This window comes from Babylonia areolata, chromosome 33 (genome assembly GCF_041734735.1).
Source record: "Babylonia areolata isolate BAREFJ2019XMU chromosome 33, ASM4173473v1, whole genome shotgun sequence".
NCBI classification, from domain to species: Eukaryota; Metazoa; Mollusca; class Gastropoda; order Neogastropoda; family Buccinidae; genus Babylonia; species Babylonia areolata.
In genome coordinates, this window is record NC_134908.1 from 11364651 (window position 1) to 11423909 (window position 59259).

Genomic DNA, 59259 nt, shown 5'->3' on the forward strand with positions numbered 1-59259 from the left:
CTGTCTGTCAGTCTCTCCGACTGTCTGTCTGTCTGACTCGCAAACAAGAACACACACACACACACACACACACACACACACACACACACACACACACACACTGAAAGATTACTTATCGTATTTACAGCTTTGTGGTCATTATCATCTTATTTTGTTGCTGACAGGAAAACGATAATCAAAGTACTTACAAAGCCAATAGTACAGCAAGACAATTTTGAACAGCTGTGGGTTTTCATACTGACTGCTTTGACAAACAAACACCACAACATTTACTTCCAGTGCAATGCAGAGCGTGTTGCCATGTGGATTGGTTACGATCCAGGATTTATCCACACACTGACAAATCACCGAGAGCCCTCTGGGTTTTTTAGATCATACCGTCGGATCGTCGGTGCAGAAGCGTTGGGACCCAAAACAAACCATTACTGTTTCACCAATTACTTTTTCTTCCTGAGCAGCCAGTGTCCTGTGTCTCGAACCAACGCTCAGTGTAAAAGAGGACTCTACAACCAGCGCTGAGCCATTTAACTGCAGATTGTGTCACCCGCGGCGCCCCGCGTGGAATGCGTGATGTTGGCGAAAATCCCGAGAGCACACGCCTTGATATTATGCTGTGGTGGGAGGTGGGAGGTGGGTGGGGGGGGGGGGGTTGTTGTGGGGGGCGTACGTATGTGTGAGTGTAAGCGTGCGCTTGTAAAAGCGCATAAATACACACGTATTATGTCGAAAACTTGATGTATTTGAGTGTGTATTATTTTTCCAATTCATGTTTGTTCATGTACTATCCCTCATCTAACATCCATTGTGACCCTGGTACACTTAGTGAAAAAGTAATATTCTGTTCTATTGCATTCTATTGTATTCTATTCTATTCTGTTCTACATTTTGAGTCCGTGGTTTCATACTGCTGCAACACCAAAACCCTGCACCTGTTAACAGTGCAAGGGAAGTAACAACAATAGGACTGACCCTTTTTCAGACTGGCTGTGTTCCCTAAGGTAGCCTTTGTTGAGCGTGAGATGAACTGTTCCGAACGTGAAATATATATCCGATGACGGAAAGACAGGCTTGGTCTGTTTGTTTGTTTGTTTGTTGTAACACAAAGAACCGTTGCAAGCACACTGTCAGGCCTGCATAAACCGTCAACAACAACAGCAACAACTTGGTGACTCAGTGAGACAACTGACAAACATAAAAAATGATGGTTTCTTTTTAAAGAGCGATATCATGTCGCCACAACGATACAAATACCTTTATAAAGGTTTATTGAGGTCTGCACTCGGGGGAGGAGGAGAGGCGGGAGGATGGAGGAGGAAGGTGCTCACTCACTCTGGCTTCTTGTCAGTAATAACGGTGTCATTGATGATGATGATCATCATCATTACCATCATCATTACCAACATCATCGCCATCCTGACTGTCATCACCATCATCACAATAACTATTAATTCTACCGCTGACTTGTAGTCTTCGTAGTAACAGCAGCAACAGCAGTATTGACAAGACACAGTTATGGCATCAACAGCAGCAACAGTGGTAGCGGCAGCAGCAGCTGTAGCAGTAGCAGCAGTGGTGTCATCATCATATCATTACCATCATTGTCAGCACTCCTTGCCTCCATCATCATCATTGTTACTACTATTACACCAACTACTGAATCATAATCATTATCATCATCATCATCATTACCATCATTACCATCATTGTCAGCACTCCTTGCCTCCATCATCATCATTGTTACTACTATTACACCAACTACTGAATCATAATCATTATCATCATCATCATCATTACCATCATTACCATCATTGTCAGCACTCCTTGCCTCCATCATCATCATTGTTACTACTATTACACCAACTACTGAATCATAATCATTACCATCATCATCATCATTACCATCATCACCATCATTGTCAGCACTCCTTGCCTCCATCATCATCATTATTACTACTATTACACCAACTACTGAATCATAATCATTATCATCATCATCATCATTACCATCATTACCATCATTGTCAGCACTCCTTGCCTCCATCATCATCATTATTACTACTATTACACCAACTACTGAATCATAATCATCATCATCATCATCATCATCATAATCATCAACATTACGGCTTCTACTACTTTGAAGAGAACGATGCTTTCACTGTTCTCTGATCGTCTTTTGTTTGCCGTGTCCGAATGTTACGGTATAAGGGACGTAATCCAAGCTATAGTTTTTATCACTTCTTTCGTAAGTTTTGTCTCCCCGCTCTCTCCGGGCCATCTCTGTCTCCCTGTCTCTGTCTCTGTCTGTCTGTCTGTCTGTCTGTCTGTCTCTCTCTCTCTCTCTCTCTCTCTCTCGGTTCGCCCGGTTCTTTGTGTTACAACAAACAAACAAACAGACCAAGCCTGTCTTTCCGTCATCGGATATATATTTCACGTTCGGAACAGTTCATCTCACGCTCAACAAAGGCTACCTTAGGGAACACAGCCAGTCTGAAAAAGGGTCAGTCCTATTGTTGTTACTTCCCTTGCACTGTTAACAGGTGCAGGGTTTTGGTGTTGCAGCAGTATGAAACCACGGACTCAAAATGTAGAATAGAATAGAATAGAATAAATCCGTCTGCGAACTTTTTGCGGATGATACAACAATCCACTGACATTTAACAATCACCGATATGTGTGACGGGACATTAAACAAAATTCCTGACATTGTCGCTCTTGCAAAGACTTCAAGAAAGAACTGATGAACTCGTTGGATGGACCGAACTAAACCACATGTCTCTCCATCCACTGCACAAAAAACAAAATGCATGTTAATCACAACCAGACAAAAGAGGCAAAACACTATACATAATTTTCCTTCCATCCAAATTAAAGGTGAACCTACTGAACAGGCCAGTGATCATAAAGTTCTGGGGATCATAATTGACAACAATCTCACTTGGAATCCTCGCATGAATTCCCTTTGCAAGAAGACAGCCCAGAAAACCCATCAGCTATCCAAAATCAAACATTTCCTTAAGCTTAACTCACGGAAATTATTTTTTCAAGCACATATCCAGTCTACAATAGATTATGCATCACCACTATGGGACTCCGCAAGTGCGAATACCATGAAGCCATTACAGAATCTTCATAAACGGGGTCTTAAGCTGGTATTCCTTGAAAAGACTTCCCTTCTAGACTCAGACTATAAATAAGTGAATATTCTCCCACTAAATCGTAGATTAGAGTACAACAAAGGAATCATGATGCAAAAGATTATGACAGGTAATGCACCACCAACATTAACAGACAAATTTTCTGTAAATTCATCAATGAACCACCTCCACCCACACCTCCACCCCCCAAAATCCATATTTCAATCGCACAGCAACAGCAACAGCACCAGCAGTTAGAGTAGAAACAGCAGCAGCAACAGCAGTTAGAGCAGAAGTAGGAGCAGCAACAGCACCAGCAGTTAGAGTAGAGGTAGGAGCAGCAACAGCACCAGCAGTTAGAGTAGAGGTAGGAGCAGCAACAGCACCAGCAGTTAGAGTAGAGGTAGCAGCAGCAACAGCACCAGCAGTTAGAGTAGAAACAGCAGCAGCAACAACAGCAGCAGTTAGAGCAGAAGTAGGAGCAGCAACAACAGCAGCAGTTAGAGTAGAAGCACCAGCAGCAACAGTACCAGCAGTTAGAGTAGAAGCACCAGCAGCAACAGTACCAGCAGTTAGAGTAGAAGCACCAGCAGCAACAGCACCAGCAGTTAGAGTAGAAGCACCAGCAGCAACAGTACCAGCAGTTAGAGTAGAAGCACCAGCAGCAACAGCACCAGCAGTTAGAGTAGAAGCACCAGCAGCAACAGTACCAGCAGTTAGAGTAGAAGCACCAGCAGCAACAGTACCAGCAGTTAGAGTAGAAGCACCAGCAGCAACAGTACCAACAGTTAGAGTAGAAGCACCAGCAGCAACAGCACCAACAGTTAGAGTAGAAGCACCAGCAGCAACAGCACCAGCAGTTAGAGTAGAAGCACCAGCAGCAACAGCACCAGCAGTTAGAGTAGAAGCACCAGCAGCAACAGTACCAACAGTTAGAGTAGAGGTAGGACCAGCAACAGCACCAGCAGTTAGAGTAGAAGTAGGAGCAGCAACAGCACCAGCAGTTAGAGTAGAAGCACCAGCAGCAACAGCACCACTGAGCAGTTAGAGTAGAAGTAGGAGCAGCGAAAGCAGAAGTAGTAACAAAAGTCATAATGGAAGTAACATCAACACAGAGCAACAATTACGGTAGAAGTAGCGACAGCAACTGCAGCAATCATACGCAGAAGAAGTAGCAGTACTGAGCATCAGTTATAGCAGAAAGAATGCACTGAAGAAGGATCCCTTCGTTTGTCTGCCCAAACTGCGAATTTGATTTTATGTATGATACACTTGTAAAGGTGGGGCAAAACGCCTATCGTTGTCATGGGGTAAAGAGCCCATGATAGGCGATTCAACCCAAGACGTTTGCCCCATGTGTTGGGCAAAAAGGCCTTTTTCTTTTCTTTTCTTTTTTAATTTTTTTTTTTTTTTTTTTTAACCTGGTACGTTCTCAAGTTTCTTCTTATTTGTATGAACACTGGAAGTAGTTGTAGGAGTTTTCAGCCTCTTAGGCAGATCTCAGTCAATTATTGTTCAACTGAAGCCAACGTGGAGCTGCCTGTGCCTTCATCAAGGAAAGCTGGCACGTTCCAGTCTTGTAGTGGGTGGTGGGCGTTTTCACCATTGACTGAGCCCCATGCTCCTCCACGTGTAAATAATTACTGATATTCTGCTTTATGTTCTCTGTATAATCATAGTCTGCATCATTATGACTAAAGTCTTATAACTTGAAAGTTCAAAAGCTCTTTACTATACTGCCTGTACTGGGGAAGTGCCGTACTGTTGAAAAATTCATTATCATCAATAACTGATTATTATTATCATTATTATTCGCCACAATTATCATCATCTTCTTCTTCTTCTTCTTCTTCTTCTTCATCACCATATCCTACTGCCAGGACTGACTACCATCATTGGTAGCTCTGTTGTACCGCCAGCGCCATTTTTCTTTTCCATGACACTGAATATCTAACGTGTATTTTGTTGTTTGTTTGTTTATCAAGAAACCTTCTAGACAAGTGAGCTAACTGTGCACAAACCAGGCATATCAAATATGAGATGCCACCATATGGCAAGCGCGCATAAAAAAAATATACAAAGTGCGAAGTAGGTCAGCACATCCGTGTCTGTTGACCTAAGCGCGTTGTGTTACGGTGCTGGTCAGGAATCTGCTTTGGAGATGTGGTGTAGCGTATATATATATATATATATATATATATATATATATATATATATATATATATATATATATATATATATCCGAATGCAGTGACGCCTCCTTGAGCTACTGATACTGATACTGACCTGGGAGATTGAGAACCCCCCAAGCCCTATTTCACTGACTCTCCATGATCGCGTTGCGCGGGGATTCTGTCGAACCCAAAATCTTCCGAGTCTGCTTGGATCCCAATAATGCTGTTATCGCTTGACTTTCGAGCGCGTTCATCAAGTACTTTTGGCAAGAGCCCGGGAATGTGCCGAGTCTGACGACCTAGACTGTCCATGGATACATGTACACGGGCGTTCTCGCGCACACAAGGTGCCGGCAAAGAGAGGTTTTTTTGTAGACAGTTGCAGTAAAAAGATAAAACCAAAACCACATTCAGCATGGAATTTAGTTAATTCTACACAATTCTCTAACATGTTACGTTCGATCACTTGTCCTCTAGTATCATCGAAATGTAATAATTTGAAAATTGAAGTGTGATCATTTATTGCCATGGATACCATGACGTCAACCAGCAAGACTCATGGGGTTTCGGAGTCACGCGGATGAATACTTGCAAATGACTGTAAGTGCATGCGCCACTTCGCCACATAAATAGTTCCCAAATATTAAACACCCTGTCCCGAGGATGATCATTGTATCACATCTATAGAAAAAATGGTGTTTTTCAAATACTTAATTTCAGAGTACAAGAATAAGATAAACTTTCAGTTTTTTTAAATCTCAGTATATTCAGCACTGACGAGAAAGTAGGCATTACGTCGGCCATTTTGGATACTCTTTATCAATCCAGTTGGTAGCGAAGTGTACATCGCATGCCACAACAGGAAACATGTCTTCAAAAAAAGATTTATATGTAAATAAGGCAAAGCTTGCCGAGCAAGCTGAACGTTACGATGATATGGCGAAATACATGAAAGATTTGGTGGAAGAGAGCTCCGGTGACAGTAAGTGTGTCCTCAGCAACGACGAGAGAAATCTACTGTCGGTTGCGTACAAGAATGTCGTCGGTGCCCGACGCTCGTCGTGGAGGGTTATGTCCAGTATCGAGGCTAAAACCGAAGCCTCCGAGAAGAAGCAGAACATGACAAAAAAATATAAAGAAAAAATCGAATTGGAGCTGATATCGACCTGCAACGATGTGTTGGTATGTTTGCTCTTCTGAGTCATTCCAGTAGACATTCGTTGCATTCCATAATGATCTCGGGGATTTGTGTCATTACCGGTCTGTGAATGTATGTCGGTGCGTGCGTGTGTGTGTGTGTGTGCGCTGTGCAGTGCAGTGCAGTGCAGTGCAAGGTTCTTTTTGGCCAACAGTCTTGTCTCGCCTTTCTGATCAGACGAGCATCCAAGTTATATTACTTATATTAATTATAAGGAAGTTGATCACTGATTTTTATTTCACAGCCATATGAAGAAAATTAAAAACTTATAAGAATGCCACATTTCATTATGTTACCACTATTGTGAATATTGATAATGACATTTTATAGCTAGGCTTATTATTTTGTATTAAATTAGAAATTGTATCAGGTCATATCACATTTCTTAGTTACCCGTCATTCATCTGGCAGAATGAACGCCCACGCCATGTTATGAACACTACTCTATACTCATTCCATCTTGAGGGGAAAATTGTGGATATATATTGTCATAGTACTAGTGCTTCTGAGTAGTATTATAACTGTTACTTGCATTCGCTCTAGTCTACCATCAGCATGAGTACTATCAGAACTAACCTGGCTGAACTGGCCTGTTTCTTCAAGTATGTTCCACCATATCTCACATTCTATTCTGTTGAAGTGTATTCGAGGGGGCCCTATAAATATGATTGATGATAATCTGTATAGACTATAGCTCAAGAACAAGATGCTACATGCACTGAATTTTGGGAAGACCTGTCATGTTGGTGGATATATCACATGTTAATATTCTTTTGTCTACAGAATTCTCAGTGTGAAAATCAAGCTGCAGTGAGCACCACTGCTTTTTTTTTTTTTTTCTGGTGGTGATGGTTTAAGTTGTTTTATTTTTTTTATCTGCAACTGTATTTATTTTCCTATCATTATCAAAGGGGATTTTTCTACAGAATTTTGCCAGGGTCAACCCTTTTGTCACTATGGGTTCTTTTACATGCGCTATGTCCATGGTGCACACGGGATCTCAGTTTATCATCTAAATGACAAACGTTCACTTCTGATCAATGCTCAAGGTTGAGTGAAAGGGCAAAAAATAGTGACAAGAGTGGAATTCAAACCTGTTCACCCAGATTTTCTCACTTCCTCAATTCCTGGGCAGACTGTGACCTCTTGGCCCATTCTCCACTGGGGTTCTTTCAAAGTTTAAATTAAATGGGTGACATTCTGAGTCATTGGAGTTGCACGATATATGATGTGGGTACTTATATGGCGCCTATCCTCGATCAGTAGATGATTGAAATTTGAATGCTCAGTATGAATCATGATTCGATGTTCAGTTTGACCCATGTAGATTATGACTAGAAAATTGTGATCTGATTGCTGTTGGTTCTCCTTCTTGAACTTTTTACACCTGAGAATTAGTCATTTCAAAACTGGCAGTGGTGGTTTATGGTAAAATACCAAGATTACATGTTTTGACTGTTTTATTATGCACACAAGCCCATTTACAGTGACATTCATAGGCCCACTTTCAGTGACTTCACAAGCCCACTTATAGTGACTGGTTCTGGGGAAATAATAAAATATCTAGTTGAACATTTAGAAAACTGATGAGTCAAAATCATGTGTCACTGTCAGGCTACAGCTTGAGTCTGACAGTATACTAACATTATCTGCTGTGAAGAAGTTTTTCCCATACTAGAAGCATCCTCTGCCCTCCCTCCCCCATATTTCCTTTGTCACTGTGTTCAGGAAAACATAAAGGAGTGAAAGAAAACAATATGAAGACAGCTGCTGACAAAGCTGCTGATATCAAAACAGTAAATGTACCCATGCTCCTCTTCCTTAAGATTAAATCAGAACAAGAACAGCATGAATTCTGTTGATACTCCTGTAAGATATTTTTGTTCCTAGAAACTTCCTTGTGGATGAACAAACTTAAGTCTGGGAGAAATGTTGCTCACTTGCTGTTGTTGATAGACAAGAAAACTGTACGGGCAGGCAGGTAGTCTTTGGATTTTTTTTTTTTTTTTTTTTTTTTTTTTACACTACTCACCATTGGCAACTTACTGGATTTTATTCAGTCTCAGGTGGGAAAAAATAGATGGCCAGTGTGAGTAATTTACTTGCTTTATAGAGGGCTGACAAAGTCTGAAAGTGACTTGTATGTGAATGTATTGTACTCAGCTTTTGCTTATAGTTGTGAGGTATCAGTTTGTCTCAGTCTCAGTCTTAGACAAGCATGCACATGGCCATCCCCCAACTTAATATTTAAGCCTTTCTAAAAGAAAAAAAATATATATAATTTTTTAAAATAAATTTTAAAAAGAGAGAAGATTTGTTAGAAAATGTAGACCTGTGAAAGTGAGATGCATTCTTATATCCTGTCAACATTGTTTTGTTTTGTTTTTTAATCCTATGATATTGATAATTGATACTGATAGTAACAGACTTATAACTGTGTGGTCATGGTGAGAGAACCAAAACAGGTTCAGTGTCAGGGATCAAAGTTCATGGTCATACAATGACAAAATCCAAAACTTTTCAAAGCATGATAGAGCTTGTAGATTTGTGTACGTTTTGACGCGCTTGTGTATACATACAAAGTGAGTTTATGTTATAACCCGGCGTTAGGTTGTCCGTGTGTGTGTATGTATGTATGTCTGTGTGTCCATGGTAAACTTTTACATTGTCATTTTCTCTGAAAATACTTTGTTTACCAATACCATATTCAGCTTTAAGTACACAGTTTTGAAAAAAAAAAATCTTCACAGTCATACCAATAATAGGTTGAACTTGAACGTCTACTGAATTTAGGCTATTTCTGAATTATTAACAGTTTATATTATTGATGCTCGATCCGGCTTCAGAAAACACTGTTACCTCTTTGCAGCTGCCGGAATGTAGGCATTGTGTTAAGAGGATGCCATGACCTTGTTTTTCTTGTTTGCAATTAAAAGGAAAGAAATAAAAATTCTGGACAGAACACATACTCATGATACTGATACAGTGATACTAACTTAGTAACTACATTATTGACGTGTTTACTGCATATGAATATATTTATAAGTGGACATTAAATTAACTCAAATGAACATAAAAGAAAATTCGAATCGACTGTTTCATGGAGTTCAGGTCAACCTTTTCAACACAGGTCTGTGCAGATCTTGACAAAAAATATGTCAAGCTTGATGCGATGGCAACATCTCTTCACTGCCAAAGTAAAAGAATTTCTTCAATAATTATTGACTCGTTTACTGCATATGAATGTTTTAAAGTGGATGCTGAAGAAACTAGAATGAACAGAAAAGAGAAATTGAACGGACGGTGTCATAGTTTCTTAGTGAGTGAAAAGAGCTTCTTGAAGTGATGGGAATGTGTCCATTACCTCGGACTTCTTAAGTGCCCGAGATAGACCAAATAACATGATGTAAACAGCGTTGTCACTTCGATTACCATTGTCGATTTATTCCACTAAAATAACATGCTCAAATGATAATTTTTTAACGTCATTGTTGAAGCCGTGTCAGCACAGTGGATAAAACCACTCATTCTCGATTCGAACATCTTCTGTTATTATAATAACAGAGTTCGAACATCTTCTGTTCGAATCTGCATGGAACTTTTTTTTTTCTTTTTCTTTTTTTTAACGGGAAGCTTTATGTAATTATATTTATAATAACAGAGTTCTAATACATTTCAGCAAACTGATTTTCATAACTTAATATAAGATTCATTATTATTACTGTTTTCTCTTTTTTTTTTCCATTTAGTGTATACCACAAGTGAGTCGTGAAGGCCTTGCCTTTCCTGTCTTCTAATGTTCATTAAATTTGATAGATTGTAGCATAACATGCCAACCTTTTCAAAAGTCATGTTTAGTCAATTAGTGGTCAAATACTGAAATAGTCAAGGTCCTAAAGGTGACAAAATCAGAAAATGCAAGATTAAGATAGGGTTGTCCAGTTGCAAGATAAAAATAGTACTTGCAGCAGTGTCTTTTATTTTTCTGTTGTACAGTTCTTGTGCTGGATTACAGGGATATTGCTCTGGAGCTTTGAATCAGTTGTAGGCTTGTTGATTTATAGTGTGTGTGTGTGTGTGTGTCTTTAGGAATTGTTGGACAAGTACCTGATTGACAGCTCACAGGACAGCTCCAGTGACCAGGAAGACAGCAGGGTGTTCTACCTGAAAATGAAGGGTGACTACTTCCGCTACCTGTCTGAAGTGACATTGTCCCAGGACAAAGAAGGTAGAGGGACATGATATTTGGATATTTTACCATGGTGTTTCAGGTGAAATTGAACGCCTCATGATTATGTATTTGGTCCAGAATCTGAGTGTTATATTTTCTTTTATAAGTTTAACACTGAAAGTTTATTATTAAAAAAAAAATTAAAATGAAAAAAATCGGTTTCATGGCTGAAATTATTTTTCAGTAGAGAGTTTAGACTATTTGAGTATTTCACAACTGACTCTGACCAGATAAACTAAAGGTATTTACTGTTTCAGTTTGACACTCAAAAAACAGAACTTACTTCAGAGTAGATGAAAGCAAACATAAATTTCAAAACATGCATGTAAAGTTTCTAACATCACAACATTTTTTTCCTGTTCAGTGCCTATGTCAGCGGACGTACTACAGAAAGTGTTGCTGTATTGTATGTAAGATGTCCACTGATGTACTGCATCATTTTTCCTTTACCAGAGTTTGGTTCAGTGACCATAAACATATTTTGAATGGTTAATTTGGTGTGTCTGGATGATAAAAATACGACTTAACTTAATATACATCAGGTGGAAGACCCCTTTCTTCTTGATAATGATTTTCTAACTGGACCACTTGGAATGAACCTGGAAGGGGGTTTGCTTCGAATGCAAAAAAGCAAAGACAGTGGTCTTAGTCAGCAGATCTACACAACTTTGCAGGCTGTGCAAATGATTATGGATAGGCACAGTGATGTAGATGAATCTCTTTTTCTGATTTGTTTGAACATGATTACACAACCATAACGATGAAACGCAAAGCAACATTGTTCAGTCTCAGCATACATCATTTTTGAGCGGCTGACAGTGACAGAGAGATGGGTGGGTATGACTATAAGCCTGTAGTTTGAAGGAGTGGGAAGTGGGGTAGAAGAAGGAAAGGGACTGGGCACTGGCCAGTGGTGTAAATCAATAGGTCTTAGGCTAGTCGGAGAGCAATGAAGGGGGCGTGCTGTGGACATCAGAGAACTGTTGTCACTGATTACTGCCATGGTTAGGACAGGAGCCAATAATTGTGATTTTCATGAAACCCAGGGTTGAATGTGCAAACGTATCAATTTTGCCACGCTCTTTGTCACTGGTCAGAACAGACCTGTTTGCAGGGAAAGCAAAACAGCATGCACATTAGATGATTTTTGTCAGCCCACATGCTGCATTGACTGAGTTAGTCATTTGATTTAGTGTCATTAATTGATTAAACTTAAAGAGTTTCTTTTTCTTTTGGGAAAAGTCTTTGATGTCATAAAGCTTGACTGCAGTTTCTGATCATTTTTGACTCACTTGTGTAAACAAGTGAGTCTATGTTTTAACCCGGTGTTCGGTTGTCTGTGTGTGTGTCTGTGTGTCCGTGGTAAACTTTAACATTGACATTTTCTCTGCAACTACTTTGTCAGTTGACACCAAATTTGGCATAAAAATAGGAAAAATTCAGTTCTTTCCAGTCATCTTGTTTAAAACAATATTGCGCCTCTGGGATGGGCACAAAAAAATAAAGAATGAAGCCTAATTATATGCAAACTGCATTTACTGTTATATTTATATTTTTTGTATTCTCTAAACTTGGCACTTTGATCTGATATTCTGACCCAACAGCTAGAGCAGTCATTATTATCATTTTTTGTTCAAACAGGAACTTCTTTTGCTAAGCATGGGAGTTTTATTTATTTTGCAAACGTTTTGGTGCAGATAGTAAAAAAAGGGAAGTTACTCTGTAATGCTAGGGGGAGTTAATTTGCTTTAAACTGATCTTTCTCATCTTAAACATTACATTTTGAAACAAGAGAGGCAAGGCCTTCAAGACTCACTTATGATGCACTTTTTAAAAAACATCCAAGCTTTTATTTATTGAGTATAATTTCAAAATGTAATGTTTAAGATGAGAAAGATCAGTTTAAAGCAAACTAAGTCCCCCAGCAGAGTAATTTCCCTTGTTTTACTGCCTGCAGCAAAACGTTTGCAATAAACAAAACTTTCATGCTTAGCAAAAGAAGTTCCTGTTTGAACAAAAAATGAAAATAATGACAGATCTTTTGTTGAGTCGAATACCAGATCAAAGTGCCAAGTTTAGAGAATATAAAAAATATAAATATAACAGTAAATGCATTATACTCAATACATAAAAAGCTTGGATTTTTTTTTAAAGTGTATCACAAGTGAGTCTTGAAGGCTCTGCCTCTTGTTTTATGTTGATTGTGCCCACATTTGCCATTGTTGTGACAGTCATTCACTTACATAATACATATTGTCTGCAAGAGTTGTGATTGTTATCATAATCTTACAACCTGTTTTATGTTGATGTTTTTTGTACTCATGCAAACAAAGCGAGTCTGGGTGATAACCCAGTGTTCGTGTGTCTGTGGTAAATATGAACAAATTCATTTTCTCTTAGAAATACTTTGTCAATACTGGATGTGATATAAACATTGTGGAAAGCCATAAAATCTTCTTGGTTAAGCCATGTGTCTGATTCTGAATTGTGAATGGTTTATATTGCTGAGGTTCCGATTCAAGGAAATCTATTTGGTTCTGCCCTGTTTGTTGCCTGAACGATTGGGTTTAAAGACGGATTGACATCATTTTTCTTGTTTGCAAATAAAAGAAAAGAATTAAAAATTCTGGTCGGAACACTTAGATTGGTTAGAACGATACTTACTACACCATGTGAATATTTGAAAGTGGATACTGAATTAACTAGAAAAAAGTAGAATGAACGTTATTGTTTTTTGTTTTTTTTAATTGAATCGATGGCACCCCTAGGGCAGAGCTTTCTCAGCTTCCGTAGACCTTGCGCCACCACACTGATTTGTGCAGATCTGGTAAAAATGGCAATGTTGCAATGCCTGAGGCGATGGCAGCTTCACCTTTACCATGAACTTAAAAAGAATTCTTAGATAATGGAGATTTATCAAAGTAACATGATTTAAACAGTGTTGTCACCTCTAACAGAGTAATGAATTTATCGCACTAAAAAAAGAAAGAAAAAACAAACGACTTTAGATGTTAATTTTTGATAACACTGCTCAGTTTTGTTTTGGTCTTGAGTTGATCTTGTTTCCGAGCGCAACTTGCAAAGTTACAACTTACATGGTTCAATGCCAATCAAGTTTTTATCTTTTCTTTTTTCTCTTTTTTGCGGGGTGGGTTTTTTTTGTTTTTTTTTGTTTGTTTTTTTTGTTTTGTTTTGTTTTTTGTTGTTGTTTTTTTTTTGTTTATTTGTTTTTGTTTTTGCTTCTCCTTTTTTTTCCAACTTCATAATACAGAACTCAGTTTTTAATGATTTTGCCCCTCCCTTTTATATATATATATATATATATATATATATATATATATATATATATATATATATGTCTTCTCTTGATTCCTTTGTTGGATAGAGCGTATGTCACAATCCTGGAAAGGGGGATAACTTTTTTTTATGGGATTTTCTTTACTGTAAGTTTAAACTGCAAGAAAATGTGTTATTCAATTTCAGTTTAGTGTTATGTTCATACAGCGTGCATCTCAGGCCCAGCAAATTTTTTTCCCCAAGCAATTTACAATTGAGGAAGAAACAACTGGAGGTGAAAAACAATTTAAATGAACAATTTGTCCCCCAAACCATAAAGTTTCAAATTTATTTCCCCTTATTCCCATCCCCCGACCCCCCCCCCCCCCCCCCCCCCCAGGCCCACCTCCCTTTTTTTTTGGTTTTTGTTTTGCTTGTAGTTTTTAGAGGTGTTTGATTGGCTAAGAGAGGACCAGGCAAGACGGGTCATCTTTTCACTGTTAGCCGCATGAAATTTGGCCAAGCAGAGCAAGCCGATGGGCCTAGTTTGTATCAGTTTGGCATGGTACAGTATATGTATCACCAAACATGGAGTATAATACAAACTCCTCCTATTTATGACAAATGATTCCCCTGTGATAAAACCTCTTTTCTCTCTGCTTCAGTGTTTTCTTGATTGATTGGTTTCAGCACACATGAAAAACTCTGAAGGAGCGTACGAGAAGGCCACTGAAATTGCTGAAGCCAAGATGGCTCCCACTCACCCCATTCGTCTGGGACTGGCACTGAACTACTCTGTTTTCTATTATGAAATCATGAATAAACCACAGAAGGCCTGCAACCTGGCCAAAAAGGTAAACTGCCCTATATATCTGAGTTATACCTTTTTTGGAGGGGGGTGGGGGGGGGTCACTCACAATCTCATCTTTCTTCCTTCATTTTTCTGTCTGTCATTGTTTCAAGCTGTGATCATGTGTGTGTCTACAGAAATTTTTATTTTGGATTTGTTTCACAGATTTTTTTGTGTGCTGCACATTAAATGAATAGCATTCAGTTACAAATGTAGGAAGAATACAAGAGCACCTGGGTCCAGATATTCTTGAAATCTGGTTTTGAAAAGATTCTGTCAGGTTGTTTCTGTATGAGTTAAATATGCAGTTGTTTTCCAGTTTCCATCTTTAGTATTTTTACAGTAGATTTCAAGACATTTCGTCTGTGAGATAAAAAGAAATAAGTTAATGCTGGATTTGCCTCAACTACTTCAGTGTTCACTATGTGAAGTGAAGGGTTTGAATTATTGAAATAAATGGTTGAGCATCAGAGTAACTGACAGTTTCTTCAGGTGCTGTTTTGCCTTGAGGTTGGTTTCTTTGAGCAGTGCTTGGCAAGCAGGCACTGCTTTTTGTATTGGAGCATCCAAGCCGGAAAGTCATGGTTAAAGTGGTAATGAATATTGTTTTATGAGAACTATTACTATGACAGTTATGCCCAGACATTAAACAGTGATATTTCAGTTGGACCCAGGCTGCCTTGTTCTATGAAAGGGGGAAACATTCAGCCCACAAGTTGGTTAGACGACCGACTCAAGTTGCTAATAGCCTAATACTAATAGTAAACAGCCAGCCTTACTTATTCTTAGATAGTCTGCAGCTTACTTGCACTCTCTTTGTTTAGTAGTAGATTAATAGCGACAAAGAAATTTAGAGAAAGACTTGAAGTTGAACATCTGCAAAAACAGTTTTATATGATATTTTATCATTTGCAACTCCAACCCTTTGCTTTTGTGTCCAGTATATTTTCTGCTTGCATTTCTTGCAGTTGCAGAAAAAGCAGACAGGTGAATAGGGTTAATGTTCCCAGCTAAGTCTTGTCCATGGAAAATTTACTATCATTGACTTGTAGACGGGCGCAATAGCCGAATGGTTAAAGCATTGGACTTTCAGTCTGAAGGTCCCGGGTTCAAATCACTGGAGACGGCGCCTGGTGGGTAAAGGGTGGAGATTTTTATGATCTCCCAGGTCAACAAATATGCAGACCTGCCAGTGCCTGAACCTCCTTTGTGTATACGCAAGCAGAAGATCAAGTACGCACGTTAAAGATCCTGTAATCCATGTCAGCGTTCGGTGGGTTATGGAAACAAGAACATACCCAGCATGCACACCCCCAAAAGCGGAGTATAGCTGCCTACATGGTGGGTTAAAAACGGTCATACACATAAAAGCCCACTTGGGCATATACAAGTGAACGTGGGAGTTGCAGCCCATAAACGCAGAAGAAGAAGAAGAATTGACGTGTATACATGTGTGTGTGGAATTATCACTCTCAGAAAACTACATTCAATTAATTGTTCTTAAACAGCCTGTCATAGATTCCCACCCTTTGTCGTTGTTTCAGATCATTTAACACAGCTATTTAGATGGGATCAAATACCCCCATGTGGCTACCATTATCTTCCTGTCTCTTACAATATGAGTTTTCTCAAAGGTGTAAGGGTGCTTCCCAAGGACTACTGGTTTGTTGGATGGAAATTTACTTCATTTGGTGAAGTTACTGGATGAGTTACTTTTTCCATTGTAATTCCCATGACACTACAACATTTGCATAATCCTACCCATCCACCCATCCCCCAAAAAAGAAGAAAAAAAAGAAACTTTTTACAGATTCCTAAATGATAATGAATCAGTCTAATGCCTGTTCATGGAGTGCCTGTATGTGTTGCAGGCTTTTGATGATGCCATTTCGGAGTTAGACCAGTTGAGTGAAGAGTCGTACAAAGACAGCACCTTGATCATGCAGCTGTTACGAGATAATCTCACGGTAAGTCTTGCATGGTGTTTTGTTGGATTTTTTTGTATCTGTGGTCCCATGTTCTATGCCCTGTTTATCTCTGCTCCTCAGCTGAACATACTGGGTCTCAGTACATAGCCACAATTTTGTCGCATTTTTACTGACCGGTGGCAGTTTGTTCCTGTTTGTCACCAACATCAAAATATTTTTTCCGATTTATATTGGGCCAGCAAGGTTTACGCGCCTGGTTCCTTGTTGTAAACCATTTGGTAGTGTTGCAAAATACTTGATGTTCTGTGTGCAGTTTGGGGTGTGAGTCTCACAATAAGTCTCAGGTGATGAAACTGAGCCAAAGCATATCGTATGCGTGTTTACTGTGAACCAGAGTTGCTGATTTGTTTGTCTGAACAGGCGATTGACTTCATTCGTAATGATGTATGCCGATATGACTGAGTGTGATCGTTCTTTAACCCTCTTACACCCAGGTCGCCTAGCACTTATCACTTGTGAAATCCTATGCCAAGGGGAATAACTTGTGATTTTCGATAGTGGGTAATTATAAACCTAGATTAAAAATATAATTACCTTCTTTAGTTGCACATGTTTATTTTTCCTGCATTATACACATAATAAAGTTGCAAAAGAATTTTTGTTTCCAGGCTCATGTTGCTTTGTAAAATGTGTCAAATTTGGTCAACTTTGAAAAAAATTATTTTATTTACGTATGATTTTCTTTGGAATAAGTTTGTCTGGTCTGCAGTGTCTTCTAACACACCTTCTTTTTATTATTTTTCTTACTCAACTTAAGTTGCAACAATGAACATGCTGATTTTTATGTCTTTTCATTTTGAGGGATGATGTGTTTTCCTATGATGGTGTGGAGAAAAACAACAGCAAACAAAAACATACAGCAAATCTACCTCACATGTAATTTCTCTGTAAAGAAAAATATAACCCATTGACCTTGGAAAAAATCAGGAAGATCGTGCAGAATGCCAATTAATATCAGTGCAAACGACGACTGACAGTATCGATTCCGACGGTCTGGCGATCAGTTCACGATTTTGGAGGTCCGGAGGTCGATTCACAACTTTGTAGGTCCGGCAGTCGATTCACGATTTCGGAGGTCCGGCAATTGATTCACACTGAAGTACCAACTACACTCTTAATATTGGTGAAACTCGGTCAGTGGATGTCTAGATCACTCAGTACAGTTGACTTTTACAAAATTCTTGTGCAGAAATCATCTTCAGAACAGTCGTTCAGATTACGCTTCGACTTCGACAGTCATCAAATTCATCTTGCAGCTTTGAAACTTCAGAACTTTGGTAAAACTTAACCAAATCAGTAATATTAAAACTTAACCAAATCAGTAATATATTCCATTGAACTAGCACAATCAGGAAGATTGTGCAGAACGCCAATAAATATCAGTGAAATTAAGACTGACTCAGTGACAGTATCGATTTCAGAGGTCCTGCGTTTGATTCATGATTTTGGAGGTCCAGCGATTGATGCACATTCATTATACCAACTTCACTCTCACCGTTGGCAAAACTCAGGCAGTCGATATTTAGGTCACTCAGTTCAATCAATTTTTACAAGGTTCTCACGCAAAAATCATTAAAACAGTTCAAAATTATCTTCAGAATCATCGTTCAGAGTACACTAAAGCTCTCGGCAATCATCAAACTCATCTTGCAACTTAAAAATTCACATTTGGTGTCATATACTGTACCATGTCAAACTGATGCAAACTAGGCCTATTGGTTTGCTCTGCTTGGCCAAATTTCGCGCGGCTAACAGTGAAAAGACGGGCCCACCGCTCTCAGCCAATCAAACGCCTCTAAAAACTATAAGCGCTTAATCATTCCTTTGGCCAAGGCTCTCCACGCCATCTTGTCAGGTTTACGCTCTGTCTCGTCTTACGCTTTTTTCGGCTGTTGAGCGTATCCTTTTGGCCTTATTTTGTTGCATGCGGCTTGTGTTTATTGTATTCTTACATTCTGTGTACTCGATTCGACTCGGCACCCTCGATTCGTTCGATTTTTTCTGCCTCTAAGTCGATCCTGTCTTTCCTTTCTCTGTTGGGGGTCGGATTTTCGCTGGGTGCCTAAGCGCAGGTTCCATGCCTCGTGTGCCATACCACGAAGGCAGGGAATCATGATGCTGGGATTGAGACTCGGTAAGAGACTCTCCCAGACCCGGAGCTCATGATTCCTCCCGATACGGACCGCGGCGATGCGTCGTTAGACGCTGATCGCGGAGGCGACGTTCGTACCAGTAAAACGGTCATGAAGGGGACCGGGGGGAAAGAGGTACGAGCGTCGCCTCCCGAGGTGTCCCAGCGCGAGGCAGGGAGAAGGGTGAATGGCAAGTCATCTCCGTGCTGTGGGGACTCGCAGCGAGGCGCGGACTCCCGAGGGGAGGCCGCGCCCGGCCATTACCCGGGTCCCCACTCGGAGACGGCCCTCGCGTGCCCCATTGTTGTTCCCCCTCCTCCCTTCTCTGTCGACCCCCCTCCCCCACCTCCTTTTGGGGGGGGAGAAAAATTTGGTTCCGGGGGGGGATCTCTACTTTGCCCACCCCGGGCCAAGCCACCCCAGTCTCCCCACGGGAGGGGATTCGGGGCGCGTGGCAACCTGCTCTGCAGGTCTTCCCGCTATCCGGCCGGTCTCCCCTGCTGGGGGAGGCCCGTGCGTGTCAGGCGGTTCCGGGCAGTCAGCCCGCTCGTCTTCGGGCGGGACTGACACCCAAGTCGGACCTGACCTCCCTCCGACTTGGCCAGGTTGTTCCCTTCATGGAGGTCAATGCACCAGTGACCCTTGGGGTTTGGGTCACAGTATGGCTGGTGCCCACGGGTAGTTACCCCCATTCTACCCGTACTGGGGCGCATCTAGGGTGCACACTGGGTTGCCGGGAGCACCAAGGGCCAGCCCCTTGTCTGCTCCCCACCGGACCCAACCCAGCACATCTCACAGGGTGACACACACAGCCCCGACAAGTGGGATCGACTTCTTGTCGGTCAGGTCGAGCTCCTCGACCAATATTGCCACTCTGTCCACAAATCGGGCCTCTGTCAACCCACAGGTGACCACCACGGTCACAACGGCCTCCTTGTCAGGACCGACGGCTGCTCAGGGGCCCTACTCGGCCCGGCGGAGCCAGCAGTCCCCACCTGCCCAGCCCTCGGTCCTACAGTGAGATGAGTGGGTGTTTGTCCCCACACAGCACTCGTGGGTCGCTCTTGCATCCAGGGACGCCCTCTCTGAAAAGGTGTGGCACCCACCATCCCAAGCATGGTTGGACCTACGGTCCACACGCTCCCCACCCGCTTCAGGTGTCAAGGACATAACAGTGGCGGCCATGGTCCCGGCTCGGGATCGTCCCAGCTCATCCCGCTGGGCTGACCACAGCTCACAGGACGCCCCAGTGGGTACATCCACTTGGGATGGCACCCAGCAGGGGATGGACTGCGAACAAGAGTGGGAGCCCCTGTCTTCGGATGAGGACGAACAAGCAGATGAGCACTCTTCGCCCACATCCCAGGGGGGACAGATTGAGCCCGTGCCTCCCTAGGGACCAGCCTGAACCAAACTCGGACTTTGCCGAGCTCGAACTGACCCTCCCCAATAGGGCCACGTATGCCGAATCAGTCCCTCAGGCTACTTTGTTACCCTTGACCCTCCTTACGCCATGTGACTCTAACTCCAGAACCACAAGGCAACTCAGAGCGCCAGAAATGGTGCAGGTATGGCTTATTAAGTCAGCCCGCACTGTCAGGGGTGCTGCTTCCATCCCTCCTCCAGGCAGGGAGTCCCTCTCTGCCCCGGGCGCCTTTTCCCCGGGAAAGTTTCTTAAAGATTCCTCCAAGGGAGGGTTGTGGTCCTGGTACACACAGGACCACCCTGCCTACAGCGGAGCAGAGCCCTCCGCACAGGACAGGATGTTGGTCTCACAGCGCACCACCTTCCCCACTTCAGCTAACCTATCCTTTAAAACGTTAGCAGAGTGGGACAAATTGGCCCGCTGCTGCCCCCTCGAGGTTTCCACGGCGTACACCTTCGACACGTTCCTTCACAGGGCCAATGAGCTGTGGGAACAGTGTCCAGTTAATCAGGACAAGGGGTCTCCTTCCTCTGTCCCGCCGGGCCTCTTCACCGACCAGAGGTTACACGCTTTTGGCAATAGGGTAGCATCTGGTCTCACGGCAGCTGCAGACACAGCTACCAGCCTTCACTTCAATACTGTGCTAGCGCGGCGTGATGCCATTTTCAGCCTCTCTAACATTCCTGTGGAGGAGAGGGCTGCCCTGCGGTCCATCCCAGCACAGCAGCATCCCTCTTCGGCCAGTTCCCGCCCCATTTTGTCAGCCACAGGGCAGAGACAAACAGGGAGGTGGCCTCATATTTGGCCCACACCTCTCATGGGCTCCAGGGTTCTATGCCATTGAAGAGACTGGCCACCAGGGCCCCTCCATATACCACGCCGCCTGTCAAGGCAGCGTGTGCCGAATCAGTGGCAGAGGAATAAACCACCTTAGGTCTGTCCAAGCCGACCGGCCATGCCCAAGGCCAGAAGGCAGCACCCCCAATGACTGGGCCCCGATTCAGCACCGCCAGTCGTTCAGCCCCTCCAAGTAGGAAACTTGTCCCGGCATGCACATCAGTGGTGTGCTCTGGGACTCAACGACGGGATTATGTCGGTGCTAGAGTCGGGGTACATGCTGTCTTGGGTGGAGGATCTCCCCCCTCTAAAGATCCACTCCTCCTCCTTAGGTGCCCAGCTCGACGGAGCAGGAGAGCGTCCTAGAAAAAGAGATATCGCACCCACTCCTCATGGGGCTATATCTCAACTCTCGGACCCGGGCCCCGGTTTTTACGGCTGGTTGTTGGTGATTCCAAAGGTCTCGGGAGGGTGGAGACCAGTTTTGAACTTGTCCCCCCTCAACAAATTCCTCCCCAAAATCAAATTCAAGATGGACACACAGGCACAGATTCGGGAGACCATCCAACAAGGTGATTGGCCTACCTCTATCGATCTGGAAGATGCTTATTTTCATATACTCATCCATTCGGCATCCCGTCGGTACCTGAGGTTCGTGTGGAGGGACAAGGGGTTCCAGTTCCCGGCCCTCCCATTTGGTCTGTCCCTTGCCCCTTTCCTGTCTACCAAGGTGGTGCGGGAATTGGTGTCCATCGTCCGCTTGGAATCCATTTGTCTCTGTGAGTACCTGGACGACTTGCTTATCCTGGCCCAGTCGCAGGCCCTGTGCCTGAGTCATACGGCCAGACTTCTAGACCTTTGCTCCCAACTGGGCTTCCTCATGGACCAGCAGATATGCGATCTGTCCCCATGTCAGTCCTTCGACTTCTTAGGGATGAGATTCGACATGCGGTCTATGATAGTCTCTCTGGCGCCAGATCACTGGGACCGTCTGGCAGGCCTCCTCAGCCACTGGCGCCACTCCTCCCAAGATACAGTGCAGACACTTTCTTCCCTCTTGGGCATGATGGAGTCCACGGCACCTCTCATTCCCCTGGACAGGGTTCTCAAGCGCCCTCTCCAGAGGGCACTGAGGTTACGCCGGTCCCAGAGCACTCATCCATGGGATACCCAGATATGTCTGGGCGAGTGTTTCCTCGAGGTGAGATCAGAGTGGTTAATCACCCCCTTTGGACACAGGGGGTGCCCTTAGCCCCACCTACTCTTCAGGTGGCACTCTTCACAGACGCCTCCTCCCTGGGCTGGGGAGCCCACATGGACTCACTCTATGCAGCAGGGACTTGGTCCCCGGAGGAGCGCCTATGCCACATCAATGTTCTGGAACTGGAGGCAGTTCGCAGGACTCTCCTGCACTTCATGGGGGAGGCCACTGGCAAGACCATCCGCTTGTTCACGGACAAGACGACGGTCGCATGTTATGTGAACAAATGGGGGGAGCGCACTCGGCAGACCTCTCAATGCGGACTGAGGCTCTCCTCCATTTGGTGCCACAGCAAGGGCATTGCACTTTCAGCGAGACACTGAGCAGGAAAAACCAACTACTTTGGCAGATGCTCTTAGCAGGTCCAAGAGTGTCATGCGCACAGAGTGCACCCTGGACAAGGACAGCCTTCAGGGGGTGTGGGAACAGTGGTTTCGGCCGATGGTGAACCTTGTTCAACAAGAGACTTCCCACTTCCGTGTCTTCGGTTGCCGACCCAGAAGCGTGGGCAGTGGATGCTCTCTCTCTAGATTGGAGCAGTCTGATTGCCTCCGCGTTTCTTCCCTTTCCATTTCTGTCCAAGGTGATACGGAAAGACAGATTGGAACACCCGCAGCTGATCCTCATTGCGCCGAAATGGCCAGCCCAGACCTGGTTTCCGGACCTTCAGTCCCTGACACATGTTCCCACCCCTGGAACTTGAAACCAAATCTCATCTGCTGAGGCAGCCTCGCTCGGGCACTCCGCATTCCAATCCTCAACTGCTCCACCAGCACGCATGGCTGCTGTGCGGTCGGAACTGTCAGCATCACCATTGAAGTCCTTGACCCCTCGGTCGGCCTCTGTGTCGGCTGCGCTGACCCAGGGGTCTGCCTCCTCTGACCTCCTCTCCATAGTCACCAGAGCAGGAGGCAGGGAACGGAGACTTTGTATGACTTTCGCGGGAAGATATGGTTGCGGTGGTGTACAGCTCAGGGCATTACCCCTACGAACCTTACGAGCATGCAGCTGGCCAACTTTCTGGCTCTCTGCTCCTCGGTTCATCCTGTCTGCTAGTTCTGTGCGAGGGTACAGGTCTGCCTTCTGTACCACAATGCAAACAGCTAGGTGGTTCCGCCTTTGAAGCGGATTGCCTGCTCAGAGAGGTGGCTAGGGGTGCCCCTCTGAAGGAAGCTAGAGACCCCAGAAGAGTGCCCCTCTGGGACTTGTTCCTGGTGCTGGATTTCATTCGAAAACAGCCCTTCCTACCATTGGGGACTATTCCTTTTGACATCCTCACCCTCAAGACCACTTTCCTTCTGTGGCTGCCCACAGGCAGTCGTAGAAGTGAGCTGCATGGGCTTAGTGGAATGCCACAAGATCTGGCCTTCCACAGAGATGGTTCCATCACTATTCGTTTCCTTCCAGAGTTTCTGGCTAAGAACCAAGACCCTGAGGTTCCTTCCCCCTCTCCGAGGGTCAGACCTTTGTCTGATATTCTTGCCCAAGATGATGAGGATAGGCACCTGTCCTGTTCGGTGTCTCAAATATTATTGGGATAGGTCTCGCCATAGGCGTTCTTCTCAGAGGTGTCTGCTCATCTCCCTCAATGAGAATTACAAGAAAGACATTGCTGCAGGCACCATTTCCCGCCAGGTTTCCCAAGTCATTCGTAGAGCCTACTCTCATGCACACAGGGATATCAGCTGTCTTCATCCCAGGGCACACGAAGTGCGGGCCATAGCTACTTCGGCTGCTTTCCAGCACTCAGTGCCAACGCAGCATGTCTTGGAGGCAGCCTTCTGGCCATCTGAGAATCCCTTCATCAACTTCTACCTCAGGAATTTCCATATGACCAGGGCTGACGGTTCCAAGGGGATTTCCTTTGTCGCGGCTAACACTGCCGTCTCAGTTACAAGGGCTCCCCATATGAACCAGTAGGCGTTGCCCTCCTCCATTTGCTTTAAATTCTGCATCAGTTTGACATGGTACAGTATATGACACCAAAAGGAGGAGTTTGTATTATACTCCATGTTTGGTGTTAAATATACTTACCATGTCAAACTCGAATGCCCGCCCGTCCGTCCCCGCGTCTCCGCCGTGGTTCTCATGGGGCATTTTTGTTCATGGCCACGGAATGATTAAGCGCTTATAGTTTTTAGAGGCGTTTGATTGGCTGAGAGCGGTGGGCCCGTCTTTTCACTGTTAGCCGCGCGAAATTTGGCCAAGCAGAGCAAACCAATAGGCCTAGTTTGCATCAGTTTGACATGGTAAGTACATTTAACACCAAACATGGAGTATAATACAAACTCCTCCTACTTTGTCAAAATTCTGAAAAGTGCAAAATGCATTACAGGAAGTGCCGAAAACGAGGCTGTGAATCTCGCGAGAGTCTTGTTTATGTAAACAACAATGGCTGCGCCCTTAGTAAGCACATGTTTAGTTGGTGGTACTGGGCACGTTTGGGTGTTACACTGCAAGCCACTACCAGACATAAATGTTGAAGGAGTGTTAACCCATTCAGTGCCTATAAGACATTAGCTGACGTTCTTTCCAAAATGTTGTCAAAGTGCCAATAAGTAGGTACTGGCAGCCTTTAAAAAAAAAAAAAAAAAAATGTCTAATGAAACAATTCTACAACAAGCTTTGATTAAAACTGCACGTCAAAACAAACACCCCACAGCAAAAATTATGATTCTATCTATATTAGAACCAAAGTTAAAGCCGAATGAAGTTCACTGAAATTGAGCCTTTTTATGCGCCATTTTGAGATTTTGTACAAATCTCTGATTTTACAGGATTACTTATGTTTAGAAAGCAACACAGAAGGCTAAAAACTAAGGAAAATAATGTTTTATATATAGTTATTATTTTTTCCAGCTATACAAGCTGATAGTTTTCTTGATGTTGAGTTCTAAAATCCAAACTTTTCTCAAATCTCCCTCAGCAAAATGTAAAAATAGGAAAATGGGCACAGTCTAGTCATTTTTAAAGCTACTTTGGTGAAATAAAGTGATCTATGTTCAGCTGAGCAAGGTCTTTAAAATGAGATAAAGGAATATTGCTATATGAAGAAAAAAGATTTACACCCATAACCCCCCAACAACCCTCTGGGTCTCCCTCCCTCCCCCCCTGTCCCCCACCCCCCACCCCTCCTTTTCCTGGCTAATCTGGGTGTTCCTTCTGTGTTACTCACATACCGTGGGACTGTAACATCATATCATAGAGTATCTTCATTGAATGTCAGATAAGCAAGTTCACTTCCCCTCACAGCTTTGAGAAACGTATCTTTCAGGTCTTCATAATTCATCTAGTATATTCTGAAAAATGTTTCATGGAGTAGTTAAGCAAAATTCCAGGCTTGTTTTCAAGAAATTGATGGAAAAGAATAGCAATGAAGGTCAATGGATGTGTTCATAATGTGTGTGCCAATCAAATATTTTTGTGCACCAGTTACTGATTTTAAAAAAAAAAAAAAAAAAAAAAAAAAAAAAAAATCAAATAGCACTGCTCCAGACCTGATCATCTGATGAAAACAGAATTCAGTTTGTTGAGAGAGAGGGGAGGGGGATGTATGTGAGCACTGGCATGGGACATTTTTATTTTTTGATAACAAGACTGAAGTGAAAGATGGTGCTCAATGATAATTGTGTTGTATTATTCATATAACTGATTTACATACACCAATGCACTTATGTAATATGTACAGCATAAAAACAGTACTACATGTAAACTAAAAGAGAAATAAACTTATGAAGGGGTGGGACATGGAAGAGCAAATATATTTAGAAAAAAGATTGGGATTATCATCATAACTATGTTTTTCTTAATGGAAATGTCTGTTCATTTGATTTCTTACACATATACAAATTTGCTTACAGTCAGTGAGTCACACAAAACATTCAACATGCATGCGTTAAAGCCAAGCAGATCTGTTGGATGTGATCTGTAATATGCGATAAATTCTTTCTTTTTTCTTTTTTTCTTTTTTTTTTTCTTTTTTTTTTAACACACACACATTCATACACACAACATTGGTATTTTCTCTCTCTCTCTCTCCTCAATTTAAAAGTCACATCCAGTGAACATATTTTCCTGTGTATTTTCTTGTTATCAAGTTGTAGGCATAGGTTCTGGAAAATTTGGGAACAGTATTTTGCAAATAAAAACAAAACCACTACCTTGAAATATGTGCTGATTAATCTTTTATTTCAACAACCAAAAACTTACATACTTCATATTAGTTGCATTCTGAAAATAGAGAAACAATTGTCACTCCAGCTTGTTCAAGTTGAACAGATAGGTGGCCTGATTTTTTGCACTTCATTGGATATTCCCAGTGATTGAGTACTTTTGTGCACTCATTTATGAAAAATTCCCCTCTTAAATGTTTGTCTTTGATATCATCAACAGCATAATGGTAAAATAGCTTGATCTCAAAGGTTTCCCTTGCCTATCGGGTTCTGGATCAAGATTGATGTTGAAGTTAGACACTTGTCTTAGATCATGGGTAGTTGCCATTTTGGCATCTGAATGATGCACAGCTGCTGTTTCGACTCCGGAGCTTGTCGGCATCATTAACCCTTTCGCTGATGGGTGCAATAGCCGAATGGTTAAAGCGCTGGACTTTCAATCTTAGGGTCCTGGGTTCGAATCTTGGTGCACCTGGTGGGTAAAGGGTGGAGATTTTTCCGATCTCCCAGGTCAACATATGTGCAGACCTGCTAGTGCCTGAACCCCCTTCATGTGTATGTGCACGCAGAAGATCAAATATGCACATTAAAGATCCTGTAATCCATGTCAGCGTTCGGTGGCTTATGGAAACAAGAATATACTCAGCATGCACACCCCCGAAAACGGAGTATGGCTGCCTACATGGCGGGGTAAAAAACAAAAAAACGGTCATACACGTAAAATGTTACATATCTGTCTGAGTGTGTATGTGTGTGCGTCTGAAATCTGATTGAATGACACAGGAAACGAATGATGAGCGCCCAGTGGCAGCCGTCAGTCGGCTCTACCCAGGTAGGCAGCCTGTGGTGCAAATGTCCCCGTGTATGTAAAGCGCTTAGAGCTTGGTCTCTGACCGAGGATAGGCGCTATAGAAGTATCCACATCAATCAATCAATCAAAATAACATTTAAATGAAATCTATTTGCCAGGGTTTTTTCACAAAAAATGGGTATAAATTTTCAAAAAAATTCTGTGCTCTTTGTTATTGAAGAAAGATCCATAAAACTATATATTTTCTGAAAGGTAAATGAATCAGGAATTCATCTTGCATGATGTTTTCCCATTTTATATATTCTTAGTGACAATAACTGACATGCTGTTGTTTTGAAATCAGTGTTTTGTTTTTGTCAAATTTTCAACTTGTTCATTACAAACATTAGTCAGGTAATTTGCACTAAAATATATTTTCTGGACAAATGGATATCTGCACACACAAAATCATACTAGAACAACCACAATAAAATAAATTAAAAAAGAGATAGATACACAATGCATTGTGACTTCTCCAAGTGATAATATGGATGTGAGGCCACACCCTCAGTCTCCACCCCTACCCCCAACCCCCCACCCCCTCTTCACCCCTCTCACACGGTCACTTTATTCAGTTCTCACCAGACCATGTTGGCATCAGCTAAGGAAAGCAGTCTTGGTTGATTTAGTTCCCTACGATTGCATGTCTTGAGCATGGTGTCAGTCCGACATTTTGTTGAGCGAGTGAGGAAAGGAGCCAGGCAAACACTGCTACGGTAACCCAACCAAAACATTCAAATAAAGGACTGCCTCATGATGTAGATGGTGTTTCTAGTTATGAATAGAATCTAGAATGATTCCCCAAGCTAAAGCTACTGGTATTTTGGTCAGTGAACTGAATGCAAATCAGGGGAAAGTCAGCATTTTTCAATGACGAATTATCTTTTCATTGTGGCAGCGAAGCATACATGCTTGTGATGACGAGTTATCTCATCATACAGGCAGCCTAGGGGTTAATGTCACGCGATAGTTTCGTATACCATTTGAAAGGGAATTAAAAGAGATTTCGTTTGATACCAGGCATTCATTCAAAACTTATTAACAGTTTTGAGAAATATATGCGTTTAAAAAAAAAAAAAAAGCGAAAATCCTTTTTCAAGCACTATATTCGCAAAAATAAGTTTATTATGCTAAAACAATAAACGCTGAAAAGGACAGGCTAAAACAAATACAGTAGTGCTAAAAATAGCTTTGTAGGTCAAAAGAATCCAGACAAACAAATCGAAAGAAAGACCCACCTGCAAATCCGTTGACAGGATCATATGTCAAGGCGGTCAATAACAGCATGCAAAAAGCCCTCCGGCTATCCATGATTTTTACTGATTCACTCAACAAAGACAAAACACAGAAGAAAAACAAGGACAGCATCAGAAAGAGGAGAAATTCAACTTAATTCCTGGATAAAATATATCTTTATTTCTTAAATGTCACTCAAGTTACAGGCTTGGGGAAAATAGGCAGAATCGACGTTTTTCAGTCTTGCTTCAGTTTTGTGGTTGAGGCTTAGCTTCAGTTTTGTGGTCGAGGCTGGTGGTACCTACTATAAGATGTCCTCTGACATTCTGCATCTTTACCGATTTTTCCTTCATTGATGTTCGGTTCAGTGAACACAAACAATATGAATGATTAGTTTTTTGTATCTTAATTATAAACATGATAATTAAATGAGCATACATCAGTTGGAAGACCCCTTAGCCTTTCTTCCCTATGTTTTGCTAATAGACCCTGATGAACGTCTGAAAGTTGGTTTGTGTCATATGCAAAAAGAGCATTGGAAACTTTGTCAAGCTAAGACATTAGTCACAGTCAACAGATTTACACAACTGTGCAGGTTATGCAGATGATTATATATGGTTTTAATGCTGAGAGATGCATCTATCTTTGATAATTGGTTTGAACTCAGAAGTGATAACAACAACAGTGACAAAACTGACAGCAATGTTTTATGCTTTGTCCAGGCCATCTGTCCAATCAGATAACAATTTTGAGCAGATGACAATGACTGACAGTAAGGGTGCAGTACTTTTGAGTAGTTTGAGAGAGGTGGAGGAAAGAGTAGAGTGGTATAATAAGACAAGAGGTTAAAGATGCGACAGAGGGCATGGGAAATGGGCATGGCAGTGACTTCACTGAGCCGTCTTTTAGCGTTCGTCCAGCAGGAACTGGACAACAGCCAATAATCCACAATTTTCATGAAACCCAGGGTTGACAGGCAGTGGACAGGTGTCTTGTGACTTTATTTTTTCACACTTTTTGTCACTGATCAGTTGACCAACTCCTTTATAGAGCAGATGAACTGGATGCACAGCAGACACTTTATTGGCTCAGTTGCAACCAAAAGAGAGTGTCATCAAATAGCTTCCCCTTCTAAAGGGGGAACACTCTGGTGTATTAAAAAGAAAATGCTTGACTGCTCAGTTTCTGAAAACATGATTGACTTTTTATCATGACAGAACCCTTGTTTGTCATTGTTGAGTAACATGTTTACAAATGTTACGATTGTCATCATAAACATACCTGTTTTCTTCTACAGGTATAATATGACTATAAACATGCTATTTCCTGTGGTATCTTGTTTGTTTTCTTTTGGGGTGTCATTCTATAAAGGTGGAAATTGACTTTTTTAGATGCACAAAAATTAACTTCACTTTGAAATGCCTGAATACCTGCAGTCAAAGTAAATGGGGGGAAAGCTCAGATTCAGATTCCTTATTCATATGCCATGACAAAAACATTTACTTTGCTCCTGTATCTGCCATAGTTTTTGTACCAGGTTTTGAAAAATTATTGTCCCTGAATCCTCAAAATTCCACAGAGCACTTTTTTTCTTTTTCGTTTTTTAAATTCCATGGCACTGAACGGATTAACAAAATTTAAAATGTTGCTTTGAAGAAGTCAAAATGTTGCATAAACGAATAAAGGCTGTTAAGTTACAAAGAGAAACCAAAGAAATTTACTAAGTCTGCTTCAACAACAGGTATTCTGGTGTGAAATTATCTTCACCCACAAATGAGTTAAGTATCTACTATCACAAAATGACAAAGTGTAAATATTTTGTTATTAACCTACACGTTTTTACTGTTCTTTAAGTTTAAACAATTTATTCAGGAAATGAACATTTTGATTTTACAAATGATTGTGATAATGTTGATGATGTCACAGCCTTGCACATTGTTTTTATTGACAGAGGATTGTGTGTGTGTTGACAGCTGTGGACGTCAGACTCACAGGGGGAGGCGGGAGAGGAGCAGCAGCCAGAAAACCAGTGATGACAGTCGCCACCAGGCGTACCTGCTCCTTCTGTTCAGTGCCCCCCCTCTTCCACCCCTTTTCCACCACTGCCCCATTCTCTCTTTCTTTCTCCACACCGTACACCCCCTCCCACCCACCCTTCCTTCCCGTTTCATTTTTGTCATGGTGTCAGCGAAGGAACGATAGCTATACTGGGTATACGATGCACGTGTGAGAGGGCTTTTTGGGTACATGATACACATGTGAGAGCTGTTTAAAAAAAAATAAAAAAAATTAAGTCAAAAGCAAAGGCAACAAAACAACAGAAATGGAACAGTCCATGACTTAGTTGTCTCTCTCTCTTCTCTCCCTTGTCCATCCGCCCCCACCAACCCACACACTCCTCTGTATTTCTGTGTGTTGTGTTGGGTATTTGTGTCTCCCTTCACCAGGCGTAGGTTGGTTGGTGGTTTTTTTGTTTTTTGTTTGTTTGGTTTTTTTTTTAACATTGAGTTAATCCTTGACTTATTTGGCAATTGAGGTATGGCCATCCTTGCTAATCTAGAAGTGTGAAGCATCTGTTGAACAGTCAGGTCCTCCCTCCTCCCCATTCTTTTTCTAGGGGAATGGAGTACTTGGGTATATTTTTTAGTGTTGTACCCACCTTTTTCCAAGCCTTGTGGTGATCCTGCATTTTTTCTTCTTCTTTTTTTTTCTTTTAATAATGGGGAAAAAAACTTTCTATCTCTTTTACCATGAACCTCAAATGACATTGTATAAAAATAAAAAAAAGAGAGAGTTTGTTTCCCATTTCACATCAGAGGGTAAACGGAGAAAAGTGAATGTGATGGCAGGGATTTGAAGGAGACATTGATGAAAAAGAGAAGAAAAAAAAGAAATGGTGGGGGGGAGTGCAGACATGACGCAACAGCAGCGTGAATCAGACCTGACTGGACCCACTCCCACGTACTCCCCCACCCCACCGCATGCTGACTCCTGCTCCTCCATGACTTGATTAACAAATGGTGAAGATTCAGAGTTTTGTGGTTTTTGTTTCATGGGAAACATTCAAAGTGGAGAACAGAAGCCAAGATTTACAATTGCTGTGGTTATTAGGACAAGTGAAAATGCATGATTAAAAAAGGAAGGAAACTCTTTAACTGAAAAGGGTATGGGTGGGGTGAGTAATTTTGTTATTGTTCAAGCTTGTGAATCTTTCTCCCCAAGGTAGGGTAGGACACTGGGGGTGGGGTGGGGTGGGGGGGTCTTGACTATAGTGTGTACACCTGTCAAAAGGGGGGTAATTAACTTCTTCACAGGATTGGTATCCATTCTATGTGGTTACAGTTGTGAGTTTTACTGTTGCAGTGATTGCAAAACTTTCATTGATATAGTGCATTACCCCTTCTACTTTCAGGCCTTGCCTCCCACACCCTTTTTTTTTTTTTTTTCTCCCCAAAATTCAGCTCAGTTTCAAATTCCTTTAAAAACTTCAATTGTGATCATTTTTGGGCTCTTAGTCTTTAAGATGCTGTTAAAAAAAACAACTAGAGCTTGTTTTTGTCAGTGTAGACCATCGGGTGAGTGGCAAGAATAATCAAAACAAGGTGGTGAGTATTTGTGTGGTATGTGCTGTGCATGCAGCTGAAGTCAGCATGCTGACAGGAACGATCTTGCAGAAAAGTTTCCAACATCCCAAAGATAAGTCAAATCCTGGGAACATTTGAATTTTTCCCTCATTTTGACAGGAGTGGTCTGTTCTTTTGTGTGTGCATGTATGCGCTTCTGTTCTTGTCTTTGGCTTGTGAGCAGACCTGTCTGCCTTGGTGACTTTCGTGTTTAGATTTTATTCCACAAATCATATTTGAATGAAGATGGACAGACACTGGAAAATTTTCCATCAGAATGTCAGTTCAAGACGTTTCTCTTCTAAGCCAGCCTTTGGGCCAAGTTTTTGTAAGTTTATGTGGCTTGGGATCTGGGCCGTTTAGGTGTTCTCCATGTGCATGTGTGCCTGGTCTTATACAACATTGCAATTAGACGGCGCCCAAACATAAGATATGCACACATACATATCTGAGAAAATCGGCATTAGCTTGTTCCATAATAGAAACATCAGCAGAGAAATCGGAATGCATTACCATGTGTGTGGTAACTAACTGCAAAGTACATGGAGAAACCCCAAAAAATGCTACCCATTTTGCTTGACATTAAGATGTCATTTTAGACACTTTCCAGCAGAGTGATTTGTAAAGCTGAGAGCAGATTCTTGGCATAGTTTGACTGATGAAGGTGATGAAAGTGAAAGTAATAAGATTTTATATATATATATGTTTATGCAAGACACGAAAACACTGAGGGACGGTCTGGCTGGGTAAGGCAGTTTGCCTCAGCATCAGCTTTGAGGAGATGACAATTGCCATTTGTTAAGGTTTTTGTTACATTCATGCATTGCCAGTAGTTCTGTATCCCATTATTGTTTAACCTTTTCACTGAAGCATGATTTATTTCTGGAGAAGCCTTTATTATTTCTTAATACCGTTTAGTCTGTCTTGATCTCACCACATCCCCCTGTCCACCAACCCCCTCCACCAGTCCTCCTTTTCTTTGATTTTTTTTTTTTTTTTTTTTTTTTTTTTTTTAATAATGATTGTATGTATGTATAAGAAATTTTGTCTCTTAGATTGTCTGTTGCTTGCTTGCTTGGTTTGCCAGTCTGTCTGAATCTTGAAGGATAACAGTTCATTATCAGTGGGTTTTTTTGGTTTGGGGTTTGTTTTTGTTTTTTGTTGTTGTTTTTTTAATTCATATTTGCTGTGCTAAGACTCTTTTGTCTTAAAAGAGGGAAGTCTTCATTAAAAGATGACACAAAAGAAAGAAAGAAAAAAGAATTCCTGAAAACGACAGTGTAGGCTGTGTTGTTTATTATGTATTAACAGGAAGCTTGAGTTGATGTTAATCAAGTTCTATAATTTAAGCGTGCCCAGTGATATCTGTACATGCTTACTATCTCTGCCTCACCCTGTGTAGTTTTCATGATCATGAATGATGGGTTTTAGTCCCTTCTCTCCATCTTAGTGACCTTTGTCCTGATATGTTTGGAATTATGTATTTCGTTAACCAGCATTTTAGATCACTAGATAATATGTATGCTGTAGATAACCTATACTGTTGATTTTGAAAAAATCATACATCTGCTCTCTCTCTACTCATGTCTCTTCTCCCTTGCTCTCCTCTCTCTCTATGCATGCACACATTTGCATCTTCCAGCCGGATACATTTATCTCTTCGCTGCGGCTATGTGTACAGTCGAGCAGTTGTTGCATTTTGAAGTGGTGGGCTTCTCTTTCTGTTTCCTGCAGCTTCCATTATTTCCAGCACTGGGTGGAATGAGTGTGTGTTTTGCTACTGTTCTCAGTTGGTGTCATCACCGTCATCTGATTTCTTAGATGTTTCTGTCTTGGACATGCTGTTCCGGTTAAGTTAAGGACACAAGTGTATTGGTTTGTAGAACGCGTATGGGTAGCACTTCAATATTTAAAGGCAAGTGGAGCACTGTAGGTAGCAAGGTGTGTGTATGGAGACAGATTGCTTTGAAGATTAGGTTTGTTTTGTCATCATACATAAAGCTTTGGCTTAATACCAACCTTGAGAAATTTACATTTGTAGGAAAGGTTGAGGGGGAAATATTGATTGAGTTTCACGTGTTATTATTTTGTTGTCCGCCATGGTAACAGAAGCATGAGAGAGAGAGAGAGAGATGAAACACCATTCCATAGCAGACAATGATCAGAAGGCCAGAACACCACTTGACAACAGGGTGTTTCCAGTGAAACATTTCTGAGCAAAACCATTGGTGAAGGCCATGACTGAAGAGAAGCAATCTGTTTTTATGTTGTTGTTTTTTTTGCTGTTTGGAAGCTTAATAGAGAAAAAAAAAAAATCCTTTATGTTTTTCTCATACTGTTGGTTTCAAAAGTTGTTTTTTTGTTTGTTTTTGTTGGGGTTTTTTTGGGTTTTTTTTAGATTTTGACAGATGCTTTATGAATGTTTGAGGTTATATGTAGGTGTTAGGTGACCTGCATTGGAGCACGTTACCTTGTCTGTCCGTACCCATCTTCCCCCCAAACCCTCCAACCCCCACCTTGTCCTTTCAGAACATCCACTGGGATTGAGGCAACTTGTTAGGGTACCTATGCCAGGTTTGATAGGTGGTTTTTTTTTTGGTTTTTTTGGTTTTTTTAATTCTTGGACTATAGAATAATTTTTTTGGGGGGAGGGGGTGCACCAGTCAGTGGCAAAAGTAAATCAGGCTGTCAAATCAAAAGTAAACAAGAATGTTGTTCAGAAAATATTGTAGCATTGTTTGTATCCTTTCCTCATTTCTCCATTGTTTGTACGCCTGTAGCATGCTTTGAATTAAACATGTAAGTTTGTATTGCTTGCCTCTGTGGGTTTTTTTTAGTAGTGTTCCTGTTAGTAGGCCGCAGACCACAGCAGCAGAGAAGTTAGCATGTACTCTTGCAAGGGGTGGTTTTGTGTATTACCTCCACCACAACAAACCACCATCCCCTCCCCATCTCTTCCCCAGTTTTCACCCCCACCATGCCCCCACCACCATCTTCCCCATCCCCACTCCCTTCTCTCCAGGGCAGTGTCTGTCTGCTGTAGTGATCATGGTATTTGGCATAGTTTTATTTGGAGCTCTTGTTAATGAACACTGTGAGTTGCTCGACTTTTTTCTTTTACATTTATTCTCTTGTCTTTCTCTCAGTCTCTCGCTCATTATGATTATTATTACGTATAATATTGTGACAACAAAAATAATAAACACAGGAATTCAGTGTTTGCTGTGATGTGCTTGTTGGATTGAAAGCTAACTCTTGTATACACTGTTTCTTTCTCTCTCTCTCTCTCTCTCTCTCTCTCTCTCTCTCAGACTCGTTCAACAAACTTTGCCTTGTTTTCCATGTGTGCACACATTTGCTCAGCCATCATGATTGATACAGGAACCAGATATGGTGGAGTGGTAGTCAGGAATAACGCATGAGTGTTCTTTCTCTCTGTGATAAGGTTAGCAGTGAGAGTTGTCAAATCCAGATTCTCGCTTATCAATATGAAAAAAAAACCTTGCAGACATAACACAGCAGGTTTAAAATAGAATTTTCAACAATCATGGAATTCAATTGTGATGCCTTTGTAAACAACTGAAATGCAATGTCATGGTCACAGCTTAATTCACTCAATACGGCCAGTCCTCTCTTCTCCTCTACACAGACCCCTCGGATGTCCAATGGGTGTCTGAATGACCCAACCTTTAGCTTCCGTCGTCAGAACTGTGGTATTTGTCAACATTCACCTCTTCAGTATAAGAGCGTTCCGCTTGCAACATTTTGATGATGGTAATTGGGATGAAACGCTGTTAACGTCGTCTCTTTCGCCGTTCGTATGTAGAGAGTTAACGTATAGTTGATAGCTTAGAAATGTGGTCTTGAATCAGTGAACCTGGTGCACGTTTGTCTTACCATGGAGTGAAAACACTAAAAGTTGTGGTCATGTGTCAAAAGTTCAAGGTCAGAAAGTGACAAGATCAGGGGGAAACATTGTAAATTAACTGTTGCTTCTTGATGATCGTAATATTGATAGTAATGACATAATCAGGGGAAACATTGTACAATTTACTGTTTTTGTTTTATTAGGATACGAATATTAGGGAAAGTCATCACTCATGGTTACATTTGCACTTCAGCACGCCTGGAGAAAAAAAAGAAGCACCCACAGTGGTGCTCGCGTGCAAGCACACACGTGAAAAAAGAAACAGGTCGTTCTGCCAGCGTTCGTGGGTAACTCCTTTTCAAAAGCCCTAGATGCTTTCTGCGATTTGTGCAAATCCGGAGAGAGAGAGAGAGAAAAAAAAAGGGGGGGGGGGGGTTAGGGAGTATGAAAATGAACTGTGATTACGCTGACAACTGCAGTTACCATCTCTGCCTCAACCCTCGGGCTGCGAACATTGATTGATTGATATGGATACTTATGATTGGTTGATATGGGTACTTACATAGCCCGTATCCTCGGTCGGAGACCAAGCTCTAAGCGCTTTACAAACACGGTGTCATTTACACAACATGCTGCCTACCTGGGTAAAGCCGTCTGACGGCTGCCATTGGGCGCTCATCATTCGTTTCCTGTGTCATTAAACCAGATTTCAGGCACGCACATTTACACACTCGGAGAAACATTTAACATTTTACGTGTATGACCATTTTATTTATTTACCCCACCATGTTGGTAGCCATACTCCGTTTTCAGGGGTGTGCATGCTGGGTATTTTCTTGCTTCCATAACCCACCGAATGCTGACATGGATTACAGGATCTTTAACGTGCGTATTTGATCTTCTGCTTGCGTATACACACGAAGGGGGCTCAGGCACTGACAGGTCTGCATATATGTTGACAAGGGAGATCGGAAAAATCTCCACCCTTTACCCACCAGGCGTCACCGAGATTCGAGCCCAGACCCTCAGATTGAAAGTGCAATGCTGAAACCATTCTGCTATTGCGCCCGTCACATTGTCACTTTTCGCAACAATCACTTTGTAGCAATTGACTGACTCTGTTTCTGAAATTACTTCAGCAAGGATGCGGCAATTCTTAGAATACCCTTCATGACTGCAGTTTTAGTGTACGTTATTTAGATCTGGGATCTAAAGCCGAAGAACCAAAGATTCATTTGCATCACGTCCATGAAATAATTACTGATGTTCGAAGCGCCACTTGTCTCTCATTTGGGCATCGGTTCACAGACGTGCCTAATACTACGATTCGTCCATAGTTTCTACGATTCAAGCCCCCAAGACCACGGCACTAGGCCGAGTAAAGAAAAACTACGACTTTGCTGACCTCGAAACCTAACACACACACACACACAGTGACACACTAACGCGAATGCCAAGAAGCGCCGCATTTATTCGTTACTGAAGAATTCATCACTGAAGATAACCTTTCGCAGCATTTGACGTCAATACTTTTTGGAGGTGTATTTCGGTGATTGTGTCAGTCGATGATGCGGATACACTTAATAGCTGCAGTATACGTTGTTTTGATCAGTGATTTATAGCTGAGGTTCCGTAGATTCGTCCGCTTTACCTGCATGTCGTGTTATGTTTTGTTCAAATGCGCGTGCGGCCTCTGTATTTGGACGTCGGTTCATTTCACCATCGCCGTTGTTTTTGCACACGCACGCACGCACACACACGCGCGCGCGCTTTGATAGACACCACACATACACAGACACAAACAAACGTATGGATGTGCACACACATTTCACCATTGCTTACATACAAACACAGACGCGCGCGCAAACACATGTACACGCGCGCACACACCATCCACACACCTACACAGGCGTACACACACAGACACGCGCGCGCGCATACACACACACGTACGCACACACGCAGTGACAGATACCACACATACTGATACACTGATCGACACACAAACACATTTTTTCATTCCTCACATACATACACAGAAAAATGCACACACACACACACAGACACACACACACACGCGCGCGCGCGCACACACACACACACACACACACACACCATCCACATACTTATATAGGTGCACACACATACACACATGCGCCCCCCCGCGCACACACACACACACACACACACACACACACACACATGCGCCCGTGAGCACACACGCTCTCTCTCTTTCTCTCTCTCTGTTAGAGGCTTGCATTGAAAACAATTCACGCACGCATATACACACGCACGCGCGCGCACACACACACACACACACGCACACAATACATTCCTACTGGTATTTTCTTTCTTCAATAGCTCCAGCTTTGCACGATGTGTTGCTTATGAGTAACACTTGCATATTTTTCTTTACAATAAGATACGGTTTGTTTTCATAACAAAAATAATATTTGTCTTTTGCTTTGAATAAAACTAATTATATTTTGTTTTACTCTGATGCATTATACTGGGTTTTTTCTCTCTCTCGCCTGGTCTATTATAAGTTCATTTGCAATGCTGGATACTGCAGTCATCAAACCACGGTCCATCCTGTGAGAGTGTTCAGTGCGTGTGCCAGATCGATCGTGTTCCTGAAAATCATGTTTTAGTGTTTATAGGTCTCTCTGCTTGCACCCCTGTATATATGAATAGTAATATTACTGTGTTATTGTTGTTTTTAATCAGACTTAGTTCACTGGTGAGTTATGATCAGAACATACAACCTTTTAGACAATCAAGATTAGTGGTCAAAGGTTAGAGGTGAAGTTCACAAAAATCAGATTAAGCATGTTCTGCTTCAAGATGAACTGGTCTCCCTTACCCCCTTTTTTCTCTTAGGTTTTTGTTGTTGTTGGTTTGTTTGTTTGTTTGTTTTTCTTCTTCTTTTTTTCTTTTCTGTAACTCCTGTGTTGGACTGTGTGTGTATCAAATGCTGGTCCTGAAGACTTTCCCTTTCACATTCCTGGTTGGCTCTGAGGAATGGTAATTTCCCTGCTCTTATTCTTAATCTCATGGGTCTTGAAATATTTCAAAGTTTTGTGGTTTTTGACTGATGCAAGGTTAAGCAGAAGAAATGCACACTTGTTTTTATCTTAGTAGCTAAGATTTGTGTGTCTGCATATTGTGTCAGATATGTTTCAAGAATGTGCTGGTACCAGCAAATTGCCAGGCACATTATGCTGTAATAATGACAATGCCTAACATTTCTACGGCACAAGTACCAATGCTGCTCAAAGTGCCTGACATTATCCAGTTAAAGTAAACGTGACATTAACACTTTTAGCAGTTAACTATCTGTCAACGAAAAACACCCAACAGATTCACATGCTAGTGTGCAAATCAAAGCTTAAATGCATAGGCTATATGCTGCTGAAAAAAAAATATTTCAAAATCTGTCAAACAATTAAAAAGAAAAGTGAATAATGCTTGTGTGAAAAAGGGAAAAAGAAAAGGAAGGGGTTTGGATTGTCAGGTAAGAGGAGACAGGAGATGAAGGATAAGTTGATGTTGCACTCTCTCCTCATACCAGTAGCAGGGCCACATGGAGTGTTTGTTTGTTTGTTTGTTTGTTTTTTGGGGGGGTTGGTTTTTTTTTAGTGTTTACAAAACAACAGCACATAGCAACACTGACTCAAACAGATCTGAGCCTAAGCATGAGCAGCAAACAACTACCTAAACAGTGCCTTCTAACAGCTTTAAGCAACACACAGCCCTACATAAAGCGCATCCTACATCAAGCAGCACACTTGGAACACAAAACACAAAACCAAAACCCAGGTCAAGTATATCTCAAAATATCCAGGACATCACTGACATGAAAGGCCTATACACTCTCAGCACCTTTCATCACATGTCCCACAGTATGCACTCCTCTCACACAGATCTATGTGCTGTAAGACAAGCTTCATTAAGCCTACCTGCCACGAACAGTGACATACAATACTGTGCACCACACTTATAACTGACCAATACAACCCTGAGTGTTCAACTCATGTACCCATCATACAATGAAACTTTGTGTCACCATGACCAAACAAATCCCCTTTGTCTTCACAATTTGTCCCACTGACATGAGTAAATGCATATAAATCATTTATACCAACATATCGTACTTGCTGTTACCCCCATGTGCACAGTCACACACACACATGAGAAATCCTCAAAACACTGACACAGTGTTAACCTGTAAATCTGTTCACTTTACATTTAACTGACACCACCCACTATACAAAATAAGTAATACATCAAAAATACATCAAAACCCACTTTTGGTGTAACAAAACGAAAATACTCTATACTCCTGCTTCACACATACTATCATCGTGGCTTCTCATCTTCCAGTGCTTTCATTGTTTCCACAGTCAGTCAACAACTGACAATGCACTGAAGTATCACTGCACTACCATTCATGCCAAAAAGCAGAACAAAATATCTGTAACAAAATATGCAAGACGTAGTGGGAGACACAGAGAGAGAGAGAGAGAGAGAGAGAGAGAGACTCAAAAGATATAGGCCGGTACTTCCCTTAGTGGCTAGATTTCACACATTAACCCCTTTCTTTCCACCAGCCACAAGCTCAGCTTACACTGGCTGTTCACTGACACAAACCCACAGTTTCTGAACCAAATGTATGTTTGTTACATTTTACTATGCATTACCACATCAGCTAATATGCTATCTCAATACTCTTGTGAAACCTCACAGTTCCACTGACACAATGTTTCCAAAAATAAGAAAAACAACAAAGCATAAACACTTACAAGTTGTTTACTTACAGCCCAATGGTCAGTCAACAAGGATTTCCTTGCACCTTTCCCTCAATCAACCTGTGCCAGGTTCCAGTTCTTTCAAGGGACAACAAAGAATTAGATGTGTTCACTGGTTTTATCCCTTCCCACAGCACACTGTGTATATTAATTGTGAACCATAGCTTCCCCAATTGGTTCAACCAAGGTGACTAATCTTGGCTTCTCCTTGTGACACTAAGTGAATGATTGACAGATTCACTGCTTAATCCTGATTCATCTAATTCAACAGTTTGATCTGATTCGCTCATTTCAAAACCTGCTTCCATATACACTGTGACGACAAGTTCACCAGTTTACATTATAACACATTAACATAACTTTTCCAACATACTTTTTTTTTTCTTCTTTTCTTTTTTTTCTTTTTCTGTAGTTCGGTGAATAAATGCTTTGACTTTATTCACGAAACTGTTTGCTTATCCTAATTAAGCAACGAGGGAGTTAAGGATTAAATCAAAATCTGATAAGACTAGAAGGTGGGGCGCCTTTGGAGAGAGACCGCTATATAATACGGGAAACGCGCCAACGTGGTTAAAGCGTTGGACTTTCAATTTGGGGGTCCCGGGTTCGAATCTTGGTAACGACGCCTGGTGGGAAAAGGGTTGAGATTTTTCCGATCTTCCAGGTCAACATATGTGCAAACCTGCTTATAAGCTAGGGAATTTAGATTAAAATATGCGTTAGGTCCAAATGTGAGTAACAAAACCGTTCTTTTTACGATAAAATAGAATAAATCATACTGATCATACTGATATAAAGTTGACCACTGTAGTAGGGCGGAAACATATTAGATTTTGATTTTTAATGTCAAATTTCGTGTGGTTTTGTTGCTTCTGCCCGTGTGAGAGCGCTTTACAAGGAGTCGCAAGGCAAGAGCATGTGAGAATTTATGCAAACGTGGTATGCAAGTTGCCAGAGGAAAGCGTTTAGCGCGGTACAGTTCATGTGACAGACTGCTGCCGCGCTGATGCTGATATGTGAGCAGGACACTGTGGCAGACAACAGATACACTACAGAAAGCTAGTTGAGAGCTCTTTTGGGGTCAAAAGGAAACAAGCATTTTCAATTTCATGTCTTTTATACTAAATTGGTAATATGAATGTTTTCCAGTTTCTTACCAGTCATGACATTTCATAAAGAATGAAATCAGTATATTATACTGACTGCAAAGGTGGATTTACAAAGGCAGCACGAGATCATCTAGTTCTTAAGTACTTATATATATATATATATATATATATATATATATATATACATTTTACGCAATGCACAACTTGGAAATACTTCATGCTCTTCTTATTAACGTGTAGAATATGAATATATAAATACGTGTTAACCAGATTTGTTTGAATGAACATTGTCGGAGCACTGTCCAGACAATTAATTCGGAATGTATGGAAGGCAGATGGTGGCGAAATCAACCAACATCATGTCTTGGTGTGAAAAGAACGGTATGAAACAACATATTTTCCTCTGGAAATGAACCCATATTTGCAAATGTGACTCATGAACCCTGGAGAAGGATACGTCAATTTAGCGTGGGTTATGAAGAAGAAAAAGAAGAAGAAATCATATATTTCATTAATGGTTATATAAAACTTTGTTGTAACATGTGTAACATTGAATCCAAGTTACTCAAACCAACTTTCCCAGCATAGATATTTGAATTACTGGATTTACAATAATGCTAATAATGAATCTATCATACAATCCTGAGCCCAGGCAATGAAATCAAACAAAGTCTGTGCAAAATTATGCATTTTATTAATGATTACCTAAAATCTTATGACATGTGTAACATGGAACACAAAATACCTAGACTAACTTCCTCACCCTGGATGATTTTTTTCAGAAACATTGCAGGCACTCCATTTTCACATTGAGTCTCTCCAATATCTAACTCTTTAAAGTACTTATGTTTATTTTATCATGAAATGGGAACAGTATAATTTATATCACTTGACAAGTTATCCTCTTTATCTGAAATATTGTGATAAAAACACCAGAATCTTTGTATCTTTTTATTCGATCAATCAACAGAAAATTGATTATCTATATCCTCACAGTGAACAAATCTGTAAGATTACAGAAAAACAAACTGTAGTGAAAGTAAAACTATGAGAAAAACAAAACAAAACAACAACAGCAAAAACAACAACCAAGAATAAGAAGTTTTATTATGTGCGTAAAGCAGAACGGAAGCACATGTGTTCCGTGTCTGAAAGTAACACTTGACTTCATCTGAAGCACTTCTAAACGTGAAATGTATCAAAGTTGATTTTTAGAAATTAATTTACAATCAGTGCATAGTTTGGTTTTTCAGAACTTGTGTGATGTAAAACGTGGCTGTTCTGATCAAATTCTGCAAAACGATAAGCTCGTAGGGACTGACGTGATTCGAATACAACGATTTTTTTTTCCCCCCACACTTCGACTGCCAAGTGAACTGATAAATTACATCATTTCGTGATAAAACTTGAAGAATTTTTTAAAAGTTTTTTTCCTTTTGACCGCAAAGAGTTTTCTAACTTTCTGATCGGTATCTGTCCTCTGCCACAGTGTCCTACGGACAGAGGTACATGACAGCATCGCCGCGGCAGCAGTCAGTCACATGTACTGTACCGCTAAACGCTTTCTGGCGACTTGCAGTCCGCGCTTGCGTGACCGCTTTAACTCTCTCCATCACTCACTCACTCATTCCCTCGACCGCTGGGGTCGTTGGGGGGACATGAGGAAGATGTCATAGCTCGCCACGCCGTTCTGTTGGCAGCTGTCGTGAGGAGATCTGGCATCGTCATTTTGGTCCATTCCTTGACGTTGTCAGACCAGCTTTTTTTCTGCCGCCCCCGTCTGCGCCCTCCCTCTACAGTCCCTTGCAGGATGGTTTTGGAGAGGGTGTTATGTCGTATGACGTGACCAAACCATGCCATCTTCCGTCGTTTGACAGTCGCCAGCAGTGGTTCTTGGGGCCCAACAAGGTTACTGACCAGGTTCCGCACATAGTCATTGGTCTTGTGCTCCTTGTAGGAGATGTGTAGTAGTCTCCTCAAGCACTTGGTTTCGAATGCTTGGATTCTTCTTTCTGTTTCTGCCACCAGTGTCCATGTCTCACATCCATATAAGAGGATGGAGACCACCAGTGACTTGTAGAGCAGGAATTTTGTGTGGAATCTGATGTTACTCTTCCATACCCTGTTCAGTCTGGCCATCGCTGCCGTTGCAGAATTAATCCTATTTCGGATTTCTGCTGTACAGGTGCCGTCTTTGGACAGGGTTGCTCCCAGGTACTTGAAGCTGGTCACTTCTTCCAAGGGCTCACCATTCATGGTTATGTTGGCACTGATGTTAGTTGTGCTGTTGACCATAACCTTTGACTTCTCTGTGCTGACCTCCATGCCGTAAGCACTTGCTCTTGTAGTGAGTCTGTTTGTTAGATCCTGGAGCTCGGTGTTAGTGCCCCCCATGAGGTCGATGTCGTCTGCGAATTGCAGATTGCAGACTGGCCTACCGCCAATGGTGATGGAGGTGTGGTGGTCTTCAAGGGCCTCCTGCATGATTCTCTCCAGAAAGATGTTGAAAAGTATTGGGGATAATAGGCATCCTTGCCTGACTCCGACTGTGGTCCGAAAGAACTGTCCTTGTTGATTGTTGAGGAGCACTGCGCTGCTGGAACGTTCGTAGAGGGCCTGGATGACTTGAATGAGACCTTCATCAATGTTGAAGCCTCTCAGTACTTGCCAGAGGCCGCTGTGCCACACCCGATCGAATGCCTTCTTGAAGTCGATGAAGTTGTGAAAGATGTCCTTTTGGTGTTGTAGATGTTTTTCAATGAGGACTCGACAGTTGAATATTTGTTCGACAGTGCTCCGCCCTTTTCTAAGGCCTGCTTGTTCTTCTGATAGCAGCTCCTCAGCCTTGGATTTCAATCGGTTGAGGATGATGCGGAGCATGACTTTGCTTGGGTGGCTAATTAGACTTATAAAGCTTGGCGGCGCCCGTCTCCTCTCCAAGCCAAGACCGCAAGCCGTAGTCCACGATTATGGTGTGGTACGCCCTCGGTCATGTACACTTAGCCGTTGAGTCCATCATGGGACCCTTCCGCCCTGGTCGTTGGCCGCCTGTCGCCGCTCTTCCATACGAACTGCGAACGAGACAACGTTAACAGCGTTTCAGCCCAATTACCACCATCAAAATATTGCAAGCGGAAGGCTCTTATACTGAAGAGGTGAATGTTGACAAAGAATACCACAATTCTGACGACGGAAGCTAAAGGCTGGGTCATTGAGACACCCACTGGACATCCGAGAGGTCTGTGTAGAGGAGAAGAGAGGACTGGCCGTACTGAGTGAGTTAACATGCTCTCGCCTTGCGACTCTCTGTAAGGTGCTCTCTCATAGCCAGAAGTGTGAAAAATAATTATTAACAATCAAACTCTTATGTTCCCGCCGCCCTACACGATAAACTTTTCATCAGTGTGATCAGTATGATTTTTTTTTTTTTTTATCGTAAAAAATACGGTTTTGTTGCTCACATTTGGACCATTTTTGTATCTGCCCTGGACTATTGTGCCTGAACCCCCTTCGGGTGTATACACAAGCAGATGGTCAAAAACGTATGTTAAAGAACACGTAATCCATGTCAGCGTTCAGTACTGGAAACAAGACCATATCCTGCATGCACACCCCCGAAAACGGAGTGTGGCTGCGAACATGGCGGGGAAAAAACGGTCATATACGTAAAAGCCCACTCGTGTAGGCCTACATAGAGTGAACGTGGGAGTTGCAGCCCTCGAACGAAGAAGAAAGATACCAGATGACGGCTGGTTGGGCATGTTTTTCAACCCAGATATGGACGAGACCTGTGTGTAACAAAGATCAAAGCAATAACGCAAGAAATTTCAGCTGGGTAGCAGACTGTAAACAGCATCCAGTCTGAATTAGGATATAGACCAGTCTATGTGAGTGGGAAAGAAAATTCCCAGGCACGAACATGTTTACTCCACTACTACGAGTATAATCATTTATGCCGATTGTTTTTAAAGTTTACTTTTTGTCAGCACAGACTTCAGTGTCTGTTTCTCAAGGCGTCGTTACTGCGTTCGGACAAATCCATATACGCTACTGACACCACGTCTGCAAGGCAGATGCCTGACCAGCAGCACGACCCCAGACGCTTAGTGAGGCCTTGAGTTACATTTACCGACCTGTCAGAGTGGATTTCTTCTGCAGAATGTTGCCACAGTTCACCACTCTCGTTGTCATGTGTCCTTTTTCAGTGTGCCAAGTGCGTGCCGCACTTCTACAGAATGTTGCCACAGTTCACCACTCTCGTTGTCATGTGTCCTTTTTCAGTGTGCCAAGTGCGTGCCGCACTTCTACAGAATGTTGCCACAGTTCACCACTCTCGTTGTCATGTGTCCTTTTTCAGTGTGCCAAGTGCGTGCCGCACTTCTACAGAATGTTGCCACAGTTCACCACTCTCGTTGTCATGTGTCCTTTTTCAGTGTGCCAAGTGCGTGCCGCACACAGGACCTTTGTGCATCATCTTGTCCAAGTAAATATATGCTCAGTTTGTTTTTTCGGTCAAACTTGGGAGAAAGGGCGAGAGCGGGATTCAAGCCCAGACTCTCACAGACTCTGTATAGGCAGATGATCATCTTAACCATTCTGCCACCTTCCAGTATCACACAGACTCTGTATAGACAGATGATCATCTTAACCATTCTGCCACCTTCCAGTATCACGCTGATAGGAGATGTTTGTATCCAGTTGTTCATGGTTGTATCAGTATTACGGGTAGAAATCAGTGGCACGATGATCAGTCAATGTTCAGTTATGTTCCCGCCGCCCTACCCAATAAACGTTACATCAATGTGATTAGTATGATTTATTCTTTTTTATCGTAAAAAATACGGATTTGTTGCTCACATTTGGACCATTTTTGTATCTGCCCTGGACTATTGTGCCTGAACCCCCTTCGTGTGTATACACAAGCAGAAGATCAAAAATGTACGTTAAAGAACACGTAATCCATGAAGTCACTCATCCAAAGAAAGTGAAGTGACTCATCCAAAGAAATAAAGGTAGAGAGAGGGAGTGACCGTAAGTCTAGCATGAAAGGTAGAGCACGATGCTTTGCAAATCAAACGAATATAGGCATCATTTCCAAACCAACATTGCGCAAATTTCTTCAAAACGGAACAGAGTCTGTGGGCTTTTCCAAATACAATAGACTGAGCAACACCTAGACGCCACGTTCTTGGCATCAGAGATCTTTTCCTACCCCTCTTGGGGCCAATCAGTGGCAGCCTCTGCGCTTGTGTGTATGTGTGTGTTTGTATGTCTGTGTGTGTCTCTGTGTTTGTGTGCGTGTGTACGTGCGCGAGGGAGTAAGTGTACACATGTGTCAGGAGAGCTCTCAGCACATGCGTGCGTGTGTGAGTGTGTGTGAGTGTGTGTGTGTGTGTGTGTGTGTGTGTGTGTGTGTGTGTGTGTGTGTGTGTGTGTGTGTGTAGAGGATGAGGTATGTGTGTTTTGTTTATGCATATCTACACTGTAGGAGCAACGGAATATTGGAACGTGCGGACGTGCATATATATATTTGTATACATGTGTGTGGGGTTGGAGGTGGGGGAATATGGGCGTATATGTGTGTGCTTGTACAAGTAAGTGTGCGTACTGGGGGGTGGGGGGGAGGAGTGGGAGTGGGGTGTGCGCCGTGGAAGCCTAGAAATGAGTGTGTGGAGGATGGGGGAGGGGGTGTGTGCAGGGTAATGTGTGTGTGTGTGTGTGTGTGTGTGTGTGTGTGTGTGTGTGCGTGTGTTTGTGTGTGTGTGTGTGTGTGTGTGTGTGTGTGTGTGTGTGTGTCTGCATGTTTCACATTTATTTGCTCATTTATCATCTTTTTTTTTCTTTTTTGCAATATTAGTAGTAGTAGTAGTAGTAGTAGTAGTAGTAGTAGTATTTTTATGTATTTGTCTGTTATTTTTCATTTATTTATTTCTAATTTATTTATTTCTAATTTATTTTTTTGTTATTTTATTTATTTAGTTAGTTATTTTATTTTATCATTATCATTTTTTTTTCTCGAGGCCTGACTAAGCGCGTTGGGTTACGCTGCTGGTCAGGCATCTGCTTGACAGAGATGTGGTGTAGCGTATATGGATTTGACCGAACGCAGTGACGCTTCCTTGAGCTACTGATACTGATACTGATACTCAAACTAACAATGGGATGAAGCCATGTAGCCTCTATGCACCAATCCCCTGTTGCTCATGCTACTACAACTACTGTTATTAATCATTGGCTCTCACTACTATTACTTTTACTATAAGAAAAATATTAGAAAGAAAAATCTGCATGTTCCGCAGCCCGAATTTCACATTTTCCGTTTTTGGTCCCACAAACCATGAAAATGCAACCAATGATTCAGAACGCTAAAATAGGGCATAACCAGAGAAATCTGTTGTGACAAAATGAAATACAATACAACTACTGCTATGCATTGTTAGCCATGTTCCAGTCGTCTGCGTCGCTTAGGTTTCAAAACTGATTTAGTAAGAAAAGAATCCTAGCAAAGGACAAAACTTTCACCCTTGAAGGGATTGTCAGTGGCGTTTCTTCTCGTAGATGGACGAGGGCGGAGGGGGCACGCTCACGAGCATCCACGTGAACAACCCCCGCTCCTCAAAATCCTCAACGGTGTAGTTGAGTGAATTGAGCCCGTCCACAGCCATGCGTTGCTCAACCGAATGCACCAGTTTCTTTCTGGGGACAGTTTGATAACAGTGCGGGGTCAACATTTGGAGACAGATACTAAGCAAGTATTTGTGGTTGTCATATGAAATTAACTAACGTTACAGTTTCGGTATACCATTCACATAAACACACACAAGCAAGCAGGCAAGCAAAAGCGTGCGTGTACATTTCACACACACACACACACACACACACACACACACAGCAAGCACACTCACTTTAACAAGTATCGGCATGAACGCACACGCACTCTGTCCCATTAATTTTTATCCTCACACCGTAACTCACCCATATCAACCCAGCTCCCATTCCCACTTGTTGAGTGCTGCTGTTCTGTGTGTGTGTGTGTGTGTGTGTGTGTGTGGCTTTTGGTGAGAAGAAACAAACACGCAGACACACATCGATACACTGGGGAGACAGGGACTACAGTGGACCCCCGAGGTCAGTTGGACTTTTGGCTTTTATTTGAAGTCCATGCGGTTTTTAATCAGTTTGGTCACATGACCAGGTCACATGATGCCTGACTTGTCGCCATGAAAATCTGGCTCCCGTGTGTTGCAAGTGGTCCGCTGAGTGCTAAATAACCGATTTTGATCATTGAAAGTAAAGTTATGGAAAACTGGTGCCAAGCAGTCTTCGGGGCTAGTGACTGGTACCAGTGAAAAATACACAGATATCAAAGGTATTGATAATGAGTTTTACATTAAGAATACTAGTTATTACCTGCAATGTGTGGATGTATGAATGAAACGGTGTATGCGATATTTTTTACGTTTGTGTTTTCGTTATATTCATAAAAGCTGTTGTTGACTTTTACAGTTATGGTCCCCATGTTGTTTACTTGTCTATGTTGTGATAATGAGCCTGACCCAATTTCTCCAGTTGGAGATAACAAAATTATTCTTATCTTACTTCTGCTCTACCTGTTGACAGTGGTAATTGTTGCCCCTCAAAATAAAATTTAAAAAATGCTAGGGCACATTGGATCATTTGCCAAGGGGCAGGTTGATTCCTGGGGCTGCCCAGTGGCCCATGAGGGGAGGGGCATGGGGGGCAACATGCCCAGTGTAAAACATGCACACTTCCCCCTTGATAACGCACTGATTTATCGGAATAATGATAAGACTGGTTTTGGTCAAATGACAAGAACGCTGTTCTGACTGAATGTATGAGTACAAAACCTAAGCAACCAAGAAACAGTCAGAGAGCGATGAAGATGAAGACAAAAATCAGTGGACCACAGGTCATAACCATCATCAGAAGAGGATGCCTGTCTGTCCCCATGGTTAGCAAGTAAAATGAGGAAGAATGTGTCAACAGTGCACACTGTATAAAGACTGGGCCCACGTGGAATACACGGGCCTTGGAAAGAGCTCATTTTACATTTGTCACAACTGTGACTCTGATGCAGACTCTATCTATAATCTGCTGATGACCCATTCAAGCATTAAAAAATGTTTTCCCTTTTTTCATTTCATTCTAGTGCCAAGTGCGCCTATGTGTTTTACATTGGTGTTCTAATGAACTGTAATCAGGACTTCTGTTTCCCCTTTCCATCAGCTGATTTTTACTGGTCACATGGAAGTGATTTTTAATCATCATCACCATCATAATAATCAACATCATAACATCATGATTAACTTCTCCTTCTTCTTCTTCTTCTTCTTCTGTCCATTTGTGTCATGACATGGGGGCACCAGTGATGACCTAGCAACAGTTCTTTCCAGATCTCCCTGTTCCTCGTTTCTCTGGGCGTCGCTGAGTCTCCGGTCTGTCTGCCTCTTCTACCCCTTCCCGGCACTGTGCCTTGCACCATAGTCTTGGCAAGTCCTGTTGATCGTCACACGTATTCATTCCACTTCCATTTTCGTTTCTTCACGGTAAGGAGATCAGAACCAATGGTTTGCTTCAGTTTCTCATTTCTTCATTGGTGATATGATCTCTTTGGAGATACCGAGGAGATTATAGAAGCATCTCATCTCCGTGGCCTGTATCCTGTTCCACATTTCAGTTGGCAAAGTGCATGACTTACAGGCATACATGAATATCGAGATAACCATGGAGCACATCAGTCTGATCTTTGAACTGGGTGTGATGTTTTTGTCGCTCAAAATGGTCCTCAGTTTTGTCACTGCTGTTGATATTTGTGTAATCCTGTGTATCTCTGTAATGGTGTCAGGTCAGGTCATTAGATCTGCTACTGGTAACCTGTAATCCAGTACAACCTGTTCAGGGTCGGGTTGCCGGCGACTAAACCGGCACTCCCACCGCTCCCTTCCGGGACTGGTGAGGCGGGTGAGACACCCTTATGGAGATCCATAAAAGGGCGTTGGCTCAGGAGAGCCACCGACGGCCATCTAGCTCCACTGTGCTGTGTGCATGCCACACGCAGTTGGCCCCCGGGGTGTGTCTACCCACGCATGCGAAGTCTGGATCCGGCAGAATCTGCGGAAGAAACCTATCGGTTCAACGGAGAGGAAGGCGGTTACAGCAACGCACTGTGGAGTGCAGAGAGCAAGATGAGACACCAAAAGGATATCTTGGTCATCCACTGCATCCGTGCTCATCCTCCAGTCGTCTCGACTTAGTCTTGCCACTGGAAATTGGTGGACCCGGACGAGAGAGTGAGGTCGACGTTGCGCAACTCCTCTTCACTTCAAACAAACTCATCGCGCAAGTCATCAGTCATCCAAAATGACCTTTCATCCTTCATCATTTCATCACCCCCGAGTCCTGTGGCGACAGGCGAGCGACGAAACGACAGGTGTGGGTACACTGGCAGTCGCAGCCACAGACCTGCACGCAGGCGGCTCAGGCCATAGGGTCGTTCTTCGTCGACAGGAGCAGCGATGGAGCTCGGCAGCCGTCTGAGCGTCTGAGCAGCCCTCTTTAGGAATGCACTGCTCACCTCCCTGGCATGAGGAAGGGGCTAGAAAAGGTGCCCTAAAAATTGCCTGCTCCATATCACCCTGGCCAGCATACCGCGGCTGGCGGGGACCCTACATCAGCGGTTGAAACAACAAGAAAGAAAAGAAAAAAACAAGGATCGTTCCTCTCACCATTGGTGCTTGGAACATACGGACTCTCCTGGACAGAGATAACGCGGACAGACCCCAAAGGAGAACGGCACTAGTTGCATCCGAACTCGCCAGATACAACATTGACATCGCAGCCTTGAGTGAGACTCGGCTTGCAGGCAAAGGCGAGCTCTGTGAACAGGGATCTGGTTACACCTTCTTCTGGAGTGGATGAGGAAGCGAAGAGCGACGTGAGGCTGGCGTTGGTTTTGCAGTAAAAACAGCACTTGTCAGCAAGCTAGCTGGAATCCCAAAGGGAGTCAACAATAGGCTTATGACCATGAAACTCCCACTGGCATCTGGCCAGAAGCACCTCACCATTGTCAGTGCCTACACCCCAACCATGACCAACCCGGATGAAGTGAAGGCGAAGTTCTACGAGGACCTTCACTCTGTCATTGCCGCTATCCCTAAAGCAGACAAGCTCATCATTCTTGGGGACTTCAATGCTAGAGTTGGCTCTGACTACATCTCCTGGGATGGAGTGATTGGAAAGCATGGCGTGGGCCACTGCAACCCAAATGGATTGCTTTTGCTTCAGACCTGTGCAGAGCACGAACTGCTGATAACCAACACAGTTTTCTGCCTCCCTACCCGTAACAGGACGTCATGGATGCACCCTCGCTCAAAGCATTGGCATCTCATCGATTATGTCATCGTCAGGAAAAGGGATAGGCAAGATGTACGTGTAACAAAGACCATGTGCGGCGCCGAGTGTTGGACAGACCATCGCCTTGTAGTCTCGAAGCTGAATATTTGAATCCAGTCCAAGAGACGCCCCCAAGGCCAGAAGGCTCCAAAACGGCTCAACATCGCTAAGTTGAAAAACATCACCATCAAACAGTCCTTTGTGGAGCAGCTGGAAGATCGTCTGGAATCCGCCTCTCTGGACAACCAGAATGTGGAGTCTGACTGGAGGACCCTGCGTGAGCTGATCTATAGTACAGCTTCAGAGACCCTGGGACCCATGACCAGACTGGTTTGATGAAAACTGTGATCTCCTCCTCCTGCTCTTCTTCTTTGCGTTCGACAGCTACGCAGTCAGGGTCGAAGTCCGAGGGATGCCACAAACTCGGACGTCCGGTGAAGATCGGCTGCCGTCCCCCAGAGCTTGGTGTTGAGGTCAGCACCCCCAGGCCAGGACTGCTGCCGCATCTTCTCATACAGGGGGCAGTCTTGGAGAATATGGGATGGGGTCTGGTCAGCCTGGCCGCAATCACATAGGGATGTGGCTGCCACTCCAATCCTCTTTAGGTGTGCTCGGAGGCCGCAGTGTCCTGTGCGAAGGCGGTAGATGGTAGTCTGGTGTCTTCTCTCCAGTGTCCTGATAGGATCTTGGTGTGCCTGGTAGCCTCCGTTCAGGGTGACCCAGCCTCTTCGGAATCTGCTGCGGAGGAGAGTTTTTGTTTCCTCATATGTGGCAGGAATAGTTGGCTGTGTGAGCTGGCTTCCTTCCTTAGCGAGGTGGTCTGCATGCTCGTTGCCTGGGAGGCCTACATGTGCAGGCACCCACTGGAGGGTTGTTGGGGCTGTTTGGGTAAGGGTTGTGAGGGAGGCCTTAAGGGACTGGATAAGTGGACCAGGATCAGGGGAGTCAAGGGCCTGGAGTGTGGACATGGAGTCAGTGAAGATGGAGATGCTGCCAAGGGGCTTTCCACAGGAGGAGAGGAATTCTGTTGCTGTTTTGATGGCCAGGACTTCAGCTCTGAAATTGGAGCAGAGCTTTCCTCCAGGGAGTGCGATGCTGCTGTGCTCTCCATCGGGAAATCTGACGTAGACACCACTGCCTCCGTTGTGTGTGGCTTCCTCCGCTGATCCGTCCGTGTATACATGGGTCCAGGAGCTGGCTGGGTAGGACTCCTCTATCATGGCCAGAGTCAGGATCTTGAGAGTGGCTGGTTGCTGGTCTTTGGTGGTGATGCCAGGAACTCTGAGGCTGATGGTGGCCTCTATCTCTTGGTCAAGCCTCCAGTCAGGCAAGGCAAGGTCAGTGCAAGACTCCCCTTTTGCCGCCAGAACATTGCTGTGCTGTGCTCTAAGTGCTTTATACTGGTGATTGAGGCTCTGACGTTTGAGACGGTTCTTGGTGGGCTGCTCCAGTCTGTGGTGTAGGTGATGTGAGGGCAGTCTTCTGAGCTTCTCTCCCTGCATCAGGACTTTCAGGTTGCGTCTTCTCTCCAGGGGCTCAACGTTAGCAGTTTTCTCCATGTCATGGATCGGCGTGGACCTCATGGCTCCAAGTATGAGGTGTAGTCCCATATTTTAGACTTTGTCGAGCCGGCTCTTGTTGGTCTTGGAGGCTGTGCCCCACGAGGTTGAGGCGTACTCCATGGTGGGTCTGACTGCTCCCATGTAGACCCTGGCGAGAAGCCTGCTGTCTGCTCCCCAAGTCGTCCCAGCCAGCTTCTTCAGCAGGGCTAGCTTGCAGATGCCTCTCCTCTCCATCTCCTCAATCTGGGGCCTCCAGGTCAGGCGGGTGTCCAACTTGACGCCAAGGAATGTTGGTGTATTCGTCTGGGGCAAGACCTGTCCCTGGAGCTTCAGCTTGACTTGCTCGTTGGCGGTGGAGAGAGAGAAAAGTGTTGCGTTGGTTTTGGTGGTGTTGAGCTCAAGACCCCAGTCTTCTGTCCATGTAGCGATATTTCTGACGACTTCCTGAAGCCGGTAGGAGGCCGTGCTGGTGTGTTCAGCAGATGTCCATACTGCCAGGTCGTCTGCGTGCAGACTGTTGGAGACGTGCTTCGTGATGTTGTCTCTGATGTCGTTGATATACAGCCGGAACAGTGTTGGGGAAAGCACTCCTCCCTGGGGGACACCCTCACGCAGCTTGACCTTTCTGCTGTGGAAGCCGTCTAGTTTGACCCTTGCGGTCCTGCCGAAGAGGTAGTGTTGGATCCACATGTACATCTTGCTACGTACGCTGGCTTGGAGAAGTTTCAGGATGAGGCCCTCCTTCCACACTTTGTCAAACGCTCTCGACAGGTCAAAAAACACGGCCAGTGTCTTCTTCTTCTCCTGAAAAGGGTTTTCGATGTCCTGGACAAGGAGGGCTAGTTGATCTTCTGTGTTTCGGAATTTTCTGTAGCCGGTCTGGGTGGGTGAAAGGATGTTCTGTGTTTCCAGGAGGAAGGTGAGGTGGCGGTTGACCATCCTTTCCAGCAGCTTGCCGACACAGCTCAGAAGGCTGATTGGTCTGTAGCTGTGGGGGTCCTTCTTGTTCTTTCCCTTCTTTGGGATCGGGATGATCTCTGCCTCTTTCCAGATGGAAGGCACAACTCCTGCTGTCCAGCTGTAATTGAAGATTTGAAGCAGCACTGTTCTGGATGCTGGTCCCAGGTGCTTCAGCATGTCGCCAGTGACACCATCAGGCCCCGGAGCTTTCTTGGGCTTCAGCTTGCAGATGCCTTGTTTCAGCTCCTTCATGGTTAGTGGTTCGCTCGTACAGCTGTCATCTATGCCATGTGGGTCCGATGTCATAAGTTTTGTGGTTTCCTCTCGTACCTGCTTGATGCGCTGTCTGGACATGTGGATCGCACTCTCTTCTCGGTATAGTTCTGCAAAGGTGTTGGCTGCGGCCTTTTCTGTTTTCAGCTGGTTGTCCTGCTCGATGACGGTTTTGTCTCTGCTGGGGTTGTCATCGTTCAGTTTCTTTGTCAGCTTCCAAAGCCCCTGCATGTCTGTCTCCATGTTCAGGGAGGATGTCTTGTCTTGCCAACTCTTTCGTATTGTCTGCAGCTTTTCCTTTGTGAACGCAGCTTTCGCTCTGTTGTGTGTCTCTACATTTTCGTCAGTGGGGGAGCTCTCCATCATGTCCCTGGCTTCACTGAGGATCTTGTGCAGGGTGTCGAGCTCAGGTGTCCAGTAGGGACGGTAGTTCCTGCGTTTGCCACGTGGAATAGCTGCCTGCGCCGCGTCTAATACTGCCTTATTGAAATTCTTGGCATTTTCGTTGATGTCTTGGTGCGACAGTGTCAGCGCAGGTCCTCTTGTCTACCTCGTGCTTGAAAAGGTCCCAGTTTGCCTTCTTATAATTCCAGCTTGCTGGGAGCCTGGTGGGATGGGTTTCAAAATGTCTTTGTACTGTAATGATCACTGGCCTGTGGTCGCTGCCTCCAAGCTGGGGCGACACCTCCCTTTGGGCAATGCTATGGATGTCGTCTGTCGCAAAGGCCAGGTCAGGAGTGCTTGTGGTCCTCCATGCTCGTGAATAGCACGTAGGTGGATCTTTTGGACTGTTGATGAGGATCAGCTGGTTACTGATTGCCCAGTTTTCCACATCTTCTCCCTTCTTGTTAAGATCTTGGTAGCCCCAGCTGGGTGAGTGGCTGTTAAAGTCTCCTGTGATGATCCAGCTGTGGGAGTCAACGAGGACAGAGTCAAGCTGTATTTGATTTGTAGGTGAGTAGACATTGAGGACTGTCACTGACGTGCCTGGCAACACCAACTTGACTCCCAGAAATTCTGTGTCGAGATCAGCTTGACCAGAATTCTGGGTCTCTGCCGCTGGGATGTTGTTTCTTACCAGGGTGATGAGGCCTCCCTTTGGTCTGTTTTCTCGGTCTTGTCTAAACAACTCGTAACCTCTTATGAAAAAGCGGTGAGTGTTCTTGAGGTGGGTCTCTTGGATGCAACATACATCGATCGCATTTTCACGCAGAAAACGTTGGAGCTCAACCTTCTTGCGCTGTACTCCTTCCGCATTCCAGTGGACGATATGAAGTGCTGCTTGCCCATGTGCTCCATTCTGTTCTCCCCAAAGAGACTGGGAAAGATCGCGTCCGTGGTCGGTAGTAGTGGATGGGCCCCTTTGAGGCTGAGGGCCCGGCACCGTCTCCCCCCGGCCATGGTCCAGGAAGACGACACCACATCGGTCTAACGTTGTCTTCGTAGCCATGTGTCGTATAGTGCTTGCACAGCCGGTTTTGACTAGATCACGCCCCTTAGAGAGGCCACTGTGGCGCCGTCTTCAGTGATCTCCTGTTCTGGTAACGGTTTACAGTTGGCCAGGTTTTCTCTTGGGAGTTTTCCTTCTCTTGGAAGAACTGCTTGCTGAGGCTAACGGACTCCATCTGCCCGGATTTTTCCTCAGGGTTGACTCCCGAAGCCTTTCCTATGAGTAGGTATGGCCGCAAGGCAGCGGAGGTTTGAAATCAGAGTTTTCCTTCTCTTAGATGAGCTGTCTTCCCAGACTGATGAGCCTCATCTACCCAAAGCACTGGTTTTCAGGCGCCAGGTGACCCGCCTTCGCCCCTTCTATCAGTAGTAGCAGTTCCGCCGGGCTTATATCTAAGCCACACGAGCAGGCTAGGAGCTGGACTTAGTTGTCAGAGGCTGTTGGAGACGCGCGCCGTGAGGGGCATTTTATAGACAATGGGAGCTTATCCCCATTGCCACCCCTCGGCTATGACAACCTTGGGACCGAAAACTGTGATGAAATCAAGCAGCTTCTGGATGAGAAACGCCGTCTGCATCAAGCGTACCTGAGCAACCCAAAGTCCACATCAAAAAAGGATGCGTACGATGCCATCCGCAGGACTGTTCAGCAAAAGTTACGCCAGATGCAGGATAAGTGGCTGAGTGACAAAGCTGATGAGATCCAGGGATATGCTGACAGGCACGATATGAAGAGGTTCTATGATGCCTTAAAAGAAGTCTATGGCCCCACATCCTCAGGATCATCCCCCCTCCTCAGTGCAGATGGGAATACCTTGATCACCGAGAAGGAGAAAATTCTCGAACGCTGGGCTGAGCACTTCAACAGTGTCTTAAATCGCCCTTCCTCCATAAATGATGAAGCCATAGACCGTCTCCCACAAGTCCCCATCAACGAAGCACTGGACGATCCGCCAACACCTCTTGAGACCCAGAAAGCAATCCGTCTGCTATCCAGTGGCAAAGCACCTGGCTCAGACTCCATACCAGCAGAGGTCTACAAGGATGGAGGCACTGTGCTGACTGAGAAGTTCCATCAGCTGTACTCACTCATGTGGAAAGAAGAGACGATACCCCAGGATTTCAAAGATGCATCTATCATTCACTTGTACAAGCGAAAGGGGAACCGGCAAGCCTGTGATAACCATTGGGGCATTTCCTTGCTCTCCATCGCAGGCAAGATACTTGCCAGGATCCTACTAAACCGCCTCACAGCACACCTTGACCAAGGTCATTTGCCTGAGAGCCAATGTGGATTCCGGAAAGAGCGCAGAACCACCGACATGGTGTTTGCTGCAAGGCAGCTGCAAGAGAAATGTCAGGAGCAAAATGCTGATCTGTTCTCCACCTATGTCGACCTCACTACGGCCTTCGACACCGTGAGTAGAAAGGGACTGTGGAAGATCATGGCCAAGTACGGATGCCCTCGGAAATTTATTTCCTTGGTCAGCCAATTCCATGAAGGCATGCAGGCTCGAGTCCAGGACAATGGCGAAACATCTGCTCCTTTTGCTGTCACAAATGGTGTCAAGCAAGGCTGCGTCCTGGCTCCTACGCTGTTCAGCCTCATGTTCTCTGCAATGCTTACTGATGCCTTCAGAGATGGCGATGTTGGAATCGGCCTAAAGTACCGAACAGATGGCAAGTTGTTTAACCTCAGAAGGCTTCAAGCAAAAACGAAGGTCATGACAGACATCATCAGAGACTTTCTGTTTGCTGATGATTGTGCCCTCAATGCTGGATCTGAAGCTGACATGCAACTCAGCGTCAACAAGTTTGCCACTGCCAGCAGGAACTTCGGCCTTACCATCAGCATGAGGAAAACTGAAGTTCTCCATCAGCCAGCCCCAGGGAAACCCTACGTTGAGCCCAACATCACAGTCAACGGTCAGAGACTCAGTGCGGTGGAGCGGTTCACATACCTTGGCAGCACACTGTCACGAAATGCGACCATCGACGATGAAGTGAACGTCAGGATTGCAAGAGCAAGCGCAACTTTTGGTAGACTCAATGCAAATGTCTGGAACAGAAGAGGCATTAGTCTTGAGACCAAGCAAAAGGTCTACAGAGCAGTAGTTCTCCCCACACTACTGTACGCCTGCGAAACTTGGACAGTGTACCAATGACATGCCAAGAAGCTGAACCACTTCCACACAACATGCCTCAGGAAGCTACTGAATATCAAGTGGCAAGACAGGACCCCAGACACAGAGGTGCTCGCAAAAGCCACCCTTCCCAGCATCTTCACCATCCTGATGCAGTCCCAGCTTCGCTAGGCTGGACACGTGGCGCGCATGCCAGACCATCGGCTGCCCAAAAGGCTCTTCTATGGCGAGCTGCAACAAGGGAAGAGATCACACGGAGGTCAGAAGAAGCGCTTCAGAGAT

At 43.6% G+C, this 59259-nt stretch overlaps 1 protein-coding gene across 1 annotated transcript; it reads left to right on the plus strand.

Annotated features, from left to right (window-relative positions):
* The first annotated feature begins 6091 nt into the window (after positions 1-6091).
* On the plus strand, positions 6092-35607 carry LOC143277258 (14-3-3 protein beta/alpha-like). Its single transcript, XM_076582036.1, has 5 exons — positions 6092-6493; positions 10599-10737; positions 14707-14870; positions 16738-16833; positions 30742-35607. Exons 1-5 carry the CDS (start codon positions 6179-6181, stop codon positions 30799-30801), a joined length of 774 nt encoding a protein of 257 aa, XP_076438151.1. The 5' UTR covers positions 6092-6178; the 3' UTR covers positions 30802-35607.
* Positions 35608-59259: the final 23652 nt, after the last annotated feature.

What these genes read in the sequence shown, in the direction of transcription:
- LOC143277258 (XM_076582036.1), top strand. Translation starts at nt 6,179, where the DNA reads ATGTCTTCAAAAAAAGATTTATATGTAAATAAGGCAAAGCTTGCCGAG. An exon ending in ATTGTCCCAGGACAAAGAAG is followed by an intron (nt 10,738 to 14,706) that starts GTAGAGGGACAT and finishes GATTGGTTTCAG; the next exon opens with CACACATGAAAAACTCTGAA. An exon ending in CCTGCAACCTGGCCAAAAAG is followed by an intron (nt 14,871 to 16,737) that starts GTAAACTGCCCT and finishes TATGTGTTGCAG; the next exon opens with GCTTTTGATGATGCCATTTC.